This window comes from Brachyhypopomus gauderio, chromosome 18 (genome assembly GCF_052324685.1).
Source record: "Brachyhypopomus gauderio isolate BG-103 chromosome 18, BGAUD_0.2, whole genome shotgun sequence".
Classification (NCBI taxonomy): Eukaryota; Metazoa; Chordata; class Actinopteri; order Gymnotiformes; family Hypopomidae; genus Brachyhypopomus; species Brachyhypopomus gauderio.
In genome coordinates, this window is record NC_135228.1 from 3,138,660 (window position 1) to 3,199,181 (window position 60,522).

The 60,522-nt window shown below is 40.4% G+C and overlaps 1 protein-coding gene across 4 annotated transcripts; it reads left to right on the forward strand.

Annotated features, from left to right (window-relative positions):
• Positions 1 to 262: 262 nt before the first annotated feature.
• LOC143481743 (NACHT, LRR and PYD domains-containing protein 3-like) lies at positions 263 to 30,484 on the forward strand. Of its 4 annotated transcripts, none has more exons than XM_076979868.1 (15): positions 263 to 352; positions 1,537 to 1,618; positions 5,291 to 5,407; positions 14,158 to 14,268; positions 15,605 to 15,721; positions 15,959 to 16,062; positions 16,189 to 17,962; positions 18,581 to 18,757; positions 19,522 to 19,698; positions 19,974 to 20,150; positions 22,089 to 22,265; positions 26,214 to 26,390; positions 26,834 to 29,004; positions 29,174 to 29,546; positions 29,674 to 30,483. In XM_076979868.1, the coding sequence occupies exons 2-13, from the start codon at positions 1,566 to 1,568 to the stop codon at positions 26,838 to 26,840; spliced, it is 3,168 nt and encodes a 1,055-aa protein (XP_076835983.1). In that variant the 5' UTR covers positions 263 to 352; positions 1,537 to 1,565; the 3' UTR covers positions 26,841 to 29,004; positions 29,174 to 29,546; positions 29,674 to 30,483. The 4 variants fall into 4 exon arrangements, with proteins under 4 accessions (XP_076835983.1, XP_076835984.1, XP_076835986.1 ...); XM_076979869.1 differs by having other exon boundaries at positions 29,271 to 29,546; XM_076979871.1 differs by lacking the exons at positions 19,522 to 19,698; positions 19,974 to 20,150; positions 22,089 to 22,265 and having other exon boundaries at positions 29,674 to 30,484.
• The last annotated feature ends 30,038 nt before the right edge of the window (positions 30,485 to 60,522 follow it).

Genomic DNA, 60,522 nt, shown 5'->3' on the forward strand with positions numbered 1-60,522 from the left:
AGTTGTTCACATAAGACACAACATTCAAAACTGAAAACCATGTGTTTCTTTTGGAAAACAGTGCCCTGCAACTGTTACACTCACCTACCAAAATTCATACCCAGTCCTCACACGTTACACGCATATTGTGTATGATGCACATATGAATGTATGAGAATAACCGGTCTGTCTGCATTCTTTAACAGTCTTACCTGTGATCCACTCTGTGTTATTCAGCAGAGACCAATAGGATCTGTTAAAAAAGAAGATAGAATTGAATCAGGACTCTCAATCTCCAACATAGTCATATGAGAAACAGGACAGACTCAGATCAGAGTGAGAGGCACACATGAATCTATTTCAGAGAAACATGGTGAGTATGTGAGTCTGTGCTGTAGATTCAAAAATTATCAGAATTTTGATGAAAACTCCAATAGAGGGTTTTAATGAAAGGCATAAAAAATTGATTTTTTTTTCTCTTGCTTCTGTACTTTCTCTTTCTGTCTAGTTAAGCAGATCAAGTTACCTCAATTGTTGTATAGTTCATTCGTTGTTATAATTCATTGTTATTTTGTTGGTTTGTGTCAAAGGTACACGTGGACTGGTAGCGGTATCATGATTATAATACTTTTCTGCTGTTGACTGTATGGTGACTATAACACTTATCTAATGTGAATGTTTATCATGAACATCTGGTTTTTTTCACAAAATAATTTCCTTTGTCTTCGGTTCAGGTTTATTTGTACAAACATGTCACATAGGCTATGGCAGCAGCTTGTATTACAAGGCTAGAATTGTGGACATAGGCTGATTTCAGGGTCTATGGCTTGATGTTGAACATCAGGAGATGGTTTTTAGACTTCTATCTGTCGGTATCATATAATTCATTGTTAAGAAGTCCCATGCTAATGTTAATTTAGCATGATACTTGAATCTCACCAACTTCCAAAACATAACTGTTCGTTATTCCAATGAAATATTTTTGGTCACACAAAGCAGGATGCCGAGGCAAAAAAGTTGCCATTTATTTTCCTTTTTTTGTTAGCGCAAGATGAAGAACACGCAACACGAACGGTTGAGCACAGTCAGGACTTATTCCTGCTACTAACCATAGTGACCATAATCAAAATGAAAATCCAATTTTGCCCAAAAATCCGAAAATTATTATTATTATTACTATCATTATTATTACTGGCAGGTTTTCAAAATAGAAATCTGATTATTGCTGGACTCATTTAAACTCAGTTTTCCCATTATTGTCACATATAGCCCTGCCCTTCGCCCCGTCTTGTGTCGTCTGCCATAGTCCCGCCTTGTTTTTGGTTCCCATGGTTTCTCTTCTGTCTGTCACGCCCCTGGACCGTGTGTTCCTGCCTATATGATCATCAGATTCAGCTGTCGTGTTCCGTTTGCCCATTTGGTCTGTGTTTATAATCCCCGTGTTTCCCAGTCTCCCTTGTTGGATATTGTATTACTTTAGTTGCCTTCTTACCCAGATTGTAATTGATCTGATTGTAATGAGTCCTGCATTATGTATCTGCGTGTGTGTGTTTGCAGATTTACATCTGTAATCTGTAGAAGGCGCCATGACCTCCAGAATGAGTGACTCTGAGGAACAGCACACACAGAAAGGAGAGAGGTGAGAATAACACACACACAGAGAAAGGAGAGAGGTGAGAATAACACACACACAGAAAGGAGAGAGGTGAGAATTAAACACACACACACACACACACACACACACAGAAAGGATATAGGTGAGAATAACACACTCAGTAAGTAAATAAGTAAGTAAGTACTCACCCACCCAAGAGGGAAATTTACATATTGCAGTAGCTCGAGATACAGAAACACAACATTGTGCAACACTATTCACAGTTTTTTGCAGACGCTAAGACCCAATTTCTGAAACTTTTTCTATTTCTCTTTTGTCTAAACTTAACACACAGCAGCCAATGATACACACACAACAGGCAAAACATCTCACACTTTTGGGAAATACACACACTTCAACCAAAACTCTTGCAACTCTTGCCAAAACCATATTTTTGTATCTAAACGCTACACACAAATATCAGATGATTGACCTTTCATATGTGACTACACACTGAAATAACAAATGGAAAACACTACTACCATGTGTTTGAGTGTTTAGTTTGTAGTCTGCTGTGAAGGTCTGTCAGAGGTCTCACATATACACATATATTCACAAATATTGAGGTTATTTCTGCATATTCAGTGCACTTACATCATCAAGTAAAATGCCATTTTTTGGCCATCCTGTTCCAAAAAAAAAAGATTTTTAACCTCAAGCTTCCTCCATCACCTGCTGAATGGAGAGGTTGGCGACCACCTCCATGCCAAAAAGAACTCCACAGCAATGGAGAGTTTGGTGGAGGTGAATCACAACAAAACGTGGCTGTTCATTGAACCAGGTTGTACTTGAGCACCCCTGTGCAAACTTGTGTTGGACTTTTCTGGTTCATCCCCCTGGTGATGGAGAATTAGTATGTTGTGTTCTGTGTTGAAGAAGGTGATGATGTGCACAGTGTTGTATGGACCAAGAGTGGCATGATGATGACAAATTCATAGCGCAGTTGTTTCCAGTGTTGCGAATAACGGTAACGGCGTCATTTTGTCAGTAACGGGATAATATAATTAGTTACTTTTCCTGTCGTTACAAAGCCGTTGACGTTACTGGTCATTAAAAGCGGTGCGTTACTATATATTGATATACTAACAGTAATGCAAGCGGACCGCTGTCCAGGCTAGTGAGGAGTAACAGATCTCGATAGATCACGGTTCTCGGTGTAACACCTGTTTAACTTAACAAGTCAGTAAGCGATTGGCTAAGGCAGCGTTATGGTAGCCAATCAGAGCCAGTGTTTTTACACGCACGCCGAAGCACACGACACAAACGAAGAAGAGGCAGAAATGGCGAGTCAGGAGCAAGCCGAAGAAAAATTATCATTTTCAAGGTGGCGATATAAACATTATTTTAGAAAATACTTGAAGTTCCTGAATGTCTACCAGACTGGGTATTTGATTTATTTAATTAAGTATAGAGGTTTAATTGTTAAGTTTACTTCTTTTGTGAACAAACCAGTTGTCTCAGGTTGAGAGAATTTAATTAAATTTGATAGATGTAAATGCACTTTATATAGTGTAACTGTTTACTTTTGCTTCTTTTTTTTCCCAAAGATTTGGGATTTTAAAGGATTTTATCCTGCACTGGTCTGTTGATGTGCAATAAATATCAAAAGTTATACACCTTTCTGATCTACTCATTTCAACTGATTGTGAAAACTGCTTTTTCAAAAAATCCTTATTCATTGGCATATAACTTTTTTTTTTTACTGTAATGCAAATAGTTACTTTCCCTGGTAACGAGTTACTTTTATTATAGAGTAATTCAGTTACTAACTCAGTTACTTTTTTGAACAAGTAGTGAGTAACTATAACTAATTACTTTTTTAAAGTAACGTTCCCAACACTGGTTGTTTCACACTGGCCCAGTCCAGATAGACTCACTGAATGGATGTTGCTGATGACGTCAGTAATGATGTGCTGTTGTTGGAAACGTATGCAGTTGTTTGCTCTGACCATATTGATGATGGTCTCTTTCTGTTCTGAGGTGGATAGCCACCCACCAAGGGGTAGCCTAGTACATGATGTAGTATGTATAGAGGGGTAGTCTAGTACATGATGTAGTATGTATAGAGGGGTAGTCTAGTACATGATGTAGTATGTATAGAGGATAGGTCTACTTATCTATTCTCATTTTGAAATGTCTGGATGATGCTACTGTGTAGCAGCACAGATAAGGTTGGACCCTTTGCCTCCAGAAAACCCAACGCATGCTTGACCACATGGTCAATCAGAGTGGCTCTGATCTCATCCATTATGGTTGCTCATCCTCTTCCTCTCTCTTCCTCTTCCTTCCTTTCTTCTCATACTCTTCACCGTCATCTCTATGCAATATTGAACTCCAGTGACACACCAAGATTTGCAACTTGTGGCCTCTTTATAGGGATTAGGCTTTGATGTCTAAAAATGAGCTAGAAGTGTTGTAACGTGAGAACTGGGTATGGATTTTGGTAGGTGAGTGTAACAGTTGCGTGGCAGTGTTTTCCAAAAGAAACACACGGTTTTCAGTTTTTAATTTTTTGTGTCTTATGTGAACAACTGTGTTTAAAGTTTTGCAAAAAGTGTGTTTTAGTATTTCTAAATGAGTGTAAGGCAGAGAATGTGCTTAAGGTTTAGCGCACCCGGTAAATAGATAGGCTACATGGGTTAGTTGTTTCAGAAATTGTGCACTAAGGACCACTTTTTGTGTCTTAGCAGTTGCAAAAAACTGTAAATATCTATATTTTTAACATTATAAAAAATTGGTAAAAACTGCCAAAGAGATTAAACACTTTTTATCAAGTAACGTGTCAACCTTCAGTAAGCAATATGTATACATGCTTTATCTGTATAAATGCTGAGTGCAGTAGACAATAGTATTAAATAGTATAATATCAGTATAAGTATTAGTAATAGTATTAAATATAAGAGTGTATATTACTGGACAGAGTATGATTATATAATATTCAGTAATGTTCTGACACAGAGAAGAGTTGTACAGTGTAATCACAGTTGGTAGAAACATCTCCTGTACCGTTCCTTACCTCAGCGAAGCCGAATGAGCCTGTTGCTAAATGTGCTCTGTTGTCTGACCAGTGGATTATGGAGGCGTGTGAAGTATAATTCAGGGGAGTCATAAATTTGATAAATGTCCTCATTTCCACTGTCACCTTGATACTGTCAAGAGAGCAGCCCAGGGTGTGTGATGATGTGGGTGTGTGAGGAAGAGTGTGTGATGAGGTGGGTGTGTGAGGAAGAATGTGTGAGGAAGAGTGTGTGATGATGTGGGTGTGTGACGAAGAGTGTGTGATGATGTGGGTGTGTGAGGAAGAGAGTGTGATGATGTAGGTGAGTGATGAAGAGTGTGTGAGGAAGGGTGTGTGATGTGGGTGTGTGAGGAAGAGTGTGTGATGATGTGGGTGTGTGAGGAAGAGTGTGTGATGATGTGGGTGTGTGAGGAAGAGTGTGTGAGGAAGAGTGTGTGGTGATGTAGGGTTTGTGAGGAAGGGTGTGTGATGATGTGGGTGATTGAGGAAGAGTGTGTGAGGAAGGGTGTGATATGATGTGAGTGTTCATATCCCTGGAGCTGCAGGGTCAGTGCCACGTGACTTGAAGGAAATTCTGGTGAAGATGCACAATATCAGATACATTAATCCAATACAGTAATTAGTTGGTTGTGCTTTAGACCGATTCAGGGTAAGAGATCAAACTTAGCAGATCCCAGCTGTGTGTTCACAAAGAGTGACCAGTCAGTGGATCATCAAAAACAATTCAGAGAGGGAGACATTTCTTCTGATGTAAGGTAAGGATAATGTAAGAAATGTGATAATTATCTATAAAACTTTCATATTTGTAAATTGTACAGAAGAGGAAGAACACAGATGGATATAGTAGGGTTAAAGAAGACATGAGTGCAAGAGAACACAGATATGGAGACAGTAGAGTTAAAGAAGACATGAGTGCAAGAGAACACAGATATGGAGACAGTAGAGTTAAAGAAGACACCAGTGTAAGAGAACACAGATATGGAGACAATAGAGTTAAAGAAGACATGAGTGTAAGAAAACACAGAGATGGAGACAGTGGAGTTATAGAAGACATGAGTGTAAGAGAACACAGAGATGGAAACAGTAGAGTTAAAGAAGACATGAGTGTAAGAGAACACAGATATGGAGACAGTAGAGTTATAGAAGACATGAGTGTAAGAGAACAGAGATGGAGACAGTAAAGTTATAGAAGACATGAGTGTAAGAGAACACAGATATGGAAACAGTAGAGGTAAAGAAGACATGAGTGTAAGAGAACACAGAGATGGAGACAGTAGAGTTAAAGAAGACATGAGTGTAAGAGAACACAGATATGGAGACAGTAGAGTTATAGAAGACATGAGTGTAAGAGAACACAGATATGGAAACAGTAGAGGTAAAGAAGACATGAGTGTAAGAGAACACAGAGATGGAGACAGTAGATTTAAAGAAGACATGAGTGTAAGAGAACACAGAGATGGAGACAGTAGAGTTAAAGAAGACACCAGTGTAAGAGAACACAGAGATGCAGACAGTAGAGTTATAGAAGACATGAGTGTAAGAGAACACAGAGATGGAGACAGTAGAGTTAAAGAAGACACCAGTGTAAGAGAACACAGATATGGAGACAGTAGAGTTATAGAAGATATGAGTGTAAGAGAACACAGATATGGAGACAGTAGAGTTATAGAAGACATGAGTGTAAGAGAACACAGAGATGGAGACAGTAGAGTTAAAGAAGACATGAGCGTAAGAGTACACAGAGATGGAGACAGTAGAGTTATAGAAGACATGAGTGTAAGAGAACACAGATATGGAGACAGTAGAGTTATAGAAGACATGAGTGTAAGAGAACACAGAGATGGAGACAGTAGAGTTAAAGAAGACACCAGTGTAAGAGAACACAGATATGGAGACAGTGGAGTTATAGAAGACATGAGTGTAAGAGAACACAGAGATGGAAACAGTAGAGTTAAAGAAGACATGAGTGTAAGAGAACACAGATATGGAGACAGTAGAGTTATAGAAGACATGAGTGTAAGAGAACAGAGATGGAGACAGTAAAGTTATAGAAGACATGAGTGTAAGAGAACACAGATATGGAAACAGTAGAGGTAAAGAAGACATGAGTGTAAGAGAACACAGAGATGGAGACAGTAGAGTTAAAGAAGACATGAGTGTAAGAGAACACAGATATGGAGACAGTAGAGTTATAGAAGACATGAGTGTAAGAGAACACAGATATGGAAACAGTAGAGGTAAAGAAGACATGAGTGTAAGAGAACACAGAGATGGAGACAGTAGATTTAAAGAAGACATGAGTGTAAGAGAACACAGAGATGGAGACAGTAGATTTAAAGAAGACATGAGTGTAAGAGAACACAGAGATGGAGACAGTAGAGTTAAAGAAGACACCAGTGTAAGAGAACACAGAGATGCAGACAGTAGAGTTATAGAAGACACCAGTGTAAGAGAACACAGATATGGAGACAATAGAGTTAAAGAAGACATGAGTGTAAGAAAACACAGAGATGGAGACAGTGGAGTTATAGAAGACATGAGTGTAAGAGAACACAGAGATGGAAACAGTAGAGTTAAAGAAGACATGAGTGTAAGAGAACACAGATATGGAGACAGTAGAGTTATAGAAGACATGAGTGTAAGAGAACAGAGATGGAGACAGTAAAGTTATAGAAGACATGAGTGTAAGAGAACACAGATATGGAAACAGTAGAGGTAAAGAAGACATGAGTGTAAGAGAACACAGAGATGGAGACAGTAGAGTTAAAGAAGACATGAGTGTAAGAGAACACAGATATGGAGACAGTAGAGTTATAGAAGACATGAGTGTAAGAGAACACAGATATGGAAACAGTAGAGGTAAAGAAGACATGAGTGTAAGAGAACACAGAGATGGAGACAGTAGATTTAAAGAAGACATGAGTGTAAGAGAACACAGAGATGGAGACAGTAGAGTTAAAGAAGACACCAGTGTAAGAGAACACAGAGATGCAGACAGTAGAGTTATAGAAGACATGAGTGTAAGAGAACACAGAGATGGAGACAGTAGAGTTAAAGAAGACACCAGTGTAAGAGAACACAGATATGGAGACAGTAGAGTTATAGAAGATATGAGTGTAAGAGAACACAGATATGGAGACAGTAGAGTTATAGAAGACATGAGTGTAAGAGAACACAGAGATGGAGACAGTAGAGTTAAAGAAGACATGAGCGTAAGAGTACACAGAGATGGAGACAGTAGAGTTATAGAAGACATGAGTGTAAGAGAACACAGATATGGAGACAGTAGAGTTATAGAAGACATGAGTGTAAGAGAACACAGAGATGGAGACAGTAGAGTTAAAGAAGACACCAGTGTAAGAGAACACAGATATGGAGACAGTGGAGTTATAGAAGACATGAGTGTAAGAGAACACAGAGATGGAAACAGTAGAGTTAAAGAAGACATGAGTGTAAGAGAACACAGATATGGAGACAGTAGAGTTATAGAAGACATGAGTGTAAGAGAACAGAGATGGAGACAGTAAAGTTATAGAAGACATGAGTGTAAGAGAACACAGATATGGAAACAGTAGAGGTAAAGAAGACATGAGTGTAAGAGAACACAGAGATGGAGACAGTAGAGTTAAAGAAGACATGAGTGTAAGAGAACACAGATATGGAGACAGTAGAGTTATAGAAGACATGAGTGTAAGAGAACACAGATATGGAAACAGTAGAGGTAAAGAAGACATGAGTGTAAGAGAACACAGAGATGGAGACAGTAGATTTAAAGAAGACATGAGTGTAAGAGAACACAGAGATGGAGACAGTAGATTTAAAGAAGACATGAGTGTAAGAGAACACAGAGATGGAGACAGTAGAGTTAAAGAAGACACCAGTGTAAGAGAACACAGAGATGCAGACAGTAGAGTTATAGAAGACATGAGTGTAAGAGAACACAGAGATGGAGACAGTAGAGTTAAAGAAGACACCAGTGTAAGAGAACACAGATATGGAGACAGTAGAGTTATAGAAGATATGAGTGTAAGAGAACACAGATATGGAGACAGTAGAGTTATAGAAGACATGAGTGTAAGAGAACACAGAGATGGAGACAGTAGAGTTAAAGAAGACATGAGCGTAAGAGTACACAGAGATGGAGACAGTAGAGTTATAGAAGACATGAGTGTAAGAGAACACAGATATGGAGACAGTAGAGTTATAGAAGACATGAGTGTAAGAGAACACAGAGATGGAGACAGTAGAGTTAAAGAAGACACCAGTGTAAGAGAACACAGATATGGAGACAGTGGAGTTATAGAAGACATGAGTGTAAGAGAACACAGAGATGGAAACAGTAGAGTTAAAGAAGACATGAGTGTAAGAGAACACAGATATGGAGACAGTAGAGTTATAGAAGACATGAGTGTAAGAGAACAGAGATGGAGACAGTAAAGTTATAGAAGACATGAGTGTAAGAGAACACAGATATGGAAACAGTAGAGGTAAAGAAGACATGAGTGTAAGAGAACACAGAGATGGAGACAGTAGAGTTAAAGAAGACATGAGTGTAAGAGAACACAGATATGGAGACAGTAGAGTTATAGAAGACATGAGTGTAAGAGAACACAGATATGGAAACAGTAGAGGTAAAGAAGACATGAGTGTAAGAGAACACAGAGATGGAGACAGTAGATTTAAAGAAGACATGAGTGTAAGAGAACACAGAGATGGAGACAGTAGAGTTAAAGAAGACACCAGTGTAAGAGAACACAGAGATGCAGACAGTAGAGTTATAGAAGACATGAGTGTAAGAGAACACAGAGATGGAGACAGTAGAGTTAAAGAAGACACCAGTGTAAGAGAACACAGATATGGAGACAGTAGAGTTATAGAAGATATGAGTGTAAGAGAACACAGATATGGAGACAGTAGAGTTATAGAAGACATGAGTGTAAGAGAACACAGATATGGAGACAGTAGAGTTATAGAAGACATGAGTGTAAGAGAACAGAGATGGAGACAGTAAAGTTATAGAAGACATGAGTGTAAGAGAACACAGATATGGAAACAGTAGAGGTAAAGAAGACATGAGTGTAAGAGAACACAGAGATGGAGACAGTAGAGTTAAAGAAGACATGAGTGTAAGAGAACACAGATATGGAGACAGTAGAGTTATAGAAGACATGAGTGTAAGAGAACACAGATATGGAAACAGTAGAGGTAAAGAAGACATGAGTGTAAGAGAACACAGAGATGGAGACAGTAGATTTAAAGAAGACATGAGTGTAAGAGAACACAGAGATGGAGACAGTAGATTTAAAGAAGACATGAGTGTAAGAGAACACAGAGATGGAGACAGTAGAGTTAAAGAAGACACCAGTGTAAGAGAACACAGAGATGCAGACAGTAGAGTTATAGAAGACACCAGTGTAAGAGAACACAGATATGGAGACAATAGAGTTAAAGAAGACATGAGTGTAAGAAAACACAGAGATGGAGACAGTGGAGTTATAGAAGACATGAGTGTAAGAGAACACAGAGATGGAAACAGTAGAGTTAAAGAAGACATGAGTGTAAGAGAACACAGATATGGAGACAGTAGAGTTATAGAAGACATGAGTGTAAGAGAACAGAGATGGAGACAGTAAAGTTATAGAAGACATGAGTGTAAGAGAACACAGATATGGAAACAGTAGAGGTAAAGAAGACATGAGTGTAAGAGAACACAGAGATGGAGACAGTAGAGTTAAAGAAGACATGAGTGTAAGAGAACACAGATATGGAGACAGTAGAGTTATAGAAGACATGAGTGTAAGAGAACACAGATATGGAAACAGTAGAGGTAAAGAAGACATGAGTGTAAGAGAACACAGAGATGGAGACAGTAGATTTAAAGAAGACATGAGTGTAAGAGAACACAGAGATGGAGACAGTAGAGTTAAAGAAGACACCAGTGTAAGAGAACACAGAGATGCAGACAGTAGAGTTATAGAAGACATGAGTGTAAGAGAACACAGAGATGGAGACAGTAGAGTTAAAGAAGACACCAGTGTAAGAGAACACAGATATGGAGACAGTAGAGTTATAGAAGATATGAGTGTAAGAGAACACAGATATGGAGACAGTAGAGTTATAGAAGACATGAGTGTAAGAGAACACAGAGATGGAGACAGTAGAGTTAAAGAAGACATGAGCGTAAGAGTACACAGAGATGGAGACAGTAGAGTTATAGAAGACATGAGTGTAAGAGAACACAGATATGGAGACAGTAGAGTTATAGAAGACATGAGTGTAAGAGAACACAGAGATGGAGACAGTAGAGTTAAAGAAGACACCAGTGTAAGAGAACACAGATATGGAGACAGTGGAGTTATAGAAGACATGAGTGTAAGAGAACACAGAGATGGAAACAGTAGAGTTAAAGAAGACATGAGTGTAAGAGAACACAGATATGGAGACAGTAGAGTTATAGAAGACATGAGTGTAAGAGAACAGAGATGGAGACAGTAAAGTTATAGAAGACATGAGTGTAAGAGAACACAGATATGGAAACAGTAGAGGTAAAGAAGACATGAGTGTAAGAGAACACAGAGATGGAGACAGTAGAGTTAAAGAAGACATGAGTGTAAGAGAACACAGATATGGAGACAGTAGAGTTATAGAAGACATGAGTGTAAGAGAACACAGATATGGAAACAGTAGAGGTAAAGAAGACATGAGTGTAAGAGAACACAGAGATGGAGACAGTAGATTTAAAGAAGACATGAGTGTAAGAGAACACAGAGATGGAGACAGTAGATTTAAAGAAGACATGAGTGTAAGAGAACACAGAGATGGAGACAGTAGAGTTAAAGAAGACACCAGTGTAAGAGAACACAGAGATGCAGACAGTAGAGTTATAGAAGACATGAGTGTAAGAGAACACAGAGATGGAGACAGTAGAGTTAAAGAAGACACCAGTGTAAGAGAACACAGATATGGAGACAGTAGAGTTATAGAAGATATGAGTGTAAGAGAACACAGATATGGAGACAGTAGAGTTATAGAAGACATGAGTGTAAGAGAACACAGAGATGGAGACAGTAGAGTTAAAGAAGACATGAGCGTAAGAGTACACAGAGATGGAGACAGTAGAGTTATAGAAGACATGAGTGTAAGAGAACACAGATATGGAGACAGTAGAGTTATAGAAGACATGAGTGTAAGAGAACACAGAGATGGAGACAGTAGAGTTAAAGAAGACACCAGTGTAAGAGAACACAGATATGGAGACAGTGGAGTTATAGAAGACATGAGTGTAAGAGAACACAGAGATGGAAACAGTAGAGTTAAAGAAGACATGAGTGTAAGAGAACACAGATATGGAGACAGTAGAGTTATAGAAGACATGAGTGTAAGAGAACAGAGATGGAGACAGTAAAGTTATAGAAGACATGAGTGTAAGAGAACACAGATATGGAAACAGTAGAGGTAAAGAAGACATGAGTGTAAGAGAACACAGAGATGGAGACAGTAGAGTTAAAGAAGACATGAGTGTAAGAGAACACAGATATGGAGACAGTAGAGTTATAGAAGACATGAGTGTAAGAGAACACAGATATGGAAACAGTAGAGGTAAAGAAGACATGAGTGTAAGAGAACACAGAGATGGAGACAGTAGATTTAAAGAAGACATGAGTGTAAGAGAACACAGAGATGGAGACAGTAGAGTTAAAGAAGACACCAGTGTAAGAGAACACAGAGATGCAGACAGTAGAGTTATAGAAGACATGAGTGTAAGAGAACACAGAGATGGAGACAGTAGAGTTAAAGAAGACACCAGTGTAAGAGAACACAGATATGGAGACAGTAGAGTTATAGAAGATATGAGTGTAAGAGAACACAGATATGGAGACAGTAGAGTTATAGAAGACATGAGTGTAAGAGAACACAGAGATGGAGACAGTAGAGTTAAAGAAGACATGAGCGTAAGAGTACACAGAGATGGAGACAGTAGAGTTATAGAAGACATGAGTGTAAGAGAACACAGATATGGAGACAGTAGAGTTATAGAAGACATGAGTGTAAGAGAACACAGAGATGGAGACAGTAGAGTTAAAGAAGACACCAGTGTAAGAGAACACAGATATGGAGACAGTAGAGTTATAGAAGATATGAGTGTAAGAGAACACAGAGATGGAGACAGTAGAGTTAAAGAAGACACCAGTGTAAGAGAACACAGATATGGAGACAGTAGAGTTAAAGAAGACATGAGCGTAAGAGAACACAGATATGGAGACAGTAGAGTTATAGAAGACATGAGTGTAAGAGAACACAGAGATGGAGACAGTAGAGTTAAAGAAGACATGAGTGTAAGAGAACACAGATATGGAGACAGTAGAGTTACAGAAGACATGAGTGTAAGATAACACAGAGATGGAGACAGTAGAGTTAAATAAGACATGAGTGTAAGAGAACACAGAGATGGAGACAGTAGAGTTATAGAAGACATGAGTGTAAGAGAACACAGAGATGGAGACAGTGGAGTTAAAAAAGACACCAGTGTAAGAGAACACAGAGATGGAGACAGTAGAGTTAAAGAAGACACCAGTGTAAGAGAACACAGAGATGGAGACAGTAGAGTTAAAGAAGACATGAGCGTAAGAGAACACAGATATGGAGACAGTAGAGTTATAGAAGACATGAGTGTAAGAGAACACAGAGATGGAGACAGTAGAGTTAAAGAAGACATGAGTGTAAGAGAACACAGATATGGAGACAGTAGAGTTAAAGAAGACATGAGTGTAAGAGAACACAGAGATGGAGACAGTAGAGTTAAATAAGACATGAGTGTAAGAGAACACAGAGATGGAGACAGTAGAGTTATAGAAGACATGAGTGTAAGAGAACACAGAGATGGAGACAGTAGAGTTAAAGAAGACACCAGTGTAAGAGAACACAGAGATGGAGACAGTAGAGTTAAAGAAGACATGAGTGTAAGAGAACACAGATATGGAGACAGTAGAGTTATAGAAGACATGAGTGTAAATTACACAGAGATGGAGACAGTAGAGGTAAAGAAGACATGAGTGTAAAAGAGAACATGGAGATTGAGACAATTGTCAGAAAGTGAAAGTACTTAGGTGTGTGTGGGAAATAATATAAACTTAAGATACGGTAAGATAAGCCTTTGTTAGTCCCACACTGGGGAAATTCTCAGTGTTACAGCAGCAATGGTAGTGAATTAAAGTCTAGGGTTGTAAAGGGGGAGGGGAGAATGAGGTAGACACTATGTCTAATGTACATAATCATGTTTTTAAGATCTTAAACAAATAATGGCGGCAGGAGAGACCAAACATTAGTGTGTAGGAAAGCATATTTAACAACGTAAATAAAAAGTTTGATCTATTTTAATTTCTGGATCTGAACTTATAATGTAAAAACAATACATGGATATACACTCATATGATACTCAGATGGTCTCCAGTATTTCATGATTTTAACAACTTTCTTTCTAAAATGGTGTTGGTCCAATTTATAGTGAGAGATCGGACTCACCAGAACCCAGCCATGTGTCCATGAAGAGTGACCAATCAATGGACCCACCATTTGATTTGGAATTAAAAGAGGGAGAAATTTCTACTGAGTTCAGGTAAGGATGATGTTGGGAATGTGACTAGATTGTCGTTCATATTAACACACAAAAAACTCCAAACAATCAAGTTCAGGGAGCCAAGGCCACCTCCAACCGCTATGCTGCAAACAAAGCCCAGTCCTTTCTCTGCTCCTTGAGACATCCTGTTCCCTTTTATGGGTTGTCCTCCTCTAGCAGTGACCAATGGCGATCCAAACCTTGGCTTGATCACGCCCCCTCCAAAACCTGCAAGTCACATCATAATCTACAAAACACAACACTTTTAGACAGAGAGAGAACACAGAGAGAGAACCCAGAGATGAAGACAGTAGATGATGACATCCAGACCATCTCAACTGGCTTTGCTCTACATGGAGGAGCAGCGACTCTACTCTGAGTCTCTGTTGGATTATCAATCTCCTCACCTTATCTCTAAGGGAGAGCCTGGACATTCTGTAGAGAAAACTCATTTCAGCCACTTGTAATCGCAATCTCGTTCTCTTGGTCATTACCCAAAGCTCATGACCATAGATGAGGTTTGAAACATAGATTGACAAATAAATTGAGAGATTTGCCTTTTGGTTCAGCTCTCTATCCACCACTACGGTTTGGTACAGTGTCCACAAAACTGCAGCCACTGCACCGATCTGTCTGTCAACCTCCTGTTCCATCCTTCCCTCATTTGTTAACAAGAACCCAATATAAACTCACAACCATGTGGACTCACTCACAACCGTATAGGCCTACCATGGTCTGAGTTTTAGAGGTGCTGATTCCCTTCTGGGCTGTAAACTGATCTAGTGAGAACTGATCTGAAGTTTTAAGTATTTTAAAATAATAGATGTATACACACAAGACAATTCAGATATTGTCTCCAGTATTTATGGTTTTAAGTAGAGATTGTTGTGATTAAAAACATATTACCTTTATGTACAAAACGTTTTATTATTCTTAAAATCTTTGTTTTTGTCTGATTGCCCCTGACTCCTCCCTCTGGTGTCTGTGTGTGCGTTTATGTTCGCCACTTAAGTTTGCGTGTGCATTTATTTATCACCATTCGTACCACCTGTTCCTCGTCCCATAATGTGATGTTTTGCACTTTGTCAATTCCCATTTTGACTATGTCCCGCTACTGTGTGCGTCCTTCATGTTGCGATAGCATAAATGCTATTGCTGTACGTGTCAATATAAAGAATTAATCCTGCTCTAGGCATCTTGCTTCTTCACCATGAATGTTACACTGATAAATGCGAACTAATGATTTTCAAGTAATACATGTGTAAACACAAGACAATACACACATGGTCTCCTGTATATATGGTTTTAACATATTTTCCATAATGATGTGTGTTAGTCTGATACAGAAAGAGAGATCAGACACACCTGAACCCGGCTTTGCTTCCACGAAGAGTGTCGGATCAATAACCCCTCCACCTAACTTCAGTGAGGAAGGGTGTGGTAGTGAGAAGAGGTAAGGATGGGGTCCTGGTTGTAGTGATGAGGTAAGGATTAAGGGATTATATCCATTAATCCAGCACTGGGAGTGAGGAATACTGGTTTAGGGAATTAAATCAGTTCATCCTTCAATGGGAGTTTCAATACTGGTTTAGGGGGTTTAATCAGTTCATCCAGTCTGTACTGTACAATATCTGTTGAAGTGTCTAATGGAGCGTGTTGTACAAGTGCGAATGTGCTACATATTCTCCAGGTTTAAGAATCAACTGAGTCCAGATGACCCAGCATGCTCTGGGGGAGAGACAGAGGATGAGGAGGATCAGAGCCAGAAAGACCTCGCTAACACACTAAAGACCAGTAAGAGCTCTGGGTCATGGCTCTATGATGGGAGTATCACTCTAATTACACATTCCCCTGTGTTTGGACAAAGAGTTTTAGCTTTTTAAGAAGACTGACTTGTTATCTTGTTCTTCTGTATTTTAGAGTTGGTCTCTATATGTCAGCAAAAGCTCAAACACAAACTACTGGATAAATGTAAAAGACTAAATGAAGGAATCTCAGCTCATGGAAGCTCAACCCTTCTGAATGAGATCTACACAGAGCTCTACATCACAGAGGGAGGGAGTGGAGAGGTCAATAAAGAACATGAGGTGAGACAGATTGAGACAGCATCCAGGAGACCAGCAACACAGGAGACACCCATCAAATGTAATGACCTCTTTAAAGACAAATCCATCAGGACAGTGCTGACTAAAGGAGTTGCTGGAATTGGGAAAACAGTCTCTGTGCAGAAGTTCATTCTGGACTGGGCTGAAGGAAGAGCCAATCAGGACGTCCTCTTCATATTTTCACTTCCTTTTAGGGAGATGAATTTAATAAAGGAGAAAAAGTTCAGCCTGATGGATCTGCTTCATCACTTTTTTCCAGATACAAAACAATTCGAATTAATAGACTGTAATGCTTACAAAGTCATTTTCATCTTTGATGGTCTGGATGAGTGTCGTCTTCCTCTAGATTTCCAGAACAATGAGAGTTTGTGGGATGTAAAAGAGTCGACCTCAGTGGATGTGCTACTGACAAACCTCATCAAGGGTAATCTGCTTCCCTTTGCTCTCCTCTGGATAACCTCACGACCAGCAGCGACCAATCAGATCCCTCCCAAGTGTGTTGACATGGTAACTGAGGTTCGAGGGTTCAGTGACCTCCAGAAAGAGGAGTACTTCAGGAAGAGAATCAGTGATCAGATCCTGGCCAATAGAATCATCACTCACATCAAGTCATCAAGAAGCCTCTACATCATGTGCCACATTCCAGTTTTCTGTTGGATTGCAGCTACTGTTCTAGAGACAATGTTTGGTGAAGCAGAGTGTGGAGAGATCCCCAAGACTCTGACTCAGATGTTTACACACTTCCTGATCTTTCACATCAAACACAAGGACAGAAAATACCATAGCAAAACTGACACTGATCCTCACCAGACTAGAAAGACAATTCTGGCACTGGGAAAACTGGCTTTCCAACAGTTAGAAAACAGCAACCTGATCTTCTGTGAAGAAGACCTGACACTGTGGGGTGTTGATATCAAAGAAGTGTCAGTGTACTTGGGAGTGTGTACCCAGATCTTCAGAGAGGAGTTTGGGCTGCACCTGGGGAAGGTGTTCAGCTTTGTACATCTGAGTGTTCAGGAGTTTCTGGCTGCTGTATATGCATTTATCTCCTTCATCTCCAACAATACAAACATGCTGGAACAGGAAACCACTGCAGTCCCACATGACTACAAAAGGAGAACAATATCTGACTTTCTTAAGAATGCAGTGGACAAGGCCTTACAGAGTGAGAATGGACACCTGGACCTTTTCCTCCGCTTCCTTCTGGGTCTCTCACTGGAGTCCAATCAGACTCTCTTACGAGGTCTACTGACACAGACAGGAAGCTCTCACAACAAAGAGGAAACAGTCAAGTACATCAAGGAGAAGATCCGGGAGAATCCCTCTCCAGAGAAATCCATCAATCTGTTCCACTGTCTGAATGAACTGAATGATCATTCTCTAGTGCAGGAAGTCCAAACATACCTGAGCAGTGGAAGTTACCTTTGTCTTCGTGGAGCCAATCTCTCTCCTGCTCAGTGGTCAGCTCTGGTGTTTGTGTTGCTGAACTCAGAAGAGGAGCTGGATGAGTTTGACCTGAGTAAATATGACCCATCAGAGGAATGTCTACTGAAACTGCTGCCAGTGGTCACAGCATCCAGAAAAGCTGAGTGAGTATTTTTATTCATAAACACATCACTGCACTGGGAGGGGTTTCCCAAAAGTATAACTGTCATTGTACAGACTCCCTGGGCTTGTCTGTGTGTGTGGTTATGTACTTCTGTGTATATTTTGTGTGTGTGTTATTTGTATCACCTTAAGGACTAGTCATGTGTTACGAAGTCATACTATTTACAGACACAGATTACACAAAATAATATATATGGCAGTATCAGTAAAGCCGGGCTGAGCACATAAATTCTACACTCTTAAGGAAAACTTGCTCCTGTCTAGAACGTCTTCTGTCTGGAACATGTCCTCAGTCTGTAACATGTACTCTGTCTGGAACATGTCTTTTGTCTGAAACATGTCTCCATTCTCGTCTTCTTCCTCATCTCATCTAGTCCCTTGACCGCAAGGGTGACCTCAAACTTTCTCATTCAGTCACACTATGTTCAAAAATACTATCTTATCAGAAACTAACAATTTGGCATTTTCCACCACAACTTATCTCGTTTTCCTATGCACACAAAAATGTTTGTGGCTCTCACTCAAGGGCCCATCTCTGGTGTGTGTGTGTGTGTGTACTGAACTGTAAGGGTGACGAGTTTTTATCTTTCCCTCTACAGTCTGTCTAACTGCAGCATTACAGAGGAAGGCTGTGCTGCTCTGTGTTCAGCTCTGAGGTCAAACCCCTCATCACACCTGAGAGAGCTGAATCTGGACTCCAATAATCCAGGAGACTCAGGAGTGAAGCAGCTCTCTGCTCTACTGGAAGATCCACACTGTAAACTGGAGAAACTACAGTGAGTTACTTAGTTATTCACACACACACACACACACACACACACACACACACACACACACACACACACACACACTGTGCTATTTGTCTGCTTCTCTATTTCACAACCACATACACTCATTACTCTCTCTATCGTCATTTGGCTAGAGTCCAAGTCAAGTCTCAATTCAATACTAAGATAAGAATAGGCACAGGAGATAGAAAATAACAATGTTATATATTAGCTGTATTGACAGCTAAGTGGCTAGCATAAACTAAACAAACAATGTAGTTTCAAATGCCTTATGAAGTTTGATGTGGTCCTTCCGGTGTGTTTAATTTGTTTCCCCCATTCTTTACATGGTGCGTCCTTTGGTTATTTTAAACTCCCTATAACAAATGTTTGGTACTCCAGCCAAAGCCACGCCACCCTTATTATTGATGCTTCTCTCCGATTTCCTGCTCATGTTAAACTATGTTGTGATACATTTCGAGAAAAGGGACTGTGTCCCAAATCATCAAAACAAAAGTAAGGAATATTAGCAATATAAACACACTTTATATTTTTCTATAACTCACACACAGCACCTGGATAATGGACCGACATTGTTCAAGTTATTTTGGATGAGTTCGAGTCAAGTCATTAGGGAGTTTCAAGTCATGTCTAAAGTCTTCTTCTAGGTGACTTATGTGCAACTTCGACCCAAGTCTCTCACTTGAGTGCCCATCTCTGGCGTGTGTGTGTTGAGACGTAAGTATGAGGATTTTTTTTCCTTCTCTCTGCAGGCTGCATAGCTGCAGAATTACAGAGGAAGGCTGTGCTGCTCTATGTTCAGCTCTGAGATCAAACCCCTCATCACACCTGAGACAGCTGAAATTGGATGACAATAAACCAGGAGACTCAGGAGTGAAGCAGCTCTCTGCTCTACTGGAGGATCCACACTGTACACTGAAGAAACTACTGTGAGTTCCTGACTTCCTGACACAAAGTCAGTATTAATTTCTCCTAACTCATTTTCTCACACTTTTTTTCTTTCACATCATCATTGTCTTTACTTACACACAGTCACTGCATCTCTCACTAAAACAAATTTCATGTGCAGGCATCTTTAATTAAGAGCTGTAGCTTCATTCCTGAATGTGTGCACAACTGTGTGTGTGTGTGTGTGTGTGTTTGTACACGTGTATGTAAGTTGAGCTGTATATGTGAGGAATTTTTTTTATCCTTCTCTCTACAGTCTGTCTGACTGCAGTATTCCAGAGGAAGGCTGTGCTGCTCTGTGTTCAGCTCTGAGGTCAAACCCCTCATCACACCTGAGAGAGCTGAATCTGAACCGCAATAAAACAGGAGACTCAGGAGTGAAGCAGCTCTCTGCTCTACTGGAGGATCCACACTGTACACTGGAGAAGCTACAGTGAGTTACTGACTGTCTCTTTATATATGTTGCATGCACACACAGTCAGTGAACACAGTCACATGTTTACATTTTTTTTCAGTCTCATTCACTTCCTCAGTAGGAGATGAAGGGGAAGGAAGCAGGAGACCGAGTCAGAAGCGTCGAGTAACTTTAGCTTTATTGGGACAGATAACAACAAGAACACACGGCAGGACCTTGACTTACACAAAGACGAACAATGAACACAACATCTACACACACTAGATAGTCTCACATTAACAAGACACAAGTATAACACAACAATGAGACAAGAGATAAGTGAGACGAATGACAAAGATGAACACAGACAAGCAACACCCACAAATGCATAAGTACAGAGACACAGACAAACCCGAGGGAGCAGTCAGGGACGGACCGTGATACTCATCCTCTTAGTCTCACCGTCCACTGGACACTCTCACCCCCACACACACGTTGTGATGGCTGTGCACTTCCAAACATGCACATACACCTTTTCTCTATATAAACTTTTCTTCACTAACACAGACAGCCAAACTGTGTGTATGTGAGCAGGCATGAAAATGGGTCAGGGGTTAAAAAGGTGAGAAGACCGGGGGGCGGGGCATGTGACGTCATGGGGATACTGCGACCGGGGGGGGGGGGGGGGGGGGTTTGGGGGTGGCTGCTGGTGTACGGGGATACAGCGACAGGTGATGCCAAATATTACGGAGCTCGTAAGGTGACGTCATGTAAAAAATATAATAACGCGTGGCCACGACTTACTAACGCGTGCGAATAAGATAATTAAGCATTACTTTATATAAAGCCAGGTTTACCTTCCTTGGGCAGTCAGTTCGCGAACATCCCTGGGATCTGCTTGAAACCACACCATAAATAAAAATAAAAATAAACTTTGTTGCCGCGTGTGAAAGGCGACGTTAGTATCTCGTTCCCACGCGTTAATAAGTCGTGGCCACGCGTTATTTATTTATTTTTTACATGATGTCACCTTACGGGCTCCGTAAAATATAGTAAAATCCATAAAATTTTACACAGGTTTACGTGTTTTTATTTTCTAACATGAGCTAAAGCACAGGGTAGACTCAAACGACAAGAGTTTACAACTTCATCTTCAACCTTTTCAGCCCTGGTGCGAATGTGATCCTCACACGTCCCTGGATTCACCAGTTACAACTACAGAAACACTAGAAAAAAATCTTGTTTCTTATTTTATGTCACTGTTAACTACACGGGGTTGACGCGAACTTAATAGGCCTATCTATCTACCTATTTATCACAAGAGCTTGTGGCTAGATCTGACAGTGTTCAACGCTGTAGCGAACGGCAGTAACTTTGTTTTACCGCAAAATATGAAAACGATTGAAACCATTAATAACCCAATTAAATCCACCCAATTAAAAATGTACGATCTGGTAAATGTAGTGGTAAATGTACGCTCTTCTGACTTGTCCGCGGTGTAGCACTAGGTCCTGCTTCTCGTCCCGCTTAGCAGTAAATGAATAACATGAATGAAGAACGTTCGTATGATTGAAACGCTATTTGGCCTCTATGATGGTTCTGGGCGGAAACTGCTGGCCACTGTCATTGAAATAGCCAATTTCGGAAGTGCTCTGTTTGCTAATTAAGTCAATATGATAATTAAAATATAATCTCCCGACCCCCCCCCCCCCCCAAACAAAAAACTCCTCGGATCTACACGATTCACGTAGGTCACCCCTTTCAACTTCAAAACGGCGAATTTCGCCGAAAGGTGAGAGATTTTCATGCCTGGTGAGAGATGTGTGTGTACAGATGTACTGTGTGTGTGTGTCTGTGTGTGTGTGATGAGGAGAGAGGTTGGGGGAACCATCTGTGCTTGTACATGTGTTTGAGAGACATTTTGGGTGCTGTGTGTTATTTTTAAGTGTAAAACACTTTTCATGCTTCTCTTTGCAGTTTATTTGACTGCGGTATTTCAGAGGAAGGTTGTGCTGCTCTGGCTTCAGCATTGAGGTCAAACCCCTCATCACACCTGAGAGAACTGAATTTGGATTATAATAAACCAGGAGACTCAGGAGTGAAGCAGCTCTCTGCTCTACTGGAGGATCCACATTGTAAAGTGGAGAAACTGGAGTGAGTTACTGACTTATTGCCTCTTTATACACACAGTCACACTCACAGTCACAGTCAGTGTTGTATAAAGTATTAGAGACCCATACTTGAGTAAAAGCACAAGTAAAAAATTGACTAAGTAGAAGTTGAAGTGTTCTTTAAAAACTTTACTTGAATAGAAGTACAGAAGTATTCAGCATTTTTTGTACTTAAGTATTGCAAGTAGTTTATTCTAAAATTTATTACTCAGGGCGTACTCACACTAGGCACGGTTTGCTGGTTCCGTGCTGGGGCCCGATTATCCCCCCTCCTCACTCCCCCTCTGGCCTGCACTCACACTGGCTTCAGCAACCCGGCCCGAGCACGCTTACGTCATCACAACGCCGCTTTATTTGGAAAAAAAGCGCGCTCGCACAACACTATGGAGTTAACGATTCTCTTTTTATTGTATTTTTGGAGTCGTTTTGGGAGTGCAGAAACACGGCGCAAGCACAGATTTATCGATAATTTAACACGATTGTCTGCTAATCGCTTTGCCGCTATGACTGTTTAACGTGAGCGTCGCATCACTGATGTCATGTTTGAGTTCCAGCGAAATGAACCAATCAGACGAGGCACCAAGCGGGCCCGGGCACGGATAGCGCTCACACTAGAAGCGAACCGTGCCCGAGTCCACATGAATCGTGCCCTGGCCCACCTCTTCAAGCGGGCCCGAGCACGGTTAACTGATCCGGGCCCGGGCACGGTTGGAGCGCTCACACTAGCCAAACGAACCGTGCTTCGGCAGGCAACCGTGCCCGGGCCCGGATCACAGAGCCTAGTGTGAGTACGCTCTCAAGTACTGAAAGTAAAAAGTACAAGTATTGTGTTTTGAATTAATTAAAGAAAGCAGTCAAAGTTTGATTATCAATTGTTTTTATATATCACTTACATATCAAAGATGTCAAAGAACACAAATACAAGTGTTCTGTATGTACAAACAAGTAGCAGCTCAAAAAATTGGGCTTAACACTTCTTACAAAAAAAACAGATAACCTATGCAGAAGTACAAGTTCGCCTTAATTTAACTGAGAAAACGAGGTGTATTTTGGACGTAAATTCTAAGGGTCTGTGGGATTCTAAGGGTGAGCCTACTGCCCTGCGTTTACCCTTAATAAATGCCCTTAACCTATAAAAACACTACACTATAAGTAGGGCCTCAGTTTAACACTACTGTTAACTAATGTTAGCTTTGCTTCTTAATTTAATGTTAATCATTAACGTGACAGCTGTGAGTAAACAGGGATTTATGACTTCCTAACCAACTCCTCAAAAGTGCCATCGGTTGTGGATAGAAAAACTTTCTCGTGCAAATCTTCTTCTGTAAGCTTTATTCACGCTGGACATTCCGATTTGGCGCCACTAGTGTTTGGGTATGGAATTGCATCCACCTATAATCTGATGATCATCGCTCTCAGGCAAAGGACAGATGAGTGACAGGACAGGGGCACTTCAGGGGGCCAATCAGATTTCAGCTGAGGCCAATGTGGCCCCACCCCTAGAACCGCCACTGACGCTCGCCGAGTCGTCGCCGACTCGTTGCAGACGACCGGCAGATATCTAGCATGTTTAATATCTAGCAGTCAGCGACTGAGAGTCGGCAGCAGCGTCTAGCTACAGCCAATAGGAACAGCATCTAGCTACAGCCAATGGGAACAGCGTCTAGCTACAGCCAATGGGAACGCAGAGAGAGAACCGCGTCACCGCTGAAGATATCTCTGAAGAATGTAAAAAACTTTCAAGAATGCTTTCAAAACAGTAACCCAACAAACACACAAAATCCTCACCTTTCTTACAACTTTACTACAACACTGTGTTTAAGTTATTGTGACAGCACTGGAGAAATAGTGCGATTGATTATATCTATGTTCACTGCAACTGAGAGATGAAATAATTCTGGCAGCTTGGGACTATGGAGTGTTTAAATGGTAAAAAAATAAAAAAATAACGAAAATGTGGAGTACATGTGCATTGTTATTTTTTCTTCTACGTGGTGTTGCTGGTTCTCGCGAGAGTTTCGTTTTCGTGTTCTCGTGTTTTTGGACGGCAGCCAGATGAGTCGGCGATTCCCCAGTCGTGTAATTCGTGAGCCCGCGTCGCCGATCAGTCATGTAGTGTGGAAGCCACAACAACTGAAAGACTCGCGATTACAGCACAACCAGTCATGTAGTGCGAACGGCACAAAAACCTGATGACTGAAAAGTCGTGTAGTGTGAACCTGGCATTATCTAAGTTTAACTAAAACCTTCTCAGTGTTTTGTGTTTAACTTTGTTTAGATAGTCTTCATCAAGATTTGTATATACAAAGTTATCTTTGCTGTGCATGCCACCATCTTTTATTTATCTGATTAATGAACAACTTGTAGTTGTCAAGTTTCTTGGTGTTTTATTTTGATTTCCCTCAGTTATGCTCCAACTTGAAAGAGCCCAGTCACGCAAGGAACAACTCGAAGGCTTTTTCCCCTTTTTTGTTTTTTATTGGAGTTCTTTAGATCATTTAGGTCGATCGACGAAGGGTATCAGCTAGGCAGATAGTTAGCCAGACAGTTAGCCAAACAGATAGCCAAACAATTAGCCAAACAGATAGCTAGTCAAACAGTCAGGTTGATAACCAGTAGCATTTTACCGGTGAACTGAAGGATTTTCTTGTTTTCTTTCATTTGTCATCTCCCAGGTTTCTGTTTCATGTTCCAAACTTTAGCTCCTTTGTCCTCTGCAGCATGATATTAATCTGAGAGAAAGATGGCCGCTTTTCAGGAAATCCCTCAGATCCGACAGGAAGTAAATGGGTGTTGCAAACTTGTCTGCCCCCTGCAGGTCCGGATGAGAACCAGTTGATGTTTGTTTTGATAGTGGATTAAGATATTTGGCTGTTCTGATGTTTTGTAAGTTGGCATGACAGTAGTCTTCCCCATTCTCAGACACACCACATTAATTTTTAGTTATTAAGCCAGCACCATTACTCTTTGTTCTGACCACGTTGGAATAAACCAGCTGAGCTCATTAACATACAGCAGCGCTGCTCTACTGTTTAAAGTCACCGCCATTTTAGATGCTTTGTTCTCCATAGGAGAACTGAGACTACAACTCTGCCTCCACACATGCGCACAAGCGCGTGCACACATTACTCTCCTCCCCTTTTACACACACACACACACACACACACACACACACACACACACACACACACACACTAGATACCCAGTCTTCACTGTAAATATACTGATCCTTGTTGATACTGTTTGTTTTAGAATAGTTGGTTTTAAATAAATGTATCATTTATTTTCACCAAATTGTCTGTGTTGATGTCATTCAAAAGTGGTTGATGCCAAAACCTCCAAAGAATTCACAGTTAAATCCTTCAGATACCAAACCATTAATTACCTTTAGTTGATAACTAAACTTGTGGTTCTGGTATAATTAGAATATGATTAATATTTAAGGTAAAACAAATTATATCTACTTTAAAGGATTAGTAGGTGAAACCCCTACAGGGTGGTGCTGCAGGGAATACACCTCAACACTGATTGGACAATGGCAGTCAGAGGCAAGAGAAACTGTCCAGAACAGGCATAGCTAGTTAAATGCCGTGATAGAATGTGAGAGAAAAAAAAACGTCCTTTTCATCCTTTTGTGGTGCGTCACCCGATCGCCCTAATTAACAAACTGCCCATGCCTGTATATCTTGGTGTATTGTTCCCTTTAGCTCCTCCTCTGTCTCTCGTTCGCTGCCTTGTTTTGGTTTTCCATGTGCTTGATTATAGTTCAGCCTGTCACCCCCTTTCCCCCTCCGCCTCATTGTCTTCATAACACACAGACATCACTGCTATTTCTCTCATTATTCCTCAATCGCACCATGTGTGTGTGTGTGTGTGTGTGGGTGTGGGTGTGTAAATTAAACTGTGTAAAGTGAGTTCCTTCTCTCTACAGTCTGTCTAACTGCAGTATTACAGAGGAAGGCTGTGCTGCTCTGTGTTCAGCTCTGAGGTCAAACCCCTCATCACACCTGAGAGAGCTGAATCTGAACCACAATAAACCAGGAGACTCAGTAGTGAAGCAGCTCTCTGCTCTACTAGAGGATCCACAGTGTACACTGGAGAAACTACAGTGAGTTACTGACATACTTTGAGTGACTTTACACACACACACACAACAGTATGAACATCTTAAAAACTTGGCAATCGAGATAAATTAAATTAATTCTAGCACACTATCACAATCTCTTTCACATGCTCTCTCTCTCACCCATACACACCACTGTATTTGTCTATTTCTTTCACACAGACATTTCTGAATGTTACTCATATGTACACAGTCTCTCACATGCAGACAGCATGTTAATTAATTAAATTTAATTTGTTTGAAATTTCTGCTATTAGTTCAGGTAGTGTATGGTCATCTGTGTGTGTTTTATTTGTGGATACTTGAGGTTTGTAGTTTTAATCTGTAGTGTGTGTGTGTGTGTGTATATACACTCCATTAACTTGTGTGTGTACAGTCTGATGACCGACAGTGTGTTCATGTCTGATCACTTTGTCGTATTCCTACAGTATCTGACCTGACACCACACTGCTGAGTCTCACACAGAAGAGAACAACCAAAGACTGTTCAAAGACACATCAATTCACAAGAAGACGGGCCTTATGCAGTGAGAACCCTGTTAGGTTGGGTAATAAATGGTCCATTGGGAGGAGGATGCTGTACAGGGGTGGAGAAGGCCACTATGACTGCAAATAGGATCTCATTGGTTGACCTGCAAGATCTACTGGTGTGTCAATATAATACTGATTTTAGTGAAAAGGCCTATGAAGAAAAAAGTGAAATGTCAGTTGATGATAAAAAGTTTCTGGACATTGCCAATGCTTCTGTCTGTGTTAAAGAAGGTCACTATTGCATTAACTTACCTTTCAAAGCCGACAGCATTATGATGCCCAACAACCGAGTCATTGCAGAACAGCGCCTCCTGAATCTGAAAAGGTTTAAAAGGGATCCAAACTACCAAAAGAAGTACACGCAGTTCCTTAGTGATGTCATCAATAAGGGCTACGCTGAAGTTGTTCCCCAAGAACAAATAAAAGGAGAAGAAGGTCAAAGTTGGTTTCTCCCTCATCATGGAGTATACCATCCCAAAAAGAAAACAATCAGAGTAGTATTTGATTGTGGTGCAGTATTTCAGGGAACATCCCTTAATTCTGAACTGCTCCAAGGCCCAAATTTGACAAATACACTGATTGGAGTGTTAACACGATTTAGACAAGAGCCTGTAGCAATGATGGCTGACATACAGGCCATGTTCCACCAAGTCAAGGTGACAGAAGAACACACTGATTTCTTGCGCTTTTTATGGTGGCCTGAAGGAAATGTGGATGTTGCTCCTGTGGAATTCCGCATGGTTGTGCACTTGTTTGGAGCTGTTTCATCACCGAGCATTGCCAACTTTGCCCTTAGAAAGACAGCTGAAAACAATGCAAAGAACTTCCCTGCAGAAGTAACAAAAACAATAATTGAGAACTTTTACGTCGATGATTGCTTAAAATCGGTACCCACAGAGAAAGAAGCAGTGCAATTAAGGTTAGATTTGACTGCTGTGTGCAGCTGTTCCATTAGAGGACAGAGCCAGGGAGGTAAAGGGCTTAGATCTCAACAAAGACCAATTGCCTATGGAACGTGCTTTAGGGCTTCAATGGTGTGTGCAAAGTGACACCTTCAAGTTCAACATCACCATCAATGAGCGTGCTCACACCAGAAGAGGCATCCTGTCCGTGATTGGCTGAAGTTGAGAGTAGCTGTCGCCTGGATCCTGAAAGTAAAAGATGCATTGAAACGGAAAGCGCAGAACAGAAAAGAAACAAAGAAAGACTGTAAAAGGGTGACTAGAATGAATGCCGGATCTATGAAGGTAAACATGAATGACTCTAACAGTGAAGGATTTGAAAATGGCAGAAGGTGCAATAATTTCATATGTACAAAGACAGACCTTTCCACAGGAAATTGGCATGCTGCAAGATGGGAAAACTAATGTGCATAAAGGAAGCAGTATCTACAGACTGTATCCGGTGTTGGATGAAGGAGTCCTCAGAGTTGGTGGTCGCCTCAGAAGAACAGCAATGCCGGAGGAAAGAAAACACCCAGCCATCTTGGCCAAGGATCATCATGTGTCCACCTTGATCCTTCGCCACATCCATGCTCAAACTGGACATGGAGGAAGAAACCATATGCTGTCAGAGGTACGAAAGCACTACTGGATATTGCATGGCAATGCAACAGCAAGAAGGGTTCTTTCTCACTGTGTGTCTTGCAGAAGAAACAGGGGCAAAGTAGGTGAACAAAAAATGGCAGACCTACCAAGTGAGAGGCTCACCACAGTCTTACCACCCTTTTCAAACGTAGGCCATGATTACTTCGGTCCCTTTAAGGTCAAAAAAGGACGAAGCACAGTAAAGAGGTATGGGGTCATCTTCACCTGCATGACGAGCCGTGCAGTCCATCTGGAGGTGGCCTGCCTATTGAACACGAACGTGGTCGAAGAGGCCACGTACAACATATAAGGTCTGACAATGGCACCAACCTTGTAGGTGCAGAAAAAGAGTTAAGGGAAGCGCTTCAAACCCTGGACCAAAGACGTGTCCAACAGGCACTGATGAAGGATGGAGTTCAGTGGAGTTTTAACCCTCCCACGGCCTCTCATCATGGTGGGTTCTGGGAATGCCTCATCAGAATGGTAAGACGTGTTTTACATTCTGTCTTACAACAACAAACTTTAGACGATGAAGGTCTACATACTGTTTTCTGTGAGGTGGAGGCAATACTTAACAGCTGTCCCATTACAAGGGTATCTGAAGACCCACAGGATTTGGAAGCTTTAACACCCAATCATATTCTCTATATAGGTCAGACCTATACCACAAGAAACGCTGGAAACAGGTCCAGTATGTTGCAGATCTGTTCTGGAAGAGGTGGCTCCTTGAATACCTTCCACTTTTACAGGAGAGGCAAAAGTGGTTAAGACAAAGAAGAAACTTCATTCCAGGTGACATTGTCCTGATGGCAGATAATACTGCTCCTCGAAGCCTATGGCAAATGGGAAGAGTTATTGAAGCAAGACCTGATGGTAGAGGACATGTCAGAGTTGTGAAGTTGCAAACAAAGACGAGCGTACTGGAGAGACCCGTGTCTAAAGTGTGTTTGCTCCTGGAGGGTGACGAAGGTCCTGTGATGAGGACTTGACAACTCAGAGCTAAGTGAATATATTTCAGATCTGAGGTAAAAAGAATACCGTGGCTCCTTTCGGTTTCATAATATAATTGTCTTTGCTTCAAATACAATTAGGGGCCGGTGTGTAGGAGCCAAAATGACTTCCATGTTGTTTCTGACCATTTCCTTTTTTTAGTGGGACTGACAGAGAGTGAGTGAGGAATTAAGATTACCTTGGCCACAGGTGGGTTTGTCTCCACCTAGAGGAAGACTGTGCCTGCCATTGAAGGCGGAGCCCAGGGGGAAGGCCTTAAAGGGCTGAGAGGGCAAACAGGCGGTGTGGCTGAGAGGGCAAACAGTCTTTTGACCGTGTGGAATGTATGGACCATGTGGACTGTGTGGATCGTGCATACTGGATTGCATTGTAGTTACACTCTCAAAGTGATGTCTTTGTTGTAAACTATCCTTATCTGTATTAAATGAGCAAACAAAAAACATCAACTTCTCCTCTACTCAACTACTCAACTTGACCTGCACGCGTCAAGACAAATCCAGCTCAGTCACCAGTAGTGGTCAAAAAGGTACATTGGACAAAAGGCTACTACAGTAATAAAAAATAAGTAGTGTCCCTAAATTAGCTGATATAAAGTTCTTTGATAAGTTGAATTGCTGTCCTCCTTTGACTATGAAATTGTCAAGCTTATTGCGTCATTTGCATTTTATAGCACTGAAAACAATACTATGAGCCTATTATTCAGGAAACAACTGGGAATATTTAATGTCATACTAATGGATTTCTTGTTTCACTATAAACAAATGTATAAATAATGTGCATGTTGTACACTAATGTGTTCTTTGTTAATGTTATTTAAAGGCTTTGAACTTCCAGTATGTTAAGAAGGTCTGTGATGTGGGGCCATTTGATCCCATAGATACACTTAGCAAAACTTCCCATCTTTTGACCAGGATAATCACTCGGTGGATCTAATACTTCAAATTACTTTTGGGAAATCTTACATATGGGGTGGTGCTAGGAGGTGGACACAATAGAGAGCAAGATCTACCAGGAACTGGGCCGAATTTCCTATTTAGGGTTACCTTGCCCACACGATCTTAAATAACCATAAATCGCAGATCACAGAACACTAGAGAGAGATCAAGATAATCAAACAAGACAGCCACAAAGGAAAATACCAATAAATCATAACATGCATATTTACACAAAACAGAATACATAGTACACGAGCTTGGTACCCAGAATGATCCTGGATACCACAAGCCTGACAATATACATCAAGACAACTAACAGTGACCTACATAAACATGCCTAAAAAAGGGAAGAACTAGCTGATAATCACAAACTAAGACACGACATGTGAACACAGTTCAAACTGAAGCCGTTACCATGAACTGGAGCAAACGTGAGGGAAAACAACAACCAAAAAGTACCCAGGCAAACCAGAATAACTTTAAACATTGACCCTCATCCTACACACAAAAAAAGAGCAATATATACTATTATCAATGACCAAACAAACTAGAGACAGGTGATTACAATAACAAAGGGGGAGGAGTAACTAATGACAAGAGCGTGGCAGGAGAACACATGGAAAAACACAATGAAGACATGACTGACAGGAGGGGGGCGAAGTTAGATGTGACACTATATCATAATTTAATTTAATATATTCTTCTTTTAATCCATTTTATTATTATTACTTTTATGTAATCAAATTAATTTTTATGTATTTATATATATATATATATATATATATATATATATATATATATAATGGCAAGCCGTTCAGGAAAAAACTATATATATAGAATGACTGCTAAGTCTGAATATATGGAATGAAACCTGAGAATATGGAATGAAGTCTGAATATATGGAATGAAACCTGAGAATATTGAATGAAAGTCTGAATATATGGAATGAAAACCTGACTATATGGAACGAAAGTCTGAATATATGGAATGAAAGTCTGAATATATGGAATGAAAACCTGAATATATGGAATGAAAGTCTGAATATATGGAATGAAACCTGACGTTACTTGCGCCATTTTGTGCTTTCAGTTTGTGGTACCAGGTATGGCGGCAGGCTTGTTTGTTTGGCAGCATTTTGGGTACCCGGCAGAAATGACAAATGGCAAGAGAGTGACTGATAAGACACTGACCATATACAAACATTGTATGAAAATAATGCCGCACACCGCGGCCAATACGAGCACGATACAGAGACATTTACAGCACCACCACAGCTCAGTACTCAGATCAACATATCTCACTTGGTAGCAGGGACAGAACGGCGCTTTGGCAAGTTGAGACAGCAAAGGATATCAGGAGCAGTGTGGCGATGTTAATATTCTTAAAAATGAACATGGCAGTGTAGTTGCAGCAAATTCAGTGACATACTTGGTCAGGCTCAGTTTGTACTATTTGCACTCTGTAGCCTATTGACAGAGAAAAACTTTTTGTTTTGCACATAATAAAGTGAGTCCTCGCTTAACGACGGGTCTGGTTGACGGACCGGAGTTACGACCAACTTTTTATGTTATTTTGTGCGGTGCGCGGAGGAGCAGTGGCAGCACAGTGGAGTGTTGTGCACGAGAACATTGTTCGTTTTTTTCTATACTGTATTTACGATCAAAGCGTATCTAAATCTAGGGTCGCGCTTAACGACGGACTTTTCGGTCTAACACCGTCGGGGACTCGCTGTATTGTTTGCGCTTGAAAAAAGGAGAAATATTTTTATTTATTTTATTTTAACTTTTATGAAATTTTATTTTAATTTCAATTTGTAGGACAAGTTTATTAAGTTCATGCTTGCATCATGCATGTTAAGAGTTCTAATAAAACATTTCAAAATGCATGTGTAACTCAGTTAAATAAAAGTATGTTGTGCAGTCATATTGTAACACTCTCTGCTAATGGATCCACTCTTATAGCGAGACGTTACAAACACCTTTTAAGGTTAGGGCGGAGAGTAATGCTTGGAGCTCGTACAACGAAATACAGTTTCAACCGACCGATTTTAATCCCTCCCGTTGTTTCCCCACCTATACATACATATATACATATCAAGCAATTAACACCATAAATCAAACGAAACCACTAAGACTCGGCGATCTTAGTCCCCTGTGTGTCCGTTCAACATGTTTGTGAGTGCGTGTTTATGTATGAGTGTAAGTGCGTAAGTCCGTCCCCCAGCGGCTTGATTAATCACCGCGCGACACAGTCAATGATTCCACAGACACATAGAAGATGGAGGAGAGAGAGCTAGAGAACGGAATTGAATGGGAGGCACGGCGGCCTCACCAAAATCCGTCGGCTCACCCACAGCAAGGAAGATACAACTTCTGCGACATAGTCCGATCGGAGCTCCGAGCTGGTTATCCCGCGCTGGATCACCCTCAGTAAAACAATCCAAAACTCTCGGCGTGCACGCCAGGCGACTCCGAAAAATTAGCTCTCTCGACAGGTATCCCACACCCTCCAACCGTGCCGTCCTCTCTTCCTTATTTACACGTTCCTCACTTCCCATTCGATGATTTGCCCGTGACGTCGTGAATGAGGTGGCAAGGGCTCAATGGATGTGTAAGGGATAAAGCAATGCGATACCGTTACTCTTCGTATCGTTCAAAACATCCCCCAACCCACAACACAAAGAACACAATAAAACCTTAACCGGAGCCGACCTATTGTGAGCTTGTTACAATATAATTTGTCATTTTAGTTTCCCTAAAATCTCGTCACGTCTCGTTCTCGTGAACCCAATATCGTGTATCGTCACACCCCTAGTAGTAATCCTCAGTATGAAGGAGATGATAAACACCCTGACCAGTGCACGAACTATGGTGGCGTACTGCTTACAAGCAGAATAAATAGAACATTTCTCCATAGTACTGCTGGCTAGCATGCTATCAGCTGTGATTCGCTTGATTCGGAGCTGCGGTTTGCAGGGTTGCCACACACGCCATACATCTGATTTCTCACGCTAAAAAAAATCTAGTTTATTTATCTCTGATCTACATCTATGATTCAATGAGTTACTAGTTCGCTCTGGCGCCAACCACTGGTGATCATCGATTTAAGCCTGGTTTATACTTGACGCGAAAATGATGTAATCGCAGTGGCTCCGTCCATGCGCGAGGGTCTCGCACGTTGTCGATTGGCGAGGTCGTACACCTCTCGAATTTTGTAACTTCGCACGTGCCGCGCCTCAGTGCAATGAACAAAGTCGTGTTTGCAGGGTTCATACACCATTATAAGGTGGAATTAAAGCACTTGTACGTCACTTTCAAGGTCCAGTTCAATATTTCCCAACACGTTAAACTTAACTAAGTTAAATATTTATACATATACTCAAAATGATTCGAAATAATTCGCTTTTAATCACATTATTTAATGGTTGTTTATTTTCAAAACGCCCAATCTTAACGTCTTCACGTTCTCTCATGTTTCGTCCTGGAATTACAAGAGGCTCATATTTGGTAATGTAATACAAGAGAACTGTTCAGTCAGACAGATATATGTTGTGAAACTAAGTAGTTACAATTTCCTATAATACCTGGTACCACAAACTGAAAGGCGCGAGTGCGTCAAAGACGTCAGGTTTCATTCCATATATTCAGGTTTTCATTCCATATATTCAGACTTTCATTCCATATATTCAGGTTTTCATTCTATATATTCAGGTTTTCATTCCATATATTCAGGTTTTCATTAATAATAATAATAATAATAATCTTTATTTATATAGCACCTTTCATACATACATGCAACTCAAAGTGCTTTACAGTATAAATAAAAGAAACATAAAAAGAAGACAAAAAGAAAATGTTAAAGAAATTAAAGTAAAATAACATAAAATGTAAAAAAGTAAAGTAAACAATATAATAAAAAAGTAAAGTAAATAAAACTAATTAAGATAAGTAAATATAAGAAGATAAAAATAAAATATTAAAATTAAAGGTAAAAAGAAATAATTAAATAAAGTGACAAATTATAAAATAATAGACTAGAATTTCTTAACTAAAAGCAGATCTAAACAGGAAAGTTTTGAGACTGTTCTTGAAACGATTCAGGGATGAAATGCATCTGAGCTCTTCAGGAAGAGAATTCCAGAGCTTTGGGCCATAGTGGCTAAAAGCACCCTCGCCAATCTTTAATCGGCATCTAGGAATCACCAGCAGATTACTGTTTGAAGACCTCAGAGACCTGACTGGAACATATCTAACCATCATTTCACTGAGGTAAAGAGCGGCAAGACCATGAAGACATTTAAAAACCATGACTAGAACCTTAAAATCTATCCTAAAGCTGACAGGTAACCAGTGCAGTGAGTGGAGTGCAGGTGTAATATGATCTCTCTTTCTCCTGCGGGTCAGAACCCTTGCAGCCGCGTTCTGAACTCGCTGTAGGTGCGAAATAGAGCTCTTTGGAAGAGCAGATAGAACAGCGTTACAATAATCTAGCCTTGATGTGATAAATGCATGGACAAGTTTTTCACTGTCAGCAGGAGTGAGCATATCCCGGACCTTAGCAATGTTTCGAAGGTGAAAATAAGCTGTCTTGCATGTAGTCATGATGTGTGATTTGAAGCTGAGCTCATTATCAAAGGTGACGCCCAGGTTCTTAACACATTGTCTGGCATTCAGATTCATTTTATTTAAATAGGTCTGGACATCATTCCTTTGTGAATCACTGCCAAGAACAAGAACCTCTGTCTTCTGTTTATTTAATTGCAGAAAATTGTCAGACATCCATGTCTGTATATCATCTATGCAGTCAAACAGTGAGCAAATTGATTTTAGGGCCTTAGGTTCTAGAGAAATGTAAAGTTGAGTGTCATCTGCATATTGATGATAACTAATACCATGTTTATTAATGATATGTGGTAGCGGAAGCATATATAGGTTGAATAGTAACGGCCCAAGAATTGATCCTTGGGGGACGCCACAAGTTATTTTTTGACGTGTGGAGGAAGAGGTACCTAATGCTACATAGTAATCACGCCCAGTTAGGTACGATCTAAACCAGTCTAAGACTAAGCCACTAAGGCCTACCCAACTCTGTAGTCGATCAAGAAGAATTTCATGATCAACTGTGTCAAAAGCGGCGCTTAAATCCAGCAGAAAAAGGACTGAGAGTTTGCCTGCATCCTTATTTAATCTCAAGTCATTTACTACCTTAACTAGGGCTGTTTCAGTGCTGTGGAGAGCTCTGAAACCAGATTGAAAAGTGTCATTTATTTGATTTACTTTTACATAATCATTCAACTGGATTGACACAACTTTTTCAATGATTTTGCTAAGAAAGGAAAGGTTAGATATAGGTCGATAATTATTGAGAATTGTGGGATCAAGATTTCTGTTCTTTAATAGTGGTTTAACCATTGCTGTTTTAAAAAAGTTAGGGAATTCACCCAATTGCAGAGACTGATTAACAATCGTTAGAACTTCATTTGCTAATGAGCTCAGAACCTGCTTGAAAAAGCATGTAGGTAAAGGGTCCAGTTCACAAGTAGAGGATTTTAGTGATGAAATCACATCAAGTAGTGTTACCATGTCAACTTCTTTGAAATAAGACATATTAAAGTTAGGCTGAGTAACTGATATAAGGTTTGATAGTCTATTAGTGCTTGTTGCTATGTTCTGCCTTATACTAGTGATCTTGTCCCTAAAAAATATTGCAAACTCATCACATTTTTCAACTGAAACAGTCTCAGGGAAGACACAGGAGGTGGGGTTTACTAGCTGATCAATACTTCTGAACAGGACAGCCGAGTTATTATTTGATGAATTGATTAAGGTAGAGAAATAGTTTTCCCTTGCTGATTTCACTTCACTGTTGTAATTGTGCAATGTTGTTTTATAAATATCAAAATGTACTTGCAATTTTGACCTTCGCCAACGTCTCTCAGCCTGCCTACATTCTTGCCTAAATTTTACAATAGAAGGAGTGTTTCTCCAGGGCATCCTAATTTTACCAGAGATAATTTTAGTTACCTTTGGTGCCACAGCATCAATACAGTTCTTAACTCTCTGTGTGAATGTTTCAACTAGCTCATTCCCATTTTCTGAGAGGGGAGGGAGGGACTGTATCATGTCTGTGAAGGCCACGGCACTGCCAGCACTGAGATAACGCTTGGTTATTGTGCGCTTTTCACTGAGTGTTCTAGTAGATAATGACATATTGAAAAATACGCCAAAATGGTCAGAAATTGCAACATCAATAATTTCAGTATTATTAACCTCTATGCTTTTAGAAATGATCAAATCTAAAATGTGGCCATGCTTATGAGTTGGGCCTGATACATGCTGTATGAGATCAAAAGAGTTAAGCATCCTCATGAACTCTGAAGTGATTGGATTTGTGGATATATCCATGTGAATATTAAAATCCCCAGCAATTAAAACATAATCAAAATCAATTAAAATCCTTGAAAGCATTTCTTCAAAATCTTCAAGAAAGTCTGCATGTAGTCTGGGAGGATGATAGATAACAATCAAAAGAACTGAATAAGTACTGTTGAGTTGTACTGCCAGATATTCAAACGTAGGATGTTCCCCTAATGAGATCTGCTTACAGCGGAATGCTTTATGGTAAAAACATGCAACACCACCACCTCTCTTATTTACTCTAGAGACATTAAAATAGTTAAAGTCAGGAGGCGAAGCTTCATTTAGCACTATTGCTCCATTGCTATCAAGCCAAGTCTCTGTTAGAAAAAGAAAGTCCAGACAATAATCTTCAATTAATTTAGCTATTATAAAAGTCTTGTTTGTGAGTGAGCGGACGTTTAGTAAGGAGACTTTGAAGACTTGATGTGTTTGATCAGCATCACTTACATCACTTGTGCATTTCACTGGGATCAAATTTTGTTTGTTACAATGTTTTGTGCCCTTGTGTTTTCTTCTGATTACATTTTTATTTCGATTCTGAGAGCCATGCCACCGGCTATTTAAAATAACTGGAATGTAGCACTTACTAGGAGCATGGGTTCCAGTGTGTCAGACCTGAGTCACTGAGTGTGCAGGAGAAGTGAGTGAGTTCCTACAAGACTGCAGACTGTAGTGTTGCGGAACCTCATCAATCTCCTGGAGTTTACCTCTGAGACTGTGGACAGATTCTCTGACAGGAGATGGTGGGCTCCTTTGACTGACATTACTGACGTTACTGCTGGCGGTTGGGTGCAGGTTCCGCATGTGAGTGATTCCATACATTAGATTATCCACAAGCATTTGAGTCCCAGCCCTGTTAGGGTGAAGCTGATCCGGTTTAAAAAGCTCAGGACGACTCCAAAAGATGTTGAAATTGTCAATGAAGTTTACCTTCCGATGAGCACAGGCTGTAGTGAGCCAGCTGTTTAGAGCCAGCAGTCTGGTAAAGTGACCACTGCCTCGACGTGCAGTAGGTATTGGTCCAGAAATGAACACTTCGCACTGGGAAAACTCCAGAATGTCGAGCAGATGGTTAAAATCCTGTTTCAGAATCTCAGACTGTTGTTTGTAAACATCGCTAGAGCCGACATGCACAATCAGTCTTTCCGTAGCTGGATGGTCTTGCAATATGCGTGGAATCATGGGTATCACTTCACAGACAGTAACACGAGGAAAGCAAAAGGCCTTAATACTGTTGCTCCATACATCTCTGATAACTGAGTCCCCAATCAGCAGCGTTTTAGGCTGTGGCGGTGTTCCTTGTCTCCTTTCACCGTTAATGCCTCGGCGGCTAACATGGTTAGCATCCCGATGGCCAACATGGTTAGCACACCGATTGCTAACATGGTTAGCATCCCGATGCATTCCATATATTCAGACTTTCATTCCATATATTCAGACTTTCATTCCATATATTCAGGTTTTCATTCCATATATTCAGACTTTCATTCCATATATTCAGGTTTTCATTCCATATATTCAGGTTTTCATTCAATATATTTAGACTTTCATTCCATATATTCAGACTTTCAAGTGGTGAAAGTCTGAATATATGGAATGAAATCTGACGTCATCGACGCACTCGCGCCATTTTGTGCTTTCAGTTTGTGAACTGGGTATGGCGGCAGGCAGCTCGTTATGAGTGAGGCATCTAGTAATTCAGGGAAAATTTCTCCATAGTACTGTTGGCTAGCGTGCTATCAGCTGTGACTGGCCTGATTCGGAGGTGCAGTTTGTATGTGTAATCATACTTCATGTTCAGATTCACACTGAAATCGTCAGAACATTACACCAGAAGCGGTAACCGCATCGCATGATGCGGCACAAAGGGCTTCCATACGGGAAGATAAACCTCTCTGTCCTCCTCAAACTGAACAGTGTGCAGATCCGCGCAGCACGGACTGGTTACCTGCGCAGTACACTGTGTCTGGACATACATACTGACTGACAACACGGCGCACATCAGCTGATCAGTGGGCCGCGCAGAGCGGGTCCATAGTTTACATCAGTGACTGTGTTTCAGCCATTCACACAGATATATATGCACTATTACAATACTACTGAATGAATGGCACTGTATGAATGTCTGTTCTGTAGGTCCAGTCGTACTGCACAAGTAACCGTCCGCGCTGCGCGGACATGCACACTGGTTCGGTTTGAGGAGGACTGTGAGAGTTGTATCTTCCCATATGGAAGCCCTTTGAACATGAGTAAATTTACACAAACACCACAGCTCCGAATCAAGCGAATAACCGCTGGTAGCATGCTAGCCAGCAGTACTATGGAGAAATGTTCTATTTATTCTGCTTGTAAGCAGTACGCCACCATAGTTTGTGCACTGGTCAGGGTGTTTATCATCTCCTCCATACTGAGGATTACTGCTAGGGGTGTGACAATACATGATATTGGGTTCACGAGAACGAGATGTGACGAGATTTTAAGGAAACTAAAATGACAAATTATATGACTGGACAACATACTTTTATTTAACTGAGTTACACATGCATTTTGAAATGTTTTATTAGAACTATTAACATGCATGATGCAAGCATGAACTTAATAAACTTGTCCTACAAATTGAAATTAAAATAAAATTTCATAAAAGTTAAAATAAAATAAATAAAAATATTTCTCCTTTTTTCAAGCACAAACAATACAGCGAGTCCCCGACGGTGTTAGACCGAAAAGTCCGTCGAACCCAGATTTAGATACGCTTTGATCGTAAATACAGTATAGAAAAAAACGAACAAAGTTCTCGTGCACAACACTCCACTGTGCTGCCACTGCTCCTCCGCGCACCGCACAAAATAACATAAAAATTTGGTCGTAACTCCGGTCCGTCAACCAGACCCGTCGTTAAGCGGGGACTCACTTTATTATGTGCAAAACAAAAAACTTTTCTCTGTCAATAGGCTACAGAGTGCAAATAGTACAAACAGATCCTGACCAAGTATGTCACTGAATTTGCTGCAACTACACTGCCATGTTCATTTTTAAGAATATTAACATCGCCACACTGCTCCCGATATCCTGCTGTCTCAACTTGCCAAAGCGCCGTTCTGTCCCTGCTACCAAGTGAGATATGTTGATCTGAGTACTGAGCTGTGGTGGTGCTGTAAATGTCTCTGTATCGTGCTCGTATTGGCCGCGGTGTACGGCATTATTTTCATACAATGTTTGTATATGGTCAGTGTCTTATCAGTCACTCTCTTGCCATTTATCATTTCTGCCGGGTACCCAAAATGCTGCCAAACAAACGAGCCTGCCACCATACCTGGTACCACAAACTGAAAGCACAAAATGGCGCAAGTGACGTCAGGTTTCATTCCATATATTCAGACTTTCATTCCATATATTCAGATTTTCATTCCATATATTCAGACTTTCATTCCATATATTCAGACTTTCGTTCCATATATTCAGACTTTCATTCCATATATTCACTTTCATTCCATATATTCAGACTTTCGTTCCATATTCTCAGGTTTCATTCCATATATTCAGACTTTCATTCAATATTCTCAGGTTTCATTCCATATATTCAGACTTCATTCCATATTCTCAGGTTTCATTCCATATATTCAGACTTTCATTCCATATATTCAGACTTCATTCCATATTCTCAGGTTTCATTCCATATATTCAGACTTAGCAGTCATTCTATATATATAGTTTTTTCCTGAACGGCTTGCCATAATATATATACATATATATATATATATATATATATATATATATATATATATATATATATATATATATATATATATATATATATATATATATATACACACACATTATATATATATATATATATATATATATATATATATATATATATATATATATATATATATATATATACACACTGCCATTCAAAAGTTTGGGGTCACTTAGAAATGTTCTTATTTTTGAAAGAAAAGCTGTTTTTTTTCTATTTAGCTAACATTAAATGCATCAAAATTACACTCTATACATTATTAATGTGGTAAATGACTATTCTAGCTGTAAACATCTGGTTTTTAATGCAATATCTACATAGATGTATGCAGACCCATTTCCAACAACCATCACTCCAGTGCTCTAATGGTACATTGTGTTTGCTACTTGTGTAAGGAGGCTATTGGATATTTAGAAAACCCTTGAAAACCCTTGTGCAAGTAGGTTAGCACAGCTGAAAACAGTTTTGCTGATTAGAGAAGCTATAAAACTGACCTTCCTTTGAGCTAGTTGAGAATCTGGAGCATTACAATTGTTGGTTCGATTAAACTCACAAAATGGCCAGAAAATAACAACTTTCAATTGAAACTCGACAGTCTATTCTTGTTCTGAGAAATGAAGTCTATTCCATGCGAGACATTGCCAAGAAACTGAAGATTTTCTACAATGGTGTGTACTACTCCCTTCAAAGGAGAGCACAGACAGGCTCTAACCAGAGTAGAAGGAGAAGTGGAAGGCCCCGCTGCACAACTGAGCAAGAAGACAAGTACATTAGAGTCTCCAGTTTGAGAAATCGACGCCTCACAGGTCCTCAACTGTCAGCTTCATTAAATAGTACCCACAAAACGCCAGTGTCAACATCTACAGTGAAGAAGCGACTCCTGGATGCTGGCCTTCAGGGCAGAGTGGCAAAGAAAAAGCCATATCTGGCTAATAAAAGAAAAAGATTAATATGGGCAAAAGAACACAGACATTGGACAGAGGAAGATTGGAAAAAAGTGTTATGGACAGATGAATCAAAGTCTGAGGTGTTTGGATCACACAGACGAACATTTGTGAGACGCAGAACAACTGAAAAGATGCTGGAAGAGTGCCTGACGCCATCTGTCAAACATGGTGGAGGTAATGTGATGGTCTGGGGTTGCTTTGGTGCTGGTAAAGTGGGAGATTTGAACAAGGTAAAAGGGATTTTGAATAAGGAAGGCTATCACTCCATTTTGCAACACCATGCCATACCCTGTGGACAGCGCTTGATTGGAGCCAATTTCATCCTGCAACAGGACAATGACCCAAAGCACACCTCCAAATTATGCACAAACTATTTAGAGAAGAAGCAGGCAGCTGGTGTTTTATCGGTAATGGTGTGGCCAGCGCAGTCACCAGATCTCAACCACATTGAGCTGTTGTGGGAGCAGCTTGACCGTATGGTACGAAAAAAGTGCCCATCAACCCAATCAAACTTGTGGGAGCGGCTTCTGGAAGCATGGGGTGAAATTTTTCCAGATTACCTAAGCAAATTAACAGCTAGAATGCCAAAGGTCTGCAATGCTGTAATTGCTGCTAAGGGAGCATTCTTTGACGAAAGCAAAGTTTAAAGTTTTTTTTTATTATTAAAAAAAAAAAAAAAAAAAAACATGATTTCTACCTTGTCAATGTCTGGACTATATTTAATAATAATAATAATACATTTTATTTAACGGCGCCTTTTTGGCACTCAAGGTCACCTTACATGAAGCAAAAAACAGAAATAATACAGTAAAAACGGCAGATAATAAAAAATTAAATAAGATATAACAATAAAATGAATAAATGAATGAACAGACCATAGAGATCAGCAGTTAAAAGCAGATTTAAAAAGATGAGTTTTGAGACCTGACTTAAAATGTATGATTGATTGAGAGTTTCTCAAGTCTGGGGGAAGAGCATTCCACAATCTAGGGGCGGAGCTACTGAATGCCCGACCGCCCATGGTGCTGAGGTGTGTAATGGGGACAGACAGGTGTGTAGAAGCAGACGATCTCAGTGATCGAGAGTGAGAGGTGATGTTAATAAGGTCTAATATATATGGAGGGGCGAGATTATGAATTGCTTTGAAAGTGAGGAGAAGAATTTTGTATTTTTCTATTCTGTATATTTCTAATCATTTTACAACTCATTTGATAAATAAAAGTATGAGATTTCAGGGAAAACACAAAATTGTCTAGGTGACCCCAAACTTTTGAACGGTAGTGTATGTATTTATATTTATTTTTAGTTATATATGTAATAATGCAGGTATATTAGTAAATTGCTATATATATTTATCCTCTACTTTCCTGAGGTGACAGATTTATTTTATTTTTGTATAAATCACTTTGAATTCCCACTGTGTATGAAATGTGTTGAACAAATAAAGATGTTGCCTTGCCTGACTGATCAGGGGGGTATTCCAAGAAGCGGGTTAAGCGATAAAACCGGGTAAGTTAACTCAGAATTCATGGAAACTCGAGGTTTTCCGTTCCAGAAACCGAGCTTAGAGAGATCCTGAGTCAGTTACGATAGCAACTTATGCTCTGAAGCTAACCTGCTCACTGGCAGATTAACTTGGACCTGACCCAGAGTTACAAACACGTCATCATGACGTGTCCTTTCCTCGAGGATCATGTGGATATTGAAGCTCAGTTTATTCGCCGAGCTCTTAGTCGGGAACGCCTTATAAAACCCCCGAATAGACATAGGCCTACTATCATTTTCGGATTAATTTTTAATGAACGTAATCGTTTTTCAGCACAATCCATTACTTACATCAATAACATTATTAAGCATCACATTTCAAATATTACACATCGCGGATCAGCCCTAAATTCTCTCCAGATTTTTATACATCGCTCTTCATTTTTTGCTAGTGGAAGTTTTCTTTATAGTGTAGGAGATGTGGAATCTGTCAGCAAAGCTACTGTATGTTGGTCTGTTTGAAAAGTATGTCTGGCATTAAAATGACTAGTGCCCAGTTTTGTGGTGTTTCCTGGGCATAAGCCAGTTATGGACATCAAAGAGGAATTCCACAGCATCGTTGGTTTGTCTTTAATTCACACGGACAATAAAGAAATTAACCAAAGGAGAAGCAATATATAACGAACTTCATTCAATTTACATTTTAAGGATTTCCTAGAGTGATTGATGGAACCCACATATGCTACCTATTACAGCACCATTAGAACATGAAGGCAATTACATAAACAGAAAATCCATTCATAGCATTAATGTACAGGTACTAACCTTTATAATCCTTAATGAATAATGTACTTATCTTTAATGGTAACAAAAATAACGTAGCTATTGTAACTGACCGTTCTCCCCATCAAAATCATATGTGATGCTTCCCACCTCATCACAAATGTTGAAGCCAGATGGCCAGGATCCGTGTATGATTCCACACTGTACAACAAATCTGAACAGAGTAGGCCTGAGGTAGTTATGCTAGATTATAGGACACTATGACGGCCTCCTTCATGGAGACAGAGGGTATCCCTGCCTGTCCTATAGCCTACCTTATGACTCCCTATTCAGATCCTGCACCTGGACCACAGTCCCGCTACAATCAGGCCCACAGCAAAACCAGGGAAAGATTTTAAATGACTCTAGGAATCCTCGAGGCCAGGTTCCAGTGCCTGAAGGGGCTCAGAGTAACCCCTGATAGGGCGTGCCACATAATAATGGCATTTGTGGTATTACACAACATTGCAACCATCCAGGAAGAGCGACAGCCTACCATCTCTGACATGCCCACAGATGCGGAACCTTACATGTGGGTGACAACAGAGATGGTGGAGTTGTCAAAGACTCCATCTGCAATAACTGCTTTCCACATTAAATCACGCACCACCACCACCCACCCCACCATCCACCCTGTAACCTTTTAATATACATTACAGTCAAATTCACTGTTATGTTTCATTATTTCATTTTTCCTGTAAATAAATATATTTTAGAATATATTTTAAGAATAAGATATAGTTATGTACAGCCATACCACTTTGTACTATATTCTTATACTTCATTTTTATCTGATGCCATGTGTGTTTCACACCACTCAGATTAGACCTGGAATTAGTAAGTCAGAATCAGAATCAGAAATTTTTATTGGCCAAGTAGCAGGAGTACAAGGAATATTTTTTGGTGCAGGTGTCAACATAAACAGCAGATATCGTAAAGAAAAATAATGAGTAATAAATAGTAGAATAGAATAATAAATAATAAATACTAAGGTGCACGTGCTAGCATATGGGATTGATGTTGTTTCTTTTTTTTTTTTTTTTTTATTACCTAAAAGATGGCGCCGGTGTGTGTGGCTGGCCGTCTGGTACCCTCTGTTTTTTTGGTTGTGTTAGTGTTTTTATGCTTTTGTATTATACATATTGAGTCTCTGTTGGGGTATGATCGCCAGGCCTTCCTGGACCTAAGACATAATGTCAATATTCTATGTGCGTTTTACAATGGAGGACAAAATACTCTGCCCCCACTCTTAGCGGGTATACCGACATATTTGTATCGGGCCTCGGCTCATACGCCCCGACGGAAGCGACGGCGCCGCCGCGGTAAACGTGGTGGTTGTCTAGCCAAGCTGAAGGTGTACCTGGCACGCTCTTCATCCATTTCATGGACAGGACATGGATTAGTTACTCCACTTGTCGTGTCCCGGCGTTTTTTGGAACCCATCGATACCTGCCTGGTAACTGTAGCTGGTTTAGCTGACAGTTTCTGGCCTCATCGCTCCTGCACTCCTCGGCCCCGACGGCGCGGGGTGAATCCCCGAAACCTGAAATCCCTGCGCCGGGTTTCAAGACTCAAGGAACCCAAGGTACCAGCACCTGCTAGAATCGGCTTGGTGAACGCTAGATCGCTGGCAAATAAAACTTTCATCCTGAAGGACTTTTTTTACTCCCGCTGTCTGGACTTCTTCTGTGTGACAGAGACCTGGATTGGTGCCGGTGAATACAGCGCTCTAAACGAGCTCCTTCCGGCTGACTGTACTTATTTTAATTCCCCGCGGGCGTCAGGTCGTGGTGGAGGAACGGCAACAGTGTTTAAAAATGACTTTAAATGTAAACAACGCTCGGTATCAGCTTCATCTTCCAGCTTTAAAGTCACGCTATTTGAGGGGGGTCGTTGTGATCTGGTGCTGTGCTGTCCCCCCCAAATACAATAAGGACTTTGTGAATGAATTTTCTGATTTCCTCGCTGGACTTATGCCAAACCACGATCGCGTCCTTATTGTCGGGGATTTTAATATTCATGTCTGCTGTGCTGATAAACCGTTGGTGAAGGACTTTTTAAACATTGTTGACTCTTTTAATTTTGTTCAGTGTGTGTCGGGTATCACACACGAACGCGGACATACTTTGGATCTTGTTCTGTCTCATGGTTTGTCTGTGTCAAACATGGAGATCTGTGATAGTGGGTTTTCCGATCACATGCCCGTTTTATTTGATGTGGTTTTATCTAATGCTGCGGTTAAGTCTTGCGCTCCCACTCGGCTCTGCCGGAGTTTTATGCCCTCTACTGCAGGACAGTTTACTACTGCCTTCGATCAGCTCTGCTCCCCACCTGACTCTGTCTCTTTTGATACAGCAGAGCTCAGTTCATGGTTTAGCCAATCCTGCAGAAATATACTGGACTCAGTGGCTCCGTTAAAAACCAGACGGCTTAAAGTTAAACCTGAGCCCTGGTTAAATGATCGAGCACGCGAGGCGAGGCGGGAGTGTCGCAGAGCTGAGCGTAGATGGAAAAAAGACAAGCTGCAGGTCTCACTTCAAATTTTAAGGAACTGCTGGCGTTCTTACCAGAACACTGTCAAAGAAGCCAAAAAAGAGCACCTATCAAATATTATGGAAAATCCTCAAAATCCACGTGTGCTATTCAAAACCATAGATTCTGTTTTTAAGGCTCATCAGCTCGTTTGTCTAGAACCAGACCCTGTGTTATGTAACAACTTTTTGCGCTTTTTTATTGATAAAATTGCCACTGCGAGGTCCATTATAGCTCCTGTCTCGGACCCCTCCGACCCCCTTGTTCCCTGCCTGACTGGGTTTGATAGACTTGAGCCTGTGACACTGTCATACTTGGAGGATGTGGTGGGTCATATAAAGTCCTCAAGTTCTCCCTGTGATGCTGTGCCTCCCCACTTTTTTAAAGAGGTTTTTAAAAGTATATGGCCACAGGTTCTAGCTATTATTAACAGCAGTCTGACCTCTGGAGTTGTCCCAGCAAATTTTAAACATGCTGTAGTTCAACCTCTGCTCAAAAGACCTGGCCTGGTCCACACAGTATTGGCAAACTATAGACCTATCTCCAAGCTGCCTTTTATTTCTAAAATTTTGGAGAAAGTTGTGTACGCTCAGTTAAAATCTTTTCTGGATGAGCATAATATTCTGGAGTTTTTTCAATCTGGTTTTAAAACACTACATAGCACAGAAACAGCACTGATCAGGGTTTTTAACGATATTCTCTTGACCAATGATTCGGGTGATCATGCAGTCCTTATCCTGTTGGATTTAACTGCTGCATTTGATACAGTTGACCACAACATGTTAGTCTCTCGGCTACATCACCTGGTGGGCATTTGTGGTAGTGCTTCTATCAGACAGAACCTGGTGTGTTAGTTTTGCCGGCTCAGAATCTTCCACAGCTTCGTTGTCATGTGGGGTTCCCCAGGGCTCAATTCTATGACCCCTCCTCTTCTCGCTCTATCTGCTCCCACTGGGCTCAATTCTGAGAAAACATGGCATCTCATTTCACTGTTATGCTGATGATAGTCAGATTTATGTCCCTCTGAAAAAGAAAGATGCCTACTCCATCCAACCACTTCTGTTATGCCTTAAAGAAATTAAAGAATGGATGGCCTTAAACTTTTTAAATTTTAATGAAAAGAAAACAGAAGTTATGGTGTTTGGTCCTAGTGGCTCTTGTGATGTCCCCTCTGTTGATTTGGGCCCCTTGGCACCATATTTGAAACCAATAATTTCAAATCTGGGTTTTAAGATGGATGGTGATTTTAAATTGGATTGCCAGATTGGTGCTGTAGTCAAATCCAGCTTCTTCCACCTGAGGCAGCTGGCAAAGATAAAGTCTTTTTTATCACGTAAGCATTTCGAAACAGTAATCCATGCCTTCATTACGGCTCGGCTGGATTACTGTAATGCTCTATATTTTGGAGTCAGCCAGTCCTCCCTCAAGCGCCTTCAGTTGGTGCAAAATGCTGCTGCCCGTCTTTTAACAGGTTCACGCAAGAGGGAGCACATTACTCCAATCCTGGCCTCCCTCCACTGGCTGCCTGTACATTTTAGAGTTCATTTTAAGATTCTCTTATTTGTTTTTAAATCTTTAAATGGACAGGCGCCTCCATACCTCACCGAGCTACTTCACCCTCACACCACCACTCGGTGTCTTAGGTCAGCTGATCAGCTGCTCCTGGAGGTGCCAAGGTCAAAGCGTAAGCTTAGAGGAGATAGAGCCTTCTCAATCGTGGCTCCTAAATTGTGGAATAGCCTACCACTTGACATCAGACAGACCTCTTCACTGTCCACATTTAAAACCAGATTGAAGACGTATTTTTATTCATTGGCATTCGAAAATATGTGAGCTTCTGCTCCTCTTGTTTTATTGTTTTAATATTTATTTATCTATTTTTTATTTTTTTTAAATTCTATCCAATATTTATTTATCTACTGTACCTATGGTACTTATCTGTTTGTTTTATAATTTTATAATTTCCTTTTCTATAATAGATATATATATATTTTTTTTACTCATTTTTATATTGGTGTGATTGCCGTTTTTATGCATTGTTCAGCACTTTGTGTCAGCTATGGTTGTTTTAAAGTGCTCTATAAATAAAGTTGAAGTTGAAGTTGATGTGTTGTGGTATAGGAGGGATGTGTGATGGGTCCTTATTTAGGAAGGTGATAGCCTGAGGAAAGAAACTGTGGAGGTGTCGGTTGGTCCGGGTCATTAAGGCCCTCACCTTCAGTCTCCTCAGAGATGGAAACCGCTGGAATAGAAGGTGGCTGGGGTGTGAGGGGTCAACCATGATCTTCCCTCCCCTCTTCTTGGTCCTAGCTGAGTAACGATCCACGAGGGAAGGGAGCTGACAGCCAATGACTTTCTCTGCACAACGCACTAATCGCTGTAGCTTACGTTTTATGTGCAGAGACGCAGAGCCGAACCAGATGGAGATGGAGGATGTGATGATTGATTCTATTATAGCTGTGTAGAATAGAACCAGTACAGATTGTGGCAGCCCAAATTTCTTGAGCTGTCGCAGGTAATACAGGCGTTGTTGGGCCTTCTTAGCAACTGTAGTGCTGTGTCGGTCCCATCTGAGGTCCTGCTGGATGGTGGTGCCCAGGAATTTGTGGTACTCGACTTGCTTAACAGTGCAGCTGTGAATTTACATTGGAGGTGGGGGGTGGGTTTTTTCCTGTAGTCAAAGATCATCTCCACTGTTTTTTGTGTGTTAAGCTCCAAGTTGTTGTCGCCACACCATGACACGAGCCGTGACACTTCCTCTCGGAATATGGACTCGTCGTTGTTAGTGACTAGGCCAATCAGGGTAGTGTCATCTGCAAACTTGACCAGTTTAACAGAGTCGCTGTTGGAAACACAGTCATTGGTGTAGAGGGAGAAGAGTAGGGGGGGAAAGCACACAGCCTTGAGGAGCGCCTGTGCTGAGGTAGAGAGGGTCAGACGTGTGGTCACCCATCTTGACATACTGCTTCCTGTTGGACAGGAAGTTGTGAATCCAGTAGCCTATAGATGGGGGGATACTCAGCTGCCATAGTTTGTCCAGTAAGAGGTCCGGGATGATTGTGTTGAAAGCAGAGCTGAAGTCTACAAACAGCACACGGACGTAAGTGTTTTGACCATCGAGGTGCTTCAGGATGTACGAGAGGCACACGTTAATGGCATCATCTACAGACCTGTTGGTTCTATATGCAAACTGCAAAGGGTCCTGGCGTGCATGAGTCCAAGTAGTACAAGTCTCTCAAAGCACTTCATGACTACCGCTGTTAGGGCAACAGGTCTGTAGTCATTCAAGCAGGAGATCTTCTGTTTTTTGGGAATTGGAATGATGAACAAAGTTTTAAAACAGGCAGGCACAGCAGACATGGTCAAGGACATGTTGAAGAGATCGGTGAGGATGGGTGAAAGCTGCTCAGAACAGTATCTGAGAGTAGCCGGTGACACGCCGTCAGGTCCAGGAGCTTTCCGCATTATCTGTTTCTTGAGAACTTGACTGACCTGCTATTCTGTGAAAGTGATAGGCGGTGGAGGGGAGGGGTGGATGGGTGATGTTTCGCTGGAGTTGAGGGCGGAGGATGGTGAGGTGCGAAGAGACTGCAGCAGAGGAGTGGTAGAGGGTGAGGGTGTAATGGAGCTAAAGGCAGATGGGGGTAAGGTGTGAAGAGGTTGCGGACTGAACGTAGACTGGGGGGAGGGGGGAAGTGTCCTTTGTAATTCAAATCTTGAGTAGAAGCTGTTGAGTTGGTCAGGCAGCAGTGGGTCTGTTGTAACGTGTGAAGATTTGGGTTTGTAATTGGTTATGGCTTTAAGTCCTTTCCAGACTGAAGAACACAGTCATTTGAAGAAAACTGTTGTTCCAGTTTTTTCCTGTATTTATGTTTGGCACTTCTGACTCCGTTGTTGAGTGCATACTTTGCCCTTTTGTATGCATCACGGTCTCCACTTTTAAAGGCCTCTTCCTTAGCAGTGCGCAATTTCCTGATTTCATTTGAAAACCAGGGCTTGTTGTTATTCTGCACATAGATGGTTTTTGAAGGGATACAGGTCTCCTCACAGAAACTAATATATGAGGTGACAGCATCTGCAAAGTCATCCAGGTTAGCATTGGCTGATCGGAAGGAGTCCCAATTTGTGGATTCTAAGCATCCTCTCAGGTTCTCAATGGCGTCAGGAGACCAAGTCCTCACTGATTTTGCCTCTGGCTTGATGGTTTTGAGTTTAGGTTTATATGAGGGGATGAGATGGATGAGAGAGTGATCAGTTACCAAGTGGATTGCGGGTGGAAGCCTGGTAAGCATCCTTAATAGTACTGTAGCAGTGGTCCAGTGTTTTGTCTTCTCTTGTGGGGCAGCTGATCAACTGTTTGTATTTGGGTAGTTCGGCGGTTAGACTGGTGTGGTTGAAGTCCCCCATAATGATAACTGGAGAATCAGGATGTTGAAGTTCAGTATCGCTAATTTGATCTGCCAGCAGTTGTTGTGCTATACTGGCTTGTGCCTGTGGGTGAATGTACACCCCGACCAAAATTAGAGTTATTAAATTCACGTGGTGAGTAGAATGATTTGCACCTGATAATAAGTTTTTCCAGATCAGGAGAACATGTTCTGGCTAAAATAGTTACGTCTTTGTGTAGCGGATAAGAATAAAAGAAAATTATTTTTCTGTTTCTTATTTCACATAAAATCCTTCCTCATTTATCTTTGTTATTTTAGTAAGTGTTTCTTGTATTTATTTTATATACAGATTTTTTTTGGACAATTTTGTGTTACTATTCTGAGTATTAGGCGATCTGGGGGGAGGACACTTATTTTGAAGTCGCGCTGTTTTCCCATTATCCCCGCGGTTCTTCTCTCTCCTCAGTTCGCGGTAAATTTCACTGAGGAGAGGTGGGTGATTTCTGTGCTCTTCATAAAGTATTGTTTTAAAGTTGTTTAAGCACTTATAATGCACTGACTAAGTTCTGTGAAATGTATTTTAGTATCGAGAGTTAAATGTTGGTGGTTTTGGGTGCGTGTACTTAGCGTAGAGAGTGGTTATTAATCCGTGCAGCACATTCCATGAGTTAATGGTGGTTCGGCTACCAGTTATTAAGCTAAAATGGTGTACTTTTCTTCTCACAGCTGCTTGTGTGTGTGAGACAGAATTCATCCTTTGCTGTACTTTTTGCCACTCTCATTTTGATGCACAGGTACTGAAACAGTCGATTGTTTTAATTGAAATGTTTTATTGTTCATTTTAAATTGTATTAATTCATTTCACATGATTAGATGTTTAAACAAAAAGGAAAGAAATGTGCCATAATTGGAGTTCTCTCTCTCTCTCGTATGTATTGTGCAGGAATTCATTTATAGTTGAATGTATATTGAATGTTTTAATTGTGAATGTTTTAAATGTTTAAATTGTAATTGTAAAGACTCAGTTCACGGTAAATTTCACTGAGGAGAGCTGCTTGTTTGTGTGAGACAGAATTCATCCTATGTTGTACTTTTTGCCACTCTCATTTTGATGCACAGGAGAGAGAGGGAGAAAATAAACTTCCAGTCATTTGGCAGAAAGTGTCCAGTCTTTCTATCCTGATTACACAACGCAGAGAGTCTCAAGGGGGCGGAGTCAAGTCAACTTGGGCAGAGATAGACACACACAGAAACAAGCCAGCTACATTTGCACCATCTGTGATTAATATAAAAACATACTCCTCCACCTTTGGTCTTATGAGTGAGAGCGGGGTCGTGGTCTGATCTGTGCAGCTAGAAGCCAGTTAGCTCCACTGCAGCGTCGGGAATAGAGTCATTTAACCACATCTCACTGAAGCAGAACGCAGATGTAGTTGAAAAATCCTTCGTATTTCTTACCAGCAGTTCCAGTTCAAGCATTTTGTTGCTGAGTGATCGGACATTGGAGAGAAAAATGCTCGGAAGAGCTGGTTTAAACCCGCGTCTCCGAAGTCGCGCAAGTGCGCCGCCACGTCTTCCGCGTGTTCTCCGCTTTCGCATGTGTGTATTGCGGGAGTTCGGCTGGTGATCCTTCGGCGAGTTGTCGTGGAGAATAGTCGAACTGTGTTGCCAAACGTGAGTTTAACCAGTAAAACAAACAAACACACAAGACACCAAAACACTGTGGCTGCCTCTTGGGGCGCCATGATGAAGTTTGTGAAGTGTTTTGATGAAGTGTTCAATTAAAAAAATATTTTAAAACTCAATACAGTATTATAAATGCGAAGAATATAATAATATAATCACGCCCTTCTACTAAATATAAAAATATAATTTTCACTCACGCATTAACTCTGTTGGCAATTTTTTGACATGCTGACTCCCTTTCTCTAGCAGCTACCACAGTATTACATTTACGTTTAATAATATCTAAATATTCTGCATACGCAGTCATTAATACTTCAAGCTACAGTGGCGTGAAATACGATGCTCGGCTGATTTTCGCATTTAAGTCCATGATAAATCTTATTTATCTGTGTTCCATTAAGAATGCCTTTTATAGTTACGCGAGAACGCGCTTCTGCCTGGGTCAACCTACTCAAAGTTGAGCGACCCTGATTACTTTAACTCCGATCAGCCGTTTTGAAACTGAAAACTCTGAGAATGTCAGATCGGGGTAAGACAACTCAGAGTTCAGGGTTAAGTTTAGAGTTTGTTAAACCTGACTGTTGTTTGTTGTGAATTATCAAAGTCAAAATCAGTCATGTCTTTACTGACAATTGACAATTCTCCATGGTAACAGTACTCCATGGTAACAGTACTCAGTATTTGCAATGCTGAGGAGGAGGGGCTGGCTGGGTACTACAGAGAACTTGTGGACCAAGCCATGTGCAAGGGTCCCTGCCAGCTTGCAAGGAACTCCTCCCCCCTAGTCGACGAGATGTGTAAAGGCACGGGAACACTGATGGCGCTCTACGCCGGAGAGATGGCTCTGACCCCCTTGGAGTATGAACTCGTCTGTGGACGAACTATCGAAATTTTCTAAGGTTGATTGGAATCAACGCACAGATCTTGGCCTTGCAGTTGGCACCTACATGACACAGCGGTGGCTCAGTTGAACTTTTGTATGCATTCATTATCTTGACGTTGGCTACACTGAACGTTGAACTAAACCTGCCAGCCGAACAGGATTAACTTTAATTTATCTGAGTGAAATGAAAAAATATATATTTTTAAGTAATTGAATGAGAGCAAGTCTGACTAAGACAACATAAAACAATGTAGATCTAAGTCAATCAATCAATCAATCAAATTTTATTTATATAGCACTTTTTACAACAGTTGTTGTCACAAAGCAGCTTTACAAGTGCCGAGTCCTGGCCCCCAGTGAGCAAGCAAGTACTTATTTCTTCTTGAGAGGCTAATGAAGATCTTTCTTGGAGGCTGGAATTCAGATGTTCGAACTTAGTAGAATCTTTTGGCATCTGTGCAACAGCCCTGATTCTTTCATGTGGACTCATATTTAAACTAGTTTGTTTCATATCGTCTTCGTCAAAATTTTTTCACATTCATCTAGTCTTTTAAGTCAATTTTTTTTCACTCAGTTAAATTAAAGTTAATCCTGTTCGGCCAACAGTCATTGGTTTTAGTTTAGTTCAGCTTATCCTGTTTGTCTTTAACTTTTGCCCCTTTTTTGGTTTGCCTGATATCATACTGTTGTTTGTTCGGTTTCTGAGCCCTCCTGCCTTACTCCTGTGGGTGTAGATCTCCCCAGTACAATTAAACCAAGTACACTTTACCTGCAAGTGACTGTTCATTTACTTAAATAGAACTAATTATGTTAGGGAGACATCAGTCGTGAAGTATGATATGTGGACAAATGAATGTGGATTTGCTGAGTGGAGACATTTTGTACTGTTTCAGTTATAGCTATTGTAAAATCTAAGAAAACGTACTGATACATTATATCACAATGTCAGACAGATAAAAGAATCTGTACAAAACACCATGTAATACACAGTGCGATGAGTGTTATAACAATTTATAATGATGTTTTGTCTACCAGATGTGAAAACTGTCACTCACCTATTAACCCTGTATTGTTGGAAGTGAATAAGTAGGTCTATTCTGTTGGTTCATAAGTAGGTCGACATTTTAGGTGGTTGTTTTGAATTGTATCGTCACTGAAATATTTGTGTATACTGTTAGGCTACTATAATATAAGTTAGCTCATATTACTGAATAGCACATTAACACTTTAATACCGTAAAATTGTAAAAGAAGTAAACACAGTGGTCATAGTAAAAAAAAAAACATGTTTTTGTAGATATGAGGTCAGGATGTCAGCATTTTTTAGAGCTAGAAGTAAATGTTGAAGTCAGTACAACTAGATAGAAAACTAAATTCTAACTTCTAATAGAACTTCTAACTTCTCTTACTATGTACACACTACACTTCTACACTTCTTCTGGTACAGTTTAGTCTCACGTAGTCTCACTTTAACAAATGGCATACATTCCTGCCTTGTGGTGGTAAAATGACAGGCATCACATTGCTGGGCAGAAATAAAATGTGCTTCATGTAAATAACAACAGTTCACTTTTTAAGTAGGTAATGTGTAGAGCAATCATGAGGTGCATGTGCTAAGAAGAGCGAGATTAATTTGGGGCAATTCCAGAGTCTTAGTCAACAAGAAAGGATCTAGAAGCCATTACAAAATGCAGACCATGAACAAGAAGAAGAACAAGACCAGGTTGGGGTAACAGACGCCAAGGGAAGACAGGCTGGAACAAATGAATAGTAGCTACACACAACAAGAGGCTGACAATTACAAACGGTACAACAATCAGGGTGAAGTATAACAACCAGGGACTAAGTACATCAAACGGGCTAAACGCAGGTTAAATACAAATAAACAGAGGCTCTGCTTCCTCCACTGGAGATGAAAAATGTTCAAACGGGTTTAAAGTGAAAGTGAAAGTCTCTGTGGATTCATTTTGTGTTGCTAGCTGTGAAATGTAAGCAAAGAACTGGAAAACCCCAAATGCTACAATGATTAACACTAGAGCTCCTAGAGAAGCGAAAAATTTCACAGGGCTTGGTAGGGTCCATGTAGCCCACTCCCCTGCTGTGAAGGGATTAACGCCCATTGTCTTGGTAATGCGGTGGAAGCGGCTCTCCCCCAGCTCATACGCCTGCCAAAGCACAAGCTGGCTCACCCCCAAGCTCATATGACCAAAACACCAAACGTGATACTTCACGAAAAAGTTGAAGTTACAAGCAGACTGTATGTTACCGATACTACAACAAACGGCAGAAAATTTGTAGACTCGTGTTTCAAAAGTTACAATTCAATCGCACGTAGAGACGACAGTTTCTCGAATGAGTCCCGTCAAACAATAAAAATAAATAAAAATGTTTGAATCTTGCTCTTTGTATATTTCATATACTATACTATATAATATTTGTTGTAATCAAACACTTTCTGTTTCCGCGTTTGAATTCGCGTTTGAAAAGCTAAGAAATTATATGGCGCAATTAGCTTGATGCTAATGTTATATAGGAAATCCCATATCATTGCTAGCGAAAATTAGCATGGTCGTGTTGCATCACTGCATCACTGATAAATGTTGTGATCTAAACAGCAGGCTGGAAAAGGAGAGGAAAAGACAGGAAAACAAATTCATGTGCTCTCTATCTATCTATATATCTATATATCTATCTATCTATCTATCTATCTATCTATCTATATTTGTGTTAGAAGCATTTGATAGAAGCATTTGTGTTTCTGCTTGTTTGTGATCTAAACAGCAGGCTTGAATCTTGCTCTTTGTACATTTCTTATACTATCTATCTATCTATATTTGTGTTAGAAGCATTTGATAGAAGCATTTGTGTTTCTGCTTGTTTGTGATCTAAACAGCAGGCTTGAATCTTGCACTTTGTACATTTCTTATACTATCTATCTATCTATATGTGTGTTAGAAGCATTTGATAGAAGCATTTGTGTTTCTGCTTGTTTGTGATCTAAACAGCAGGCTTGAATCTTGCTCTTTGTACATTTCTTATACTATCTATTTATCTATATTTGTGTTAGAAGCATTTGATAGAAGCATTTGTGTTTCTGCTTGTTTGTGATCTAAACAGCAGGCTTGAATCTTGCTCTTTGTACATTTCTTATACTATCTATCTATCTATATTTGTGTTAGAAGCATTTGATAGAAGCATTTGTGTTTCTGCTTGTTTGTGATCTAAACAGCAGGCTTGAATCTTGCTCTTTGTACATTTCTTATACTATCTATCTATCTATCTATCTATATTTGTGTTAGAAGCATTTGATAGAAGCATTTGTGTTTCTGCTTGTTTGTGATCTAAACAGCAGGCTTGAATCTTGCTCTTTGTACATTTCTTATACTATCTATCTATCTATCTATCTATATTTGTGTTAGAAGCATTTGATAGAAGCATTTGTGTTTCTGCTTGTTTGTGATCTAAACAGCAGGCTTGAATCTTGCTCTTTGTACATTTCTTATACTATCTATCTATCTATCTATCTATCTATCTATATTTGTGTTAGAAGCATTTGATAGAAGCATTTGTGTTTCTGCTTGTTTGTGATCTAAACAGCAGGCTTGAATCTTGCTCTTTGTACATTTCTTATACTATCTATCTATCTATCTATCTATCTATCTATCTATCTATCTATCTATCTATCTATATTTGTGTTAGAAGCATTTGATAGAAGCATTTGTGTTTCTGCTTGTTTGTGATCTAAACAGCAGGCTTGAATCTTGCTCTTTGTACATTTCTTATACTACCTCTCTATCTATCTATCTATCTATCTATCTATCTATCTATCTATCTATCTATCTATCTATATTTGTGTTAGAAGCATTTGGTAGAAGCATTTGTGTTTCTGCTTGTTTGTGATCTGTGATCTGTGACTTCTGGGTGCAGAGACTTTCTGGGTGAGGCTGCTGCCTCAGTCTTGCTCTGTGAATTAACATAATAAAGGGTGATGTTTGGCTTTGCTAATTGCTGGCAAGAAGGAGAAGAAGGAGGGGTGATGTCCTCAGAATCCTGAATTCTCAGGAGCCCTAGTGTTAACACTAGAAGCGCCAAAGCTCCGGTCATTTGACCGCTGTGACGTCTACTAGAAGCGCCGCCTCTGGTCGACCTAATTATACCTAGAAGCGCCGAGCACCGGTCACTTGACCGCAGCAGCACAAAAAAAAATAATATCTTTGCACTGGATCCAATTTCAGAACCCTCCTTTCATGACTTTTCCCAGAATTGTCCTTTTAATAAACTAGTATTTTTACATTGTTAAAAGAAACCCTGCACATGCTAGTTTCAATCGATTTTGCTCGTATCTCTGTAATATTGACGTCGTCGCCTACACTTCAAGACTGTGATTCTCTTTTCTGCCAGCGGGTGTCGCAAAGATTCGTATGTCATTTAATATTTAGTATAACTAAATAAAGATCAATAGTTTTCAAAACTAAATTATTCACAAAGTTCAAACTGATTATTGTGTAAAGACAAAACGGAATTCGTCTGTTGAACGAAAGTGAAAGTGTTTCACTTTCCAAAGTCTTAAAATATATACTTTATTTATTAATATTATTTAATATATACTATATATAAGTTTACATCAATGGTTTTCAAACCGTGAGAGCGTCTTGCTTTGCCTAATAAATGCTTAGGTATAATCCCTCTTCGCCAGGGCTAGCTGTTAGATACATACATTATGTATGGCTGCTTTTGACACACTGGCATTACAAAAGAATTAAGCAGAATGCAAGTTACGTATGTAAATGCATACCTTTGCGAGCGAAACTGAGATGATGGCATGGGCGGTGCTGTTATGAACACTTTATTCACAATAGCATTCATGAGGCAACGTGAGCTATAAATTCGTCGGGACGCGGCTACACAGTTTGAGTGAAAACTCTGCTTGGGCGATCGAACAGCAACACAGTTTGCTTGAAAGCTCGGTTTTGGCGTTTGAACAGCAACATAGTTTGCGTGACTCCTCGGTTTGGGCGTTTGAACAGCAACACAGTTTGCTTGAAAGCTCGGTTTGGGTGATCGAATAGCAACACAGTTTGCTTGAAAGCTCGGTTTGTGTGATCGAACAGCAACACAGTTTGCGTGACTCCTCGGTTTGGGCGTTTGAAAGGTTGCATAGTGCATTATAAAAATGGCACAGAGAATCATGTACACCCCAAAGCAAGTGCTGGACATGCTGTGCAATATTGATGAGATGGAATCGGAGGGCGAACAATGTGAGGTGTCGGATGGAGAGGGCGAAAGTGAAATGGATCTGAATCTTGAATCTGATTCAGAATCGGACTCTGAAACTGAGTGTGGTGGTGACTCATTCAAACAGTGCATGAATGTTAACCTGAGCAGACGAAGGTTTATTCTCGAGTTGGTAAAGGAGCTGTGTGCACAGCAGAAAATGGCGAAAGCGGCTAGGGCAGTGGCACAAAAGCGAATTTTACCTGAAGCTCCTTGCCCGCCCTCAAAAAGAAAACAATGCCAAGTCGGCAGATGTTCAGGGAACAAAACGTATGACATCTGCCAGACATGTAAGCGACTGGTCTGTGGCAAATGTGCAAAGACTGCACCTAAGCTGTGTTTTGAATGTTGAGTTGTGTGAAGCTGACACACAAATCAAAACAAAGGGAACTTAATTTTAGGTGGTGAACGAAACTTATGCAATATACGCTAAAGAGAGACGGGATGCACCTGTTGGCCTGTAGCTGTGTTCTACAACCTCCAAAACCTGGCTGTAATTAATAAATATTGTTCAAACAGTGCATGAACATTAACCACAGCGGTGGAGGTTTATTCTCAAGTTCACAATTCACTACATAAATGGAACTTAATTTGAGGTGGGGAACGAAACTTATGCAATATACGCTACATGTAAATCACCGAATGGTGATAACGCTCGGTGATAACACGGTCGTTAGGACGTGGGATCACACATCGGCTATTCACCGATCAAACACCTCATTTGAAACGGCAACACAATACGGCAAGATAAAAAAGTGAACATTAGAGAGGACAGAGGCAACTATATTCGTGAAGCCATCCGTATCATTTTAATAATTTTGCATTTTGTTACGCAAAGGTACATAGCCTACCTTTTATAATGATATTTTTGTAATTATTTTGCCTATTTATGCTTTTTGTTCTTTGTCTAACACAAAACATTATAGACATTTATTTGTAGATTTGTTATGTTCACCATAGCCTACAATTCACTAACATACACAACTTTTAGACATTAAAACTTGAAATGGCGTAACATTGAGTATACAAACAAACTTGCTTTAGCTCGGTCTACGGGCTTCACTTTGCTACTCTGAGTATCGAACAAGCTTTTTGTGGATGTGGGGGTGGAAGGCTGCAGCGCAGTCTGTTGCATTAGCAAGACAAAAGACGTGAACGCTTCACAGTGGGGGTGCGGGCCAGTGGGTTAGTGGTGTGGCGAACGTACATGATAATATAGTGACATATATGCCAACAGAATAACACACAGACAAATAAGCAAACTATTACACTAACCAAGCAAACTATTACACTAACCAAGAAACAAAACTGAAACTATATTTTGCATTTACGTTTTCGCACAAACCAGGAAATGCAATATGAAACTAAACAAAACTGACAATGGGAAAGCTACTGAGAACAAGGTCACAAGGCACTGATTCTAAAAGGTTTAGTCACATTAATTTGTTAGCATATTGACGTTACGTGCAAATGTCACCATTACGAATATTTTGTTTGGGCGGCTCATTCTTCCTTTTGTGCAAAACGCCATCTAGCGTTAATTATGTGTCAGTACCAGCTTCCCTGTGTAAAGACTCAGCGGTCTTTTGACCGCCCGAGGCGCGCTTCAAGTAGGTGAAAACACGGCGCTAGTAGGAGGTGGTGAAATCGATCAGATGACCGGCCCTCCGCGCTTCTAGGTATAAGTATGTAAATGAGGCGCGGCGCTTCTAGTGTTAAAGTAAATGAAAATAGAGAAAATGCCTTATGGAGGAAACTATTAACTGGAAGTGTCAGGAATAGCCGCTAACATGATGAGGTTCACCTATTTTGCCACCACGTCCACATTCCACGCATACTTAAACACCTAATCTACACTTC

What these genes read in the sequence shown, in the direction of transcription:
- LOC143481743 (XM_076979868.1), top strand. Translation starts at nt 1,566, where the DNA reads ATGACCTCCAGAATGAGTGACTCTGAGGAACAGCACACACAGAAAGGA. An exon ending in GACATTTCTTCTGATGTAAG is followed by an intron (nt 5,408 to 14,157) that starts GTAAGGATAATG and finishes TCCAATTTATAG; the next exon opens with TGAGAGATCGGACTCACCAG. An exon ending in GAAATTTCTACTGAGTTCAG is followed by an intron (nt 14,269 to 15,604) that starts GTAAGGATGATG and finishes GATGTGTGTTAG; the next exon opens with TCTGATACAGAAAGAGAGAT.